Genomic DNA, 72,089 nt, shown 5'->3' with positions numbered 1-72,089 from the left:
AGGATCACGTGCGTGAGCTCCTGGTCCACCGGATCATGGAGGCAGGCTCCGGTGACGCCGGTAGGGGATCACGACGGCGCACGCGCCGGAGCTCGAAGAGGATGCGCGGGAGGACGAGGAGGATGTGCGCGGGCTTCAGGAGGATGCGGGGGAGCTCGAGGAGGGACGCGCACGGCCTCGAAGAAGACGTAGCGGGAGATTCCGGCAACGCACGCAGGTAATCGCAGCGGGAGGGGACCGTGGCGGCGCAGGTCTGGGCTGCGGCGGTGGAGGAGGTAACTGCCGATGGTGGCGAGAGCATGTACTTGGCGACGGCGAAGGAGCTCAGCTGGGCTCGCCGGCCCCTGGCGAATCACGCAGCTGGATGGCGCCGGCCCCTGGCGACGCGCAGGCGACGGACGGAGGAAGAAGACGGGGTGGAGGGACTTGTTTGAAACGCTTTTGAAACCACGAGGTTTTTTTTTGCAAAATTACCAGTGAACTACGCCCGCGACATGTTTTTTGGGACGGAGGGAGTAGAATAAATCATATCCATTGATAAAATAATAGCCATTGCGCTAAATCGACTTTGAATACCTCATCTGTTGATAACCATAATAAAAAATCCAGCCATGTTGGCTATTTAAAGATTTGAATAATATACTCAATGATTTATAAGCGCATAATTCCAATGGTGCAATCCAAATATATACTGGCGACTTATAGTCCAAAGCCAGGTCGGTTCAATAAACACCGGTGATTTGTAATTATGCTTTATTCAACCTGTTTCTGCATACAACAAGTTTAAAGTGTCCTGGCGGTTTACCGCCGGACGGGTCATAATGCCCAACATATAACCCGGTTTATAACCAAGGCTGCACTTAAGAATAATCAAATATGAAATATATCATACCTGTGACATTGAATCACATTGTTGGTTTTACCAACTTTTTGTAGTAAAGGTGATAACCCCAATCTCGAGTACTGATAACTCTTTCCTTATTGTGTCGGTTTATGATAAAACCGTACCGGGTTATGATAGACACCGGATTATCCATATATAATACTGGCGACTCGTAGTCAAACCAGACCGGGCTGATAGTCTCCAGATTATAACTTGATCGTGTACTGACAACTTGTAGTTGAAAGCTGAGCCGGGTTGATAAACACCGGTTTACTCCATAATAAGATGGTAACATAAAATAAAACTGGGCAGATAGTCTCCGGATTAAGATTTGACCGTGTCCCGTCCATTTGTAATTGACAGTCGAACCGGTTGAATAAATGTCGGTTTAAAAACGCAACAAAAAGAAAGAAATATCTATCAAAGAAAATTGTGAAGCAAAGGCAATGATAAAACCGTTGCAAAAAGAGGCTTATTTGAGCTGATCAGATGGCGTTACCATGGTCGGACACGACCAAGCTCCCGATAGGTGTAGCTATGGTTCAAGTCAGCCAGTTCCCCAAATGAAACCGTGGCATTTATGCCGATCAAGTGGCATGGCAATGGTTCGGGTTCGACCAAGCCCCCAAGTGATTCTGTGGCCTTAGGCCGATCAAGAGGCATGACTGGTTCAGACTTGACCAAGTCCCCAAGTGATCTGGTGGCTCTCGCCTATCAAGAGGCGTGACTATGGTTCAGACATGACCACAAGTCCCCAAATGATATTGTGGTTTTTCGCCTACCAAATGGTGTTGCTATGGTTCGGACGCAACCAAGCCCCCAAGTGATATAACATGATGCTTTTGAAAAGCTAACTCAAGGGGTAAACCGGAGGCCGCTTTAGAACAACTCCGTGTAACCACACATGATGTAAAAGAACAGAGACCCCGCTTTATGAAGCAGACGCCCCCATGTGATCAATAATATGTCAGGCCAGTAAGGCGGGATACCCATGTTTGAACCGCGCATCGTGGCAGCAGGTCCTCTTCGGAAATTTTTAACTTTTCGCAAGAGATAAATTCTTTTTGAACCGGGATCTTGAACCGGATATTGAGAGCTTCAAAGCTTTGTGGGAGACATCTTTCCCTTGAACCGGATTTTAAACCGGAATCTTCATTTTCAGCCGGAAAATTTTCTGACGACCTTTAAACTCGAACTTGCGAGAAGTTAATTCCTTTTTGAACTGGACATTGTTAAACCGGATTTGAGCGCTCCAGAGCTTTGTGGGAGAACAGATTTCCCTTGAACCGGACTGTAAACCGGATATTTGAGAGCTGCAGTCAGACTAACTTCCCTTCAGCCGGATTTTAAACCGGAATCCTTTCTGATGACCCGGATCTTCTTCATTGAGCCGGGATTTTGTAACTGTCATATACTTTCTAAACTGGAAATTTTCTGACGGCCTTTAAACTTTCATCAATATAACAGTAGCCTCCAGGACTGGGTTATCTTTCCCTCCATCATCCTGGGGTTCTTAAACCGGCTGAAACCGGCAACATTTGCTGAGTCATGTCATCGTAGCCCCCGAGTCTCAGAGGTGACTCAAGGAGTTGGCTTGAGACTCTCCATATTTGACCGTGATATAAACCAGCATAACTTGTATATTATTGATGTTGATAGCATGATGTGAATCCACAGAAGGTTGAGGTGACTGCGGCGGGTTATAAATGATCCCATATGAGCCGTGTCAGCAACTCGGCCAATGGTTCCTTCCAACTGGCGATTTGAAGTTAATTAAAACAGTAGTGGCGGCGACTTGTGCGCCTGCCCAATGAACCATCCAGTGCAAACGACGGTTGATGATATATGATAATTTGCCTCCAATTTGTTGGAAGAGAAAACCGGCTTCCCAAGCGGTGACTTGCTCATACTCAATAAACAGTTCATGCTGACAGGTGCGGCCCAGTGTGTTGATGTAGACCAGGCCGCAAGTGACGGACGGCAGAGACGATCGCAACATCAGTGGTTCGGACAAATGAGTCGGCCGCGGCATTGTAAACCGGTGCGGACGGGGAAAATCGGCACCGGTGTCGTAAACCGGCACAGTCGGGCGAGTTAATCGCGGGTGCGGTCCCGGCAAGCTGATGTAAACCGGGCCACAGGGACGGCGACCTTCTCACGTTCATTCACCGGGTGGTAGGACACGGACGAAACGCCAGTGCAGAACGTTGCTAGCGCGTGCTTCGTGCCCGTAACATAGCGCCTCATTTGTAATGAACAATTTTCCTGCATAAACAGTATTGCAGACCAAGGCAAAGATAAACTGCTCTTTGATAAAAATAATATGTGCTTAATAAAATATATTTCATATGGGTATCACCTGATGTGTTTAGGCCGGAAATAACCCGCCATGAAGTTGATGATAACTGTATGAAGCTGAAATTAATCACGGGTGAACCGGCCGCAGTGTGGTAAACCGGTGTGGACGGGTGAGTCGGCCGTGATGTTTGTAAACCGGCGCGGATAATGAGTCGGCCGCATGCGTGGACGGATGTAAACCGAACAGCGAGGGCGGCGATTTGCATGTGTATCCGTCGAGCAGCATGGCCCGGAAGAATGCCACTTCAAAACTATGCTGGCACGCGCTCCATGTCCGCGGTATAACAATACATTTGTCATAAATAACTATCCTGCATAAAAACATTGCAACAAAGATAAATTGTTTTTTGACAAAAAACAATATGTGTTAAAAGTAGACTTGGATAAATATCACCTGATTTATCCGGACGACAAATGATCCGTGTGCAAGGTAAAAATTTCCTCGTAAGATGCACCGATGCTGGCTTATCATTACTGCTTTAAGGACGGCTCGTCTTTATTGTTTTTGCTACACACTGCCCAGGTGGTGCAATCTGCTGCTATATGTTTTTGCTGTCAATTGTTCTTATCCTCAGAGACTCTGCCTCTTCAGTTCGCAACCTTGAAAAGATGTGACAGGCGTATACCCCTGCTCTGTAATAGTAGTAGCTTGTCCTACGAGCGCCCTCATAGCCCCCCCTCCTTTTTTTTCTCACGTGATGTACTCAAGTAGTACTCTCCAAAATCACGTATACTAGTAGCATTCCAACCTGGCAGACCGCATCTTTCCTTCTGATGATTTTTTTTCATCCTTTTTAATGCCCATGATACTAGTAGTACTTTGGAACGGTTAGCAGAGATCTGTTTTCTCAGCGGAGACTTGCCATTGGACCGATTCCACGGCGTACGGCATACCACTTAACCAAAGAAAAAAATCCTCTGAACCCCTGTCCATCTCGGGAATACGCTGTAGCAGTGGTGGAAGTTAACCCGTGTCCCTCTTTTTCTTTGATTTGACCCGGTCTGCACGTAGCAAACTATGGATGACTCCGTTTGGGAGAACCTTCTTGATCTGACATGTACCAGTACTAGCAATAATTCAGGTCTTGTGTACTTATCCGTAGATGGTAAGATGCGGCTATATTTTCTTGACTGTCCACGCACGGCTATCGCGAACTCTGCCTCCGACCCGGAAAACGAGTCTCCTTTGGTAGATTTCTGCAACGGTGTCAAGGGAATCTTCCTGTCGGTCTCGGCGATTTTTGTAGAACACCGTGAAGGAAATCGATCCAGGTGGATCCCCTCGTCCCGCGCGGTCACGCTCGCAACCTAAATTCTCTTATCGGCTCTGTCCGAGGCTGTCTGTCCAAGGTTGTCTACTGCCGGGTTACCCCGCGGGCTTTCTGTGTCGGCACTTTCTCATCCGATAATCACGAGCTTCTCGATCCCTGGGAAAGATCCCTCCAAGAACTCAACACCACTGTGCGCCTAGCCCCACGGTGGGCGCCAACTGTCGTGGAATTGTCACGGCAGATGTTCTTAGTATCAGGACTTAGTCGCGAGGCCAACGCATCTATGTGGTAGCTTGAGAGGGGTTGAGCGGGACGAGACACGCGATGTTTTTACCCAGGTTCGGCCCCTCACGGTGGAGGTAAAAGCCTACATCCTGCTTCATTGATATTGATGATCATGATCACGGTTACAAGAGTGCTCTATCTCGAGAGCTATTGTCTAAACCTAACTTGTCCAACTTGTGGAACCTGTCAGTCTTGTCCCCCTTTTGGGGAGCCCTGCCCCTCCTTATATATGTTGGAGGGGCGGGTTACATGTAGAGTCCTATTAGGATTATGACTAGTCTATCTCTAATACAAACCGGATATAAGTCCAGGTCTTAACTCCTTGTAAGACAAATATTCCTTATACCTTTCATATATTTTAGTATGAAATATTTTTGGAGAGAAAATAATTAAAACCAAAAATCCTCATTTCAAAATCTGATAAAATCAAATTTGAAAACCGGGTAATCCCCAACTCTCTCCGAGGGTCCTTGAGTTGCTTAGGATTTTGAGGATCGCGAGACGAATTGCGAATAAAATATGATATGCATGGATGACTATGTATAACATTCCAAATTTGAAAATTTGGGATGTTACAAACCTACCCCCCTTAAGATGAATCTCGCCCTCGAGATTCGGGTTGGCTAGAAATAGGTGTGGGTGGTCTTTGCGAATATCATCCTCTCGTTCCCACGTGGCTTCATCCTCGGTATGGTGGCTCCACTGAACTTTACAAAACTTGATAACCTTACTGCGGGTGACTCTGCTGGCAAACTCAAGAATCTTAACTGGTTTTTCCTCGTAAGTCAAATCATTGTCCAACTGAATCGCCTCCAGGGGTACTGTATCTCTTAGCGGTATATCTGCCATCTCAGCATGACACTTCTTCAGCTATGAAACGTGAAACACGTCATGAACTCCTGACAATCCCTCGGGTAACTCCAACTTATAGGCAACTTCTCCCATCCGTTCCAAAATACGATACGGTCCTACAAATCTCGGGGCTAACTTTCCCTTAACTCCAAAACGTTTCACTCCTCGCAAGGGTGATACTCGCAGATATGCTCGATCTCCAATTTCATAGGTTACCTCCTTGCATTTTGAGTCAGCATAACTCTTCTGCCTGGACTGAGCAATCTTCAGTCTGTCACGTATCAATTTAACTTTCTCCTCAGACTCCTTGATCAAGTCTGGTCCAAACAACTGTCGGTCTCCTACCTCGTCCCACATTAACGGTGTTCTGCACCTTCGTCCATACAGGGCTTCAAACGGTGCCATCTTCAAACTGGCTTGATAGCTATTGTTGTATGAAAACTCTGTATGGCAAATTGTCATCCCAACTAGATCCATAATCCAGCACACAGGCTCTCAACATGTCCTCCAACATTTGGTTGACTCTCTCTGTTTGTCCATCCGTCTGCGGGTGAAATGCTGCACTAAACTCCAATCTCGTTCCCAAAGTCTGGTGCAACTGGTGCCAAAACTTTGAGGTAAACTGTGTTCCTCGATCTGATACGATGGTCCTCGGAACTCCATGTAGACATACGATCCTGGACATATATATCTTGGCCAACTTTGCACTTGTATAGGTGGTTTTCACTGGGATGAAGTGAGCTACTTTGGTCAAGCGTTCAACTACTACCCATATGGAATCATATCCTGCTTTGGTCCTGGGCAATCCGGTGATAAAGTCCATGCCCAGTTTATCCCACTTCCATTCGGGTATCGGCATAGGCTGTAACAATCCTGCTGGCTTCTGATGCTCTGCCTTCACGCGCTGACATACATCACATACGGCGACATACTCGGCAATATCCTTCTTCATACCAGTCCACCAGAAACGTTCCTTCAAATCCAAATACATCTTGGTGTTTCCGGGGTGTATCGAGTATGGTGAGTCATGGGCCTCTTGAAGTATTAACTTCCTGATCTCCTGGTTATTGGGCACATAAACTCGGTCCTCAAACCATAGGGTATCGTGCTCATCTTCACGAAACCTTTGGCCTTTCCTTTGCTCATCTTCTCCTTTATCTCGACAATCTCCTTGTCCTCCTTCTGAGCTTCCCGAATCTTGTCCAGCAATGTGGACTAGACCTCCATTGTTGCAATAAATCCTCTAGGAACAATCTCCAATCGAAGTTCCATGGTGTCCTCTGCTAATTCCTTCGGCAGTCCCTTGCTTTCAAGGATATTAGCATAACTCTTCCGGCTCAAAGCGTCTGCTACGACATTGGCCTTTCCTGGATGATAGTGTAGCTTCATGTCATAATCCTTTATAAGCTCCAACCATCTCCTCTGTCGAAGGTTCAGCTCCTTCTGGGTGAAAATGTACTTCAAACTCTTATGGTCCATGTACACATCACAACGGTTTCCAATAAGGTTATGTCTCCAGGTCTTCAATGCATGTACAACTACTGCTAGCTCCAAATCATGCGTGGCATAGTTTAACTCATGAGGTTGCAGTTGTCGTGAGGCATACGAAACAACTCTCCCGTCCTGCATAAGCACACATCCAAGTCCTAAGCATGAGGCATCGCAGTACACTTGGAACTCCTTATGTATATCTGGCAGTGTTAGCACTGGCGCTGTAGTCAAGCGTTTCTTCAACTCCTGGAAACTTGCCTCGCAATCTTCTGTCCATTTAAACTTATTATCCTTCTTCAACAGTTCAGTCATTGGCTTTGCAATCTTGGAAAAGTTCTCAATGAATCTCCGGTAGTATCATGCGAGTCCAAGAAAACTGCGGATCTCGCTAACTGAAGTGGGTTCCAACCATTCAGTGACTGACTGAATTTTGCTGGGGTCTACTGCTATACCTTCTCCCGATATAACATGTCCAAGGAATCCGACTTCCTTCAACCAAAATTTGCATTTGCTAAACTTAGCATACAACTGGTGTTCCCTGAGTTTCTCGAGAACTAAGCGTAGATGCTCCTTGTGCTCCTCCTCGTTCTTCGAGTATACCATAATATCATTAATAAACACCACAACAAACTTGTCCAAATACTCCATGAACACCTTGTTCATCATGCTCATGAAATAGGCAGGGGCGTTAGTCAGTCCAAATGACATGACCGTCTACTCGTATAATACATATCGTGTTGTGAACGCTGTCTTCGGTATGTCCTTCTCTCGTATCTTTAACTGATGATACCCCGATCGCAAATCGATCTTCGAAAACACTTTAGCTCCTTGCAACTGATCAAACAGATCATTGATCATCGGCAGTGGGTACTTGTTCTTAATCGTCACTTCATTTAATGCTCGGTAATCAACAACCATCCTCAGGGATTTATCCTTCTTCTCAACCAAAAGTACTGGGGCTCCCCAAGGTGATGAACTTCTTCGGATGTATCCTTTCTCCAATAACTCCTTGATCTGTTTCTTAATTTCTTCCAGATCATTTGCAGGCACCCGATAGGGTCTCTTGGATATTGGTCCTGTACCTGGCAACAGCTCTATCAAAAACTCAATGTCTCTATCCGGTGGCATGCCTGGTAGCTCCTCTAGGAAAACATCCGGGTAATTCTTCACTACAGGCACTTCCTCCTGAACAACTCCCATAAGGGCATTCACTTGACTCCTCCTAGGCACATGCCTAGATACATACTTAATCCTTTTCCCTTCAGGGGTGGTGAGATAAATCGACTTACTAGCACAGTCAATGCTTCCTCCAAACTTTGACATCCAGTCCATACCCAATATCACATCCAATCCTTGTGACTCCAAGATAATTAGGTCAGACAGAAAAACATGTGTACCAATGGTTAAGGGTATCTGGTCACACCATCGGCTAGCCATATACTCTGCTCCGGGTGAACTCACTAAAAGAGGGGTCCCAAGGGTCTGGGTTGGTAGTTTAAACTTATCCACGAATCCTCTTGATATGTATGAATGCGATACACCAGTATCAAAAAGAACAAGAGCGGTAAATGACTTAACCAAAAACTTACCTATTACCACGTCCAGCTGCTCTTCAACCTCCTCCACGTTAACGTGGTTCACTTGTCCTTTGTTTAATGGATTTGGCTTCTTCCCAGCGCTCCCATTTCCATTTCCATTCTTTCCTTCAGGGCACTCCGTGGCGTAGTGTCCAGTCTTCCCGCACTTGAAACAAGTAACATGACTTAAGTCTCTTTTGGCGGGTGTGGCTGGGTTGGAGCGGTTATGATTATTGTTGGTTCCGTTCCCATTCCCATTCTTAGATCTGTTGTGGTTATGAGATCCTCCTCTAGTGTGGTTGTGACCTCCATGGTTATGAACAAGTCCTCCCGGGTTCGGGGTTAGGCGAGGTTTCTGCTGAGCTCCTGAGTTATACTTTCCTTGTCCATACTTCCTCTTGCGGCTCTCAATCTGCTGCTGCTTCCCTTCAATCATAAAAGCCTTATCTACCAACTCCTAGTAGTTGTTGAAGGTTGCTACCATCAACTTCATACTCATCTCATCATTCAGCCCTTCCATAAACTTCTCCTGCTTCGCGGCATCTGTGGCCACATCATCAGGGGCGTAGTGTGATAACTTGCTAAAATCATCCACGTACTGAGCCACAGTACGGTTCCCCTGACGTAAGTAGCGGAACTCCCGCTTCTTCATTTGCATAGCTCCAGTGGAGACATGGGCTATGCGGAAAGCTTGCTAAAACTGGTCCCAAGTGACATTGGCTATAGGGAAAGTGGCTGTGTAATTCTCCCACCATGAGGCTGCTGGTCCATCCAATTGATGTGCGGCAAAGCGCACTCTCTCAGCATCTGTGCAACCTGCGGTGGTCAACTCCCTTCCAATACGGCGTAGCCAATCGTCCGCAACTATGGGCTCGGTGCTACTGGAAAACACCGGCGGCTGTAACCTTAGAAAACGGGCTAGGTTGTCCACGGGCGGCGGGTTGTTGTTGTTGTTGTTGTTGTTGCCCTGATTCTGACTAGCAATTGCATCAAGGTATTCTGTTGTTGGATTAACTGGGTGAGCTCTGGTGGAAAGGCAAAACCGGTGTCACGTCTCGGAGGCATCTGAGGGGTTTAGATGGAAGAGATTTAGAATAGAGAAGGGGTCTAATGAGAAAACACTACCCATATGCACATGAGACAAACACAATCATTTCACTCAATCAATCAAGCAAGGGCATACAAACGATCTAGAACTATCGCACAAGTGCTCAACTACTACTAAATACATGGGGGAATACTAGTGATATATGGTAGTCATCTAGAAATTTTGATCGGTGGAAGACTCCATGATGTCTGCTCCAGCTTCGTCTTCAAAGTCATCATCACTAGGATCGGAATCGGTGTCGTCGATGATGATGTAGTCCTCGGGGCGTATCTCCTTGGGTTCTTCTTCTTCTATTGGTGCTGGTCCTCCCATGAATACTCCGATCTTCTTGACTAGGTCGTCATTCTTCTCCAGTAGTGTCTTGATTTCCTCCTCATACCCATTGCGTACAAACTTGAGTTCTTCCTCCAGCTCGATGATTCTAGTCTTCGCCTTCTTTAAGTCCATCATGTCCGCGCACATCTAGTTTTCCTGACGTCGGATGTGCTGGTTTAACTCCTAGATGAAAGCTGCAATGGATCTATCCTTCCTGGTGCTGATTACTTCCCATTGCTCGTCTCGGCGCCCACATATTTGGTAAATAGTGTCCTTAAGCTCCCTGTTGTAAACTTCTCCAATGCGTCCAATGGTAATGTGGGCTGCCATGCTCTTGCCTAAACTCCAGGTGGGTGCTTCGAAAGAAAACTCTATGGGTTTAGAAGTTGGCGAGAACGTCCTTCCTAGAACTTGTACTTGAATCCTCCAGCGCTCCTCTTTAGGTAAAGTGGCGTTGTACATCCCGGTGAAACTTGGTATTCCAATGTTCAAGTACCTAGTGACTTCCTTCAAGTGGCATCCAAAAGGTGTGTCTTCATCCGGTTGTGCAAACTTTTTCTTTATCTCCGTCATCCTAAAGAGTAGAAAATGGAGAGGAGTCAGAAATGAGAAGAGAAGTGTGACCTAGGGTTTATCTTAGTGGTCGTGTCCTACACTCAGCGTGTGCTCTGATACCATCTTGTAGCGACCCGACCTCAGATGGTCAAGTCTCTGTGCTTGAGTGTCATCCCTGGATCGGTAATGCTGACACACACAGTACTCGAAGGATTTATAACAGAGTAGCAATCACACACTTATTACATCGAATGTCTCAAGAGAGAGAACTTATTACAACAATATGGCTTAAGGCCATCTAATACGATAACAACGGAAGGCTTGGAAGATAAAGTGAGTCCATCAACTCCAACGGCATAGCTGAGCTCCACGGCAACGACCTAACAAACCTTACTCCTCCTCTGAAAAGTCTACAACATAATATGTTGCAGCCCGAAAACGGGTCAGCACATGGAATATGCTGGCAATGTAACACAGTAGAGCAAGAACAAAATAATGCTATCACTACATGCATATTTGGCTGGTGGAAAGCTCTATGGTTACAGTTTTGCGAAAAGCCAATTTTTCCCTACAACAAAGGAATAGATTTTTATTTAACTATCATGGTAGTTGAAACAACATTGAGAAGGTTCCTCCAACTCAATCCCAATTAAAGTGATTAACAACCCAACAATATTAGTTAAACATGATGAGATACTTTTGATAACCCAAGTACTAGATACTCAAGAATTGTCCAGAACCGGGGACACGGCTAACCATGATTAGATTGTACACTCTGCAGAGGTTTGCGCACTTTTCCCCACAAGACTCGATCACCTCCGTTGGATTTCTCGCACTACAGGGTGTTTGAGAAACGAATGACCGAGACACAGTCTTTCAGAAACATTAACTCTCTACTCCGGACAGACCATACCAAACCTACATCGCACTACCTGCTGATCTGCCTCTTCAAGAGCTTCACGTAACTTACTCAACTATGTTAGAGCCCATAATAGCTTGTGGCTGCACACGGAAGTTTCTAGCATGAATCATCTCAGTTCCCTTTGAACCTGGGTGGCGGTCCATAGGAAGATCACACGGGTACTCCGGGATTTCCAAAAATACAGGCAACACTGGGTACTCTAGGAGCCTCAATCCACCCAGATGTTAATTTAAGTTGCCACCTTAAGTTGAACCATCAATTAACAAGCTCACATCTGTCATGGATTTCACTCAAACCCAAACCACGTCTACGAGCATAGCATAGCATAGCATAGTAATATAAGCAACGCGTAGAAGTAACTCCCAAGGGTTTGAATATGGCAGGGTAATAGGTTCTACCTCATCAACTACTTCCCAACCCACAAGTTAATGACATCCTAATCATGCAATGTTTGAGGATTGGAACTAATGCATAAAAACTGGGTGATAAAAGGGCTATGATCAAAGTTTTACTTGACTTGCTGACGATCTACGAAACCTAGGGACTCGTAGTAGCACGCTTCGCACTCCGGGTGTTCTATCGCAAGCAAACAATAGCATACATAAGTAACAAGCAACGATGCACAAGCAAAACTCAAACAAAAGAGGTTGACCAAAAGTTTCAACTTAAGAACTCCGGTTCGCAAAAAGAGTTAAATCAAATGGAGCAACGAAACTCAAACGGTGAAAAAAAGAAGCTTCGTTTACTAATCTGAAACTAGGTCAAATTTTATAGTAGAGAAAACTTGTTTGAGTTGGTTAAACAGAAAGAGGGTTTCGGGACAAAACTCTAGGCGCTTGAATCGCCTGATTCCGATTAACGAGCAAAAAGAAAAACAAAACCTAAGATCGGATCAGAAATCGCGATCAGAGAAAAATCGCGGAATAAATCCGATAAAAGAAAACTCACGAGTAGACTAACGAACGAGCGTTCGTTAGCTGTAACTAATGGGCGAAGAACCGTTCGTTAAAACGAACATTCGGACGAACGTCCGCTAACTAGAAGAACCGAGAAAAACCGACGAATCCAAAAAAACGGATCTAGGTATTCTAAAAAAAATAGAACGGTCTTTATAAAAAAAACCGGTGGCGGGGCGCGGCGGCTACCTCCGGCGAGAGGTCCGGCGGGGCGGCGGCTTAGGGGCGGCGGCGCTCGGCGGCAGCGGCTGTGGCTAGGCGGCGCGGGCGGCGGTGGTGGTGGTGTGGTGTTTGGGCGGGGTGGCGGCGTATATAAAGGGGCAGGGCGGCGACTTGGAGGAGGGGGCAAGGCGCGGCGGAGGCGGAGTCCAACTCGGACTCCGGTCCGAGTGGCGGCGGCGGCGGCGCGCGTGCTCACAGGAGGCGTCGGCGGCCTGGCGCGGCTGGGCCTTAGGCCCAGTCGGCGCGGGAACCTTTTTTTTAAATAATTTCGCCGACCGTAATAAAATCCTAAAAAAAGAAAAAAAAATCTAAAAATGCCAAAATAAATTTCCCCCGTCTAAATAAAATATTTAGAACGAGATGAACATTTTCTTGGCCCTAAAATGCAATTTTGAAAAACGTGCAATTTTTCTAATGCAAACAAAATTGCAATAACATCCAAATAAACAAATATTTGATTTTAATATTTTTCCTCCAATATTTCAATTATCTTGGAGAAGTCATATTATCTCCTCTCATATATTTTAGTATGAAATATTTTTGGAGAGAAAATAATTAAAACCAAAAATCCTCGTTTCAAAATTTGATAAAATCAAATTTGAAAACCGGGTAATCTCCAACTCTCTCCGAGGGTCCTTGAGTTGCTTAGGATTTTGAGGATCGCGAGACGAATTGCGAATAAAATATGATATGCATGGATGACTATGTATAACATTCATATTTGAAATTTTGGGATGTTACAATAATCATCATCATCACTATAATCAATGACGGGCTCATAGATTTCAGTGGCATCAACATGTGGAAGGCCACCTTGACGTAATCGGTCAAGCATTGACAGGTCATCCGCAGCAGTAACCTCTTCTTGTTCCAGCTCTTCTTGTTCCTCCTCTGGGGTGATGTCGGATTCACTGTCGCTGTCTACTTCAATGTTTTGGGGTGAAGTATAGTGATTCTTGAAACGCTTTTTGGAAAGACATGTCTCTTGGAAGAATTCTCCTTCATATGTGTCTGGGTTAATGTGAGGTTCATAATCCTCTTCCTTTGGGGGAGATAGTCTAGCACGTGGTGGCACTTCATAAACGACATCCCAACCTTTCAGATTTGGATTAGTTTGGCGGGCCCACGGTAGATAGAATACTTGGGTCGCCTGTTGAGCCGTAATATAGACATCAGGAACATCTAAATGGATGCTTTGGTTGATTTCAACTAGCCCTATATGTTCATGAGTCCTTCTAGTCTCCTTCGGCTGAAACCAATAACATTTGAAGACTACGACATTCGGTGGGTTTTCACCATAGAATAGAAGTTCATAAATTGCTTCAACTCTCCCATAATACTTGGTACCTCCTTCGCCGATAGCAGATACACAAAAATTTGTAGACTTTCGGTCGGCCATAGATAGCTCTTTGTCATAGGTACGAAAGCGATACCCGTTGATGTCGTATTTGTCAAATGAACGGACCTTATAGTCAAAACCATTAGCGACTTGTCTCAATTCGGCGTCCATAGACTCTGAATTAGCCTACAAGTTTAATACGAAAGGATTGTTGCATTACGCACAAATTAGCGAATGAAATGAAATTGTCTAATAGAAATTACCGTTTGTTTGAACCAAGAGATGAAACCGGGATAGCCGCCTCCTTGCTTTGCGAGAAGCTCATACTCTTCGACGGAATCCTTTTGGATCACCGCTCCATATGAGAATATGGCGACATATCGACTGTATGAAATATCCAGGAATAAGATCAGTTCAAATGAAATAGAGGTTGCGAAACAATGTACCGAGAACTTACTCGATGTACAGCCGCACTTCTATCAGGTTGTTGAAGATATACAATGAAATGGTCCGCCATTCTTCTTATCCAAAGATACTGAATATGAAACACTGGCTGGTGCGAGATTCCCTTTGAATAGGCTGAGGTTGGATCCACCCTTTTTAGGGTCGTCGGCATTGTACCGAGGCTTCGGATTATGCAAATGACGATTTTTGGCTTCGTAGTGTGCTGTCACGAAGTTTGCCGCCTCCTCGGTGATGAATGACTCAGCCATCGATGCTTCAATTCTACGTTTATTTTTACATTTTTCTCAAAGCGTCTTCTGCATCCTCTCAGTTGGGTAGCACCAAAAATTTTGCACGCCCCCCCCCCAATCTTGCCTCGGTCGGGAGATGCAAAATCAAATGCTGCATTGGATTAAAGAAGCCCGGTATAAAGATCTTCTCTAACTTGCAGATCAACTCCGGCGCCAACTCTTCCATTTCTTCTAGCATGCCAGGCGATAGTTCTTTCGCACAAAGAACATAGAAGAAATAGCTGAGTTCTGCCAGTACTAGCCATTCATCCTCAGGGATGAAGCCACGCAACAGCACCGGCATTACCCGCTCAATCCATATGTGCCAATCATGACTCTTGAGACCAAATATCTTCAATTTTTCAAGACTCGCTCCCCTCTTTAGATTAGCTGCATACCCATCGGGGAACATCAACTGCATTTTCACCCACAAGATAATTTCCCTCATAGCTGGCCTTCCAAGATTGAACCATGCCTTTGGCTTCATCCAGTTCTGCTTTCCTTTCGGTTCTTTCATGTTTTGTAACGGCCTATCACATAGCGCCTCCAGATCGACTCTAGCCTTAGTATTATCCTTTGACTTCCCATCTATGCCGAACAATGTACCAAAAAGTGCCTCGGTGATATTCTTCTCAGTGTGCATCACGTCGATGTTGTGTGGGCAAAGGAGGTCTTTGAAGTAAGGCAGATCCCATAAGCATGTCTTGTGAGTCCAGGCGTGCTTAGAATTATACCCCTTGAAGTACCCTAGACGCTCTGGATCTGGCTTGAGAGCGTTTAACTGATCCAGGGTCTGTTGGCCTGTCAACGCAGGTGGTGCAGAGTTTTTGACAACTCAACCTCTGATGAAGTTCTTCTTGTCTTTCCTGAACTTATGGCGAGGATTCAGGAACTATCTATGCATGTCGCAGCAAGAAAACTTGCGACCGGCCTGAAGCCAACGAAACTCAAGAGCTCCCTTGCATGTGGGGCACGGGAACCTTCCATGCACACACCAGCCAACGAATAGCGCATACGCCGGCAAGTCATGCGCCGAGTACATGTACCAGACACGCATTATGAAGTTCCATTTGCTATAGGCGTCGTATGTCTTGAACCCATTATCCCAGGCTTCTTGCAATTTGTCCTTAAGCGGCTGCATGTACACATTCATATTTTCCCTGGATAGTTGGGCCCTGGAATTATCAACGTTAGGAAAATGTTCTTTCTTTGCATAATCTACCCCGGGGGGGGGGGAGATTGAGTGGAAAGACAAATACGGGCCAACAACTGTATTGGGCTGCCGTCATACCAAACACACTGAACCATCCGTGCTGATGCCGACTTGAGGATGCCTTGGATCTGCCGCTTTGTCAGCATGTAATTCATCAAACTTTTTCCATGCAACACCATCCGATGTGTGTAGCATCATCAGATTCCCATCTGCATCTAGTTCGGTTCTTTTGCCTGTTTTGTGCCCTGTCATCTGTCTGGCCGTCTCTTCGACCATGAAAAGACGTTGAGGTCTTGGTACGATTGGCATATACCGAAGAACACTAACGGGGATTTTGGTCTGTGTCTTCTCACCCATATCATTGTCTACCACAACATACCTGGAAGACTTGCAAATGGGACAATAGTTCAAGTCCGCATAGTCAAGCCTAAATAAGGCACATCCTTTCTCACATGCATGTATCTTCTCATAGGGCATCTTTAGTGCACGGAGGATTTTGTCCGACTGGTACATGTTTGCAGGCATTACATGGACTTTGGGTAGAAAGTGTCCAAATACTGTCATCATTGCGTCGTAGCATTCTCTGCCCAAGTTGAACTAAGCCTTCAGATCCATTCCTTGTGAGATGGCATCCAACTGACAAAGCTTAGTGTGCTCCTGGAGCGGACGTGTTGAAAACTCCAACATTTCATTGAAGGCCTTTGCAGATTCCTCCATCTCCTCGTCTGAATCCCGAGCATCATCATAGTCTTGCACCATGTTTTCCATCCCGGTACCATGCTCGTCGGTGCGACGACGATCCACCTCAGCTCGGTCACGTTGGGCAGACTCACCATGATATGTCCACACCGTATAATCGGGCGTAAAACCACTCTTCTGTAGGTGTTTGCCCATTTCAGCCTCTATCCTCTTTTCCCAATTGCCGCACCGGAAACAGGGGCACCAGGTTTTCCTCTGGCCATTTGCAAATGCGGCTTGCACAAACCCCTTGGTTTTTGTGAACCATTCAGCGCTCCGTTTGTTCTGACCAGTGTGAACGGTATACATCCACGCACGATCACTCATCTTGACTTTTAGAGCTACTGGACACACAACAAATATATATATATATATATATATATATAATTCACCATGTATATATATTCATCAGTTGATCTACTTTGTCAATTTTATTACGTCCATGCAACCTACACTCTAATAGGTAATGATAGGTCCTAATCCCACCCGAGTATGTGTAGATTGGGTTCATTTTCCCATGCTATGCTTCGGATCCAACGCAAAATTTCGGCAGCACCTCCCCGCTGTTCTCCAGATACACGTCTCTGCAATAAACAGAGAGGATGTGTACCCGGAGAACAACAGGGGAGGCACCGACGAAATTTATGCATCATTTCCGGAGCAAAGCATATGGGAAAACGAACCCAATCTACACATACTCGGGCTGTCCATGGATAGCATTGGACAATTCAAAAGAATCAAGGTTATAAATATGCAAATGCATGCATATTTATAACTATAACGCTTTCGAACGGGAGACACATATTGGTTATGCATACTGATGATTCAAGACACATATATAGCTAGCTATCAAGTTTCTTCGGCATGAACACCGGAACAGAGCAAATAATTAATGGGGGAGGAGGACATGTCATTTGTGCTCACCCACGAACGAAGAGGCAGAGCTCGTCAAACGCACGACGAGGTCGTCGAACACCAAACCTCGCAGTGATGAAACAACTGCACATTTAAATCTACCCGATCAACACAATTATATATGATGTTTTTCAAAACAAAATCAAAAAATATATGACCTAACTCATAATTCACAAATATATGACCCCGTCGGCCTCTGGAAGGCCAAAGAGCACCTTTTCGGGAGGTGTCAGGGGTCGGGGTGTCGTGTCGGTGTCGGGGTGCCGTGTCGGGGTTGGGGTGCTGTTTCGGTGTCGGGGTGTGGTGACGGGGTCAGGGGGTCAGGGTGTCGGGGTGTGGTGTCGGGTCGGGGTGTCAGGGTGTGGTGTCGGGGTCAGGGGGGTCAGGGGGTCAGGGTGTGGTCTCGGGGTGTTTCCTTCTATCCTTCTTCTTTCTTTCTCTTCTTCTTCTTCTTCTTCTTTCATCTTCTTTCTACTTCTTTTACTTCTTTTCGTTTCTTCTTTTCTTCTTCTTCTACTTCTTTTCTTCTTCTTCTTCTTCTTTTTTCATCTTTTTTCTACTTCTTTTCTTCTTCTTCTTTTTTCATCTTTTTTCTACTTCTTTTCTTTTCGTCCTTTCTTCTTCTTCTTCTTCTTTTTTCATCTTTTTTCTACTTTTTTTCTTCTTCTTCTACTTCTTCTACTTCTACTTCTTCTACTTCTTCTTTTCTTCTACTTCTACTTCTTGTACTTCTAAATCTAACACTAACAATTAAACAACAAAAAATATGAAAAAACAGAAAAAAAGAAAAAACTCACTGGAGCAATGGGACGGTCGGGGCAGTGGGGCGGGTGGGCCGGCTACATGGCGGCGCGCCGGGGCAAGTGGGGCGGGTGGGCCGGCGAGGCGGCAGGGGCGGCGCGGCGGCGGGATGGTGGGGCGACGCACCGGGCGGCAGGGGGGGGGGGCGGGGGCGGCGGGGCGGCGGGGGGCGCGGGGGCGGCGGGTGGGGTGGGGGCGGCGGGGTGGGGGGAACGGGGAGGCGGGGCGGGGGGGGCGAGCGCGGGGGCGGCGCGGGGCGGCGGGGGGCGTGGGTGGATCTGGTGGCGGCCGGGCGTTAGGGAGGAGAGAGGGAGAGAAGAGAGAGTAACGGGCGGGGGTGGGGCTCGATCGGCCGGGCGTTAGGTTAGTGGGGCCACCAAACCTTTGCCGTCCGCCGAACCTTTGTCGTCCGCTTGCTTTTTATCTTTGCCGTCTGCTAGCGGACGACAAAGAGGGGGGCCGTTAAGTATTTCTAATCGGCTCGTTAGTGGGGGCCACCTCCCTCTTTGCCGTCAGCCGGCTGACGGCAAAGAAGTAACAGATGGCAAAGACCTTCTTTGCCGTCTGCCAGTTGTTTGTCGTCTGCTTTTTGGTAGCTGATGGCAAAGACCTTCTTTGCCGCCAGCTAGCAGACGGCATAGAACTGGCAGACGGCAAAATCCCTGATTCCAGTAGTGCCTCCACCATATTCCACCTTGCTTATATTGTAGTTGTGCTTAGGCGAAGCCCTGCGTCGGTAGCAACATCATCACCGTCATCACGCCGTCGTGTTGACGGAACTCTCCCATGAAGCTTTGCTGGATCGAAGTTCGCAGGACATCATCGAGCTGAACGTGTGCTGAACTCGGAGGTGCCGTACGTTCGGTACTTGGATCGGTCAGATTGTGAAGACGTACGACTACATCAACCGCGTTGTGCTAACGCTTCCGCTTTCGGTCTACGAGGGTACGTGGACACACTCTCCCCTCTCGTTACTATGCATCACCATGATCCTAAGTGTGCGTATGCTTTTTTTTTTTGAAATTACTACGTTCCCCAACAGGTTCTGACCGAGAGAGAGGGGGGGAGGTGAGAGGAACTTGACAAGGGGGCCCCACCCAGGTCAAAACCGCCGTTGACTAGTTGCCACATTAGCATCGGGTGGAGAAAAACCAGCCTGGGGGTGTTTTGTCCGGTTTAGGTTTGTTTGAGGGGGGGGGGGGTAAAAGAAGTCAAAAAATAGATTAGGGGTAAAGGGAACCACCCATTTTATTCAAGATAGTAAAATGAACTTTTTCCTTTGCAATGTAACTGTATGGATTTTTGTTAAATTTATAGGTGGAAATTTGGAATTATATGAGCACATTTTTGTATAATTTTCTTAATTTATATGTACATTATTTATAATTAGGATTTGTATGTAGGGTGGCTAGCTGAACGTGCGAGACGACCCGTTAGGAGCTTTTCCCTGTGAAAAGGGTAATAATTGAGGGTGATTTAGCAAACAAAAAATGCCACAAGCTTGGTCTACACCATCCGGTCACTGACAATGGGCCCCACGCCATCCTGTCATATGTCTCGTCAGCATTTTATGCGTATTCAAACGAGTTTTGCACCGTATTTGCACGCTCAAGTCAAGTTGTAACATCAGTTCAATGTATGCCGCAAGTTTAGGCACTAAAGTGACCTATCTCGCCAAGTTCAGCATCGGTGGTGTAATTGACTCTTTATTTATGGCACAAAGTTGTTTTGTCCGTTGTAACCAGACCAAATCGAAAAAAGATATAGATCGCTATGGCAAGATTTATAAGCATAACTGAATTAGCTTTTGCAAAATGTACAATGCATTTCTGTCTAGCTTCGTTTTCTTCTTGGTGCTTGTGGAATTTAAGTCATGTGAATTAACTATAGAGTTTCTTCTCGGTTCACGACGGGTGCGCGTCCGCTGGGATGGTACTTAGGAGTGAGAGTGGTAAGTTGATCTTCGCTGCCTACAGATACATCTTCAACTGTAATGACGCCTTAGAAGCAGAGATTCATGCGTTGATGCAAGGTATGGCCTTGGCTATTCAGCACTCGGACAAGCCTATCATTGTCCAATCAGATTCTATAAATGCCCTGGCCACTTATGGAGGAAACACTTTGGTTAGATCGGCCTACGGTCACTTAGATGCTGAGATTAAAGCTCTTATGGTTAATCGAGAGTTTGTTCCACTTAAGATTACTAGAGATCAAAATAGGGTAGCACATCAACTCGCTTTTTATAGCCGTACCATGGCTTGTACTGCGGTATGGTTGAATTCGACTCCTCCGTGTTGTGAGGATTTGGTGGCTCGAGATTGTAACCCTATCATTATGGAATGAAACTCTTTTTTACCCCGCAAAAAAACTATAGAGTTTCTTCACATTAAAGACCAAATTCCACTGCTTATCCACAACGACCAGACGGGAGGTATTTACGCAAAACCACCACATTTGGGGATGGAGTAACAACTTCGAGCATTTACAATGGCATCTAACTAATTTGACCCCTCAAACATCCGCGGATACGCCCGAACGCATCCGTTTTGACCCCTTATTTTTCCTGCAAAATAACCACACCCCCTACTTTGAACCTCCACTTTTGTTTCTACATGCGAACATCGAATACTCTGTGTGCGACACTGTCGGGGCAAGTTGAGAGCACACACGGCCACGGTCACGTTCCTTGGTGGAGATATACGTGGGCTACATGCAATAAACAGGGCCACGGTCACGTTGCTACAAAAGAAAACCGGGGCGGTGGACATTCGCGATTTCAGACCGGTGAGCCTCAACCATGGTGCAATCAAGATCTTTGACAAGATACTTGCCACACGGCTTGCTGATGATCTCCCACATCTGGTTAGCAACCACCAAATTGCTTTTATCCGGGGCCGCACTCTACACAACAACTTCATGCTCGTTCAAGGCACGAGCAGACTACATGCACTAAAGGACCCAACGGTCCTCTTCAAATTGGACATCTCGAAGGCTTTCTATACTGTTCAATGGCTGTTTTTGGTGGAGGTACTTTTGACGCTGGGTTTTGGACCAAAATGGCTCTCCTGGATCTGTGGACTATTGGCAACCTCGACTACCAGAATCGTCGTCAACAGAATAGCAGGGGACACGATCTTCAATTGCCAGGGCCTGAGACAAGGCATCCCTCTCTCCCCATGCTATTCATTCTCTACATGGAACCACTGTATCACCTGTTCGAGTGTGCGGCCACGACCGGACTCATCACCCCACTGGCCAGGACAGGGCTGCAGCAGTGAGTATCCGTGTACGCCGACGACGTCAAGGTATTCTTAAAACTAACAGAGAGGGACTTGAGGGCCTGCGTCGCCGTGCTGGACCTGTTTGGTCACGCGTCAGGCCTACAGATAAACCTATAGATGAGCTCAGCCCTGCCAATTCGGTGCACGCAGGATCATATGCAGCTGGTGACTGGGCTGCTGGGCTATACATGTGGCGTTTTCCCTTCCCGGTACCTCAGACTCCCTCTTTCGTTAAGGAAGCAAACAACTGCGCAGTTTCAGGAGTTGGTCGACCAAATGGCGGCGCGCCTGCCTACCTGGAAGGCTACCTGTTTAACTGTGACATAAATAATTGTATAAATTCCATGGGTGATACATTTGAATTATTACATAATAAAAACATTTCAAATAGTCTTACTTGGGACACATTTTGTTTCTAATTCAAATCGGTGTTGGTACAATACGAAGAGGCGTGACCTTCGTAAGTGATAGGCCAAACTTTTCTTCCATATCAATCCCATCCCTTTCAAGCTCAATAGGGAGACTCCACTTAAATTGATTTAACAATGAAGCGAGGACCAAATGCACCATCCTAATAGCCAATGACATTCCAGGGTAGATCCGACATCCGGCACCAAATGGAAGGAGCTCAAAATCGGCACCCTTAAAATCAACTGCTGAACCCAAGAATCTCTCTGGCATAAACTTCTCAGGTTCAGTCCATACATCATTATCTCGACCTATCGCCCATATGTTTATGAGCACGCGTGAATCTTTAGGTATTGTGTAACCTGCTATTTGCAATGTTCTCTCGGGGTTGCGTGGCAAGAAGAGCGGGCCAGGAGGATGAATTCTAAAAGTCTATTTTATAACAGCTTGGAGATAGGGCAACCGAACAATATCATCTTCGGCAATGTTTATTTTGGATCCTATAACTTAGACATTGACGATGGGTTTTGGAGAAGCTCCATGATTGCCCATTCCACCGTGCTAGAGCTTGTGTCACTACTAGCAGAGAACAAATCCTAACATGCAAATATAATGTCACGTCAATTGTCTAGTCAATATAGCTATTTAGATACACTAAACAAACACAACATAGAGAGTACAAATGATTGTTTTCTATAGAAGAACTTAAATTCTCTTTGAACTACACATAGAGGTACTGTTTGGATGAACTATATAAGAAACAACTCATTGATTTGTGTTATAAGATTTTATACTCATTTCATTGCAGTATAGTAAAAAATACAAAAAACATGGTTTGAAACAAAGGAAAAACATAAGAATTCTTGTTTTAAATGATTCAGTTCTTATATAGAGGAAAATTCTAGTGTACTCTTTGTAACACATGAGTAGCCTACCATGCATGATTCTTGTAAAAATATTATGTGTGACTATTCTGTCTGAATTTTAGAGGCATAAACATGATTACATGAGTATCCAAATGGTACTTTCGATGTTATCACTGATAGTGTTCCTACAGCATCAATAGAGTGGATAGTAGTACTGCAAAATTTCACCAAAATGTTGTCCATACATAGGGAAATAACGAAAATTCTGATACTCCCTCTGATCCATATTACTTCACTAGTAGAAAAGGGGGCTTTCGTTCGGGCCTGGCCAGCCCATTAGTCCCGGTTCTGCCACGAACGAGGACCAATGGATGCATTCGTCCCGGTTCGTGAGCCCAGGGGCCGGCCGGGGCCTCATGGGCATTAGTCCCGGTTCGTCTTGGCCCATTTGTCCCGGTTCTTGGCACGAACTGGGACCAATGGGCCTCGCTCCTGGCCCACAAACATAGGTCCTGGTTCTTGGCTCGAACCAGGACAGAAGGCTGGGCTTTAGCCCTAGTTCCAGCCACGAACCAGGACCAATGAGTTTCCTATATATACCCTACCGCCGGCGAGCAGAGCACTCCAAAGTGCTCTGTTTTTTGCTAGCCGACGAGGAAGGGCATTTGGGTGCTCTAGCTCACCTCTTATGCATGTGAGGTGTTCGATGAAATGCTCGAGCCACATTAGTTAAGCTTTCTCCTCTCGAATCTCGACCTCGGAGCTCCATTTTTTCTGAGATTTGTCTAGGTTTAGCGGTCCATCACGCCCCATCTTCGTCTTCGCCGTCGATCGCCCGCGCCGATCTCATTGCCGGTACCACCGTGGTGAGCCTCTTGTTCTTATCTTCTTTCCGAAAGGAAAAATCTTACTTTAGATAGATACTTGTCTAATTTTCTTACTTTTGACACACATAATTATATATAATGCACGCAGATGAACCCGCAATGGATGTACGGTGACAGACATACTTCTGAGTACATTAAGGGCGTGCGTAAATTTCTTGAAGTGGCTGAGGCAAACAAGCAGAATGGTTTTATGTGTTGTTCATGCCCTGATTGTGGGAATACGAGGTCTTAATCTGACAAGAAAATTCTTCACACCCACCTGCTTTATAAGGGTTTCATGCCACACTATAATGTTTGGACGAAGCACGGAGAAATAGGGGTTATGATGGAAGACAACGAAGAAGAAGAGGACGATGACAACTATGTGCCCCCTGAATACAGTGATGCTGCAACGGGGGAAGCTGAAGATCAAGAGGAACCAGGCGATGTGCACGATGATGATCTCCGCCGGGTCATTGTTGATGCAAGGGAAAAGTGCGAAAGTGAAAAGGAGAAGCTGAAGTTCGATCGCATGTTAGAGGATCACAAAAAAGGGTTGTATCCCAATTGCGAAGATGACAACACAAAGCTCGGTACTGTACTGGAATTGCTGCAGTGGAAGGCAGAGAATGCTGTGCCTGACAAAGGATTTGAGAAGCTACTGAAAATATTGAAGAAGAAGCTTCCATAGGATAACGAATTGCCTGAAAGTACGTACGCAGCAAAGAAGGTCGTATGCCCTCTAGGATTGGAGGTGGAGAAGATACATGCATGCCCTAATGACTGCATCCTCTAGCGCGATGCGTACAAGGATTTGAACGCATGCCCGGTATGTGGTGCATTGCGGTATAAGATCATACGAGATGACCCTGGTGATGTTGAGGGTGAGCCCCGCAGGAAGAGGGTTCCTGCGAAGGTGATGTGGTCTGCTCCTATAATACCACGGTTGAAACGACTGTTCAGAAACGAAGAGCATGCCAAGTTGATGTGATGGCACAGTGAGGACCGTAAGAAAGACGGGAAGTTGAGAGCACCCGCTGACGGGTCGCAGTGGAGAAAAATCGAGAGAAAGTACTGGGCTCAGTTTGCAGGTGACCCAAGGAACATATGGTTTGGTTTAAGCGCGGATGGCATTAATCCTTTCGGGGAGCAGAGCAGCAATCACAGCAACTGGCCCGTGACTCTATGTATGTATAACCTTCCTCCTTGCATGTGCATGAAGCGGAAGTTCATTATGATGCCAATTCTCATCCAAGGCCCTAAGCAACCCGGCAACGACATTAATGTGTACCTAAGGCCATTAGTTGAAGAACTTTTACAGCTGTGGAATGGAAACGGTGTACGTGCGTGGGATCAGCACAAACAGGTGGAATTTAACCTGCATGCGTTGCTGTTTGTAACCATCAACGATTGGCCCGCTCTCAGTAACCTTTCAGGACAGACAAACAAGGGATACCACTCATGCATGCACTGTTTAGCTGACACCAAAAGTATATACCTGGATAGATGCAGGAAGAATGTGTATCTGGGCCATCGTCGATTTCTCCCGACCAACCATCAATGTCGAAAGAAAGGCAAGCATTTCAAAGGCGAGGCAGATCACCGGTAGAATCCCGCCATGCGTACCAGTGATCACGTACTTGATATGGTCTCTGATTTACATGTAATATTTGGAAAGGGTCCCGGCAGACTAGCTGTTCCAAATGACGCTGAGGGACGCGCACCCATGTGGAAGAAGAAATCTATATTTTGGGACCTACCCTACTGGAAAGAGCTAGAGGTACGCTCTTCAATCAACGTGATGCACGTGACGAAGAATCTTTGCGTGAACCTGTTAGGCTTCTTGGGCGTGTATGGGAAGACAAAAGATACAACTGAGGCACGGGAGGACCTGCAACGTTTGCACGAAAAAGACGGCATGCCTCCAAAGCAGTATGAAGGTCCTACCAGCTACGCTCTTACCAAAGAAGAGAAGGAAATCTTTTTTGAATGCCTGCTCAGTATGAAGGTCCCGATTGGCTTCTCGTCGAATATAAAGGGAATAATAAATATTCTAGAGAAAAAGTTCCAGAACCTAAAGTCTCATGACTGCCACGTCATTATGACACAACTACTTCTGGTTGCATTGAGGGGGCTTCTATCAGAAAACATCTGATTAGCCATTGTGAAGCTATGTGCATTCCTCAATGCAATCTCTCAGAAGGTGATCGATCCAGATAACATACCAAGGCTAAGGAGTGATGTGGCGCAATGTCTTGTCAGTTTCGAGCTGGTGTTCCCACTATCCTTCTTCAATATCATGACGCACGTCTGATACGTCTCCAACGTATCTATAATTTTTTATTGCCCCATGCTATATTATCTACTGTTTTGGACATTATTGGGCTTTATTATCCACTTTTATATTATTTTTGGGACTAACCTATTAGCCGGAGGCCCAGCCCAGAATTGTTGTTTTTTGCCTGTTTTAGGGTTTCGAAGAAAAGGAATATCAAACGGAGTCCAAACGGAATGAAACCTTCGGGAACGTGATTTTCTCAACGAACAAGACCAGGAAACTTGGACCCTACGTCAAGACACAAAAGAGGAGGCCACGAGGTAGGGGGCGCGCCTACCCCCCAGGCGCGCCCTCCACCCTCGTGGGCCCCCTGTTGCTCCACCGATGTACTCCTTTCTCCTATATATACCTACGTACCCCCAAACGATCAGATACGGAGCCAAAACCCTAATTCCACCGCCGCAACTTTCTGTATCCACGAGATCCCATCTTGGGGCCTGTTCCGGAGCTCCGCCGGAGGGGGCATCGATCACTGAGGGCTTCTACATCAACACCATAGCCCCTCTAATGAAGTGTGAGTAGTTCACCTCAGACCTACGGGTCCATAGTTAGTAGCTAGATGGCTTCTTCTCTCTTTTTGGATCTCAATACAATCTTCTCCCCTTCTCTTGTGGAGATCTATTCGATGTAATCTTGTTTTTGCGGTGTGTTTGTTGAGACCGATGATTTGTGGGTTTATGATCAAGTATATCTATGAACAATATTTGAATCTTCTCTGAATTCTTTTATGTATGTTTGGTTATCTTTGCAAGTCTCTTCGAATTATCAGTTTGGTTTGGCCTACTAGATTGAACTTTCTTGCAATGGGAGAAGTGCTTAGCTTTGGGTTCAATCTTGCGGTGTCCTTTCCCAGTGACAGTAGGGGCAGCAAGGCACGCATTGTATTTTTGCCATCGAGGATAACAAGATGGGGTTTTCATCATATTGCATGAGTTTATCCCTCTACATCATGTCATGTTGCTCAGGGTGTTACTCTGTTTTCATTAACTTAATACTCTAGATGCATGCTGGATAGCGGTCGATAAGTGGAGTAATAGTAGTAGATGCAGGCAGGAGTTGGTCTACTTGTCTCAGACATGATGCCTATATACATGATCATACCTAGATATTCTCATAACTATGCTCAATTCTGTCAATTGCTCAACAGTAATTTGTTCACCCACCTAGAATACTTATGCTCTCGAGAGAAGCCACTAGTGAAACCTATGGCCCCCGGGTCTATCTTTATCATATTAATCTCCTACTACTTAGTTATTTCCTTTGCTATTTACTTTGCTTTTATTTTACTTTGCATCTTTATCACAAAAATACCAAAAATATTATCTTATCATATCTATCAGATCTCACTCTCGTAAGTGGCCGTGTAGGGATTGACAACCCCTTATCGCGTTGGTTGCGAGGATTTATTTGTTTTGTGTAGGTGCGAGGGACTCGCGCGTAGCCTCCTACTGGATTGATACCTTGGTTCTCAGAAACTGAGGGAAATACTTACGCTACTTTGCTGCATCATCCCTTCCTCTTCGGGGAAAACCAACGCAGTGCTCAAGAGGTAGCAACATCCTAGTTCATCTTGTCGACGAGATTGTCATTCTGGGCCCCGTATTTCTACACAATATGTTCCCCTTTGAGAGGTTCATGGGAGTCCTAAAGAAATATGTTCGTAACCGTGCTAGGCCAGAAGGAAGCATCTCCATGGCCCATCAAACAGAGGATGTCATTGGGTTTTGTGTTGACTTCATTCCTGGGCTTAAGAAGATAGGTCTCCCTAAATCGCGGTATGATGGGAGACTGACTGGAAAAGGCATGCCAGGAGCGGACTCAATAATATGCAAGGACGGGCATTCTTGGTCTCAAGCACACTACACAGTTCTACAAAACTCTACCTTGGTGACCCCGTATATCGATGAACACAAGAACAGTCTGCGCTCCAAACACCCGGAGCAGTGTGACGACTGGATTACATGTAAACACATCATGACTTTCAGCAGTTGGTTGGAAATACATCTCAGAGGTGACAACACTGTTTGTGATGAGCTGTACTCGTTATCCAGGGACCATCTTCGACTGTATTGACTTACAAAGGATAGGAGATAAATGAGAATACATTTTACACAATCGCCCAAGATCAAAAGAGCACAAACCAAAACAGCGGTGTCTGCTTTGATGCAGCAACTGAGAGGGGAAAGGACACATATTATGGTTACATAGTGGACATATGGGAACTGGACTACAGGCATAATTTTAAGGTCCCTTTGTTTAAGTGCAAATGGGTCAATCTGTCAGGAGGCGGGGTACAGGTAGACCCACAATACAGAATGTCAACAGTGGATCTGAACAATCTTGGGTACACTAACGAACCGTTCGTCCTAGCCAATGATGTGGCACAGGTTATCTATGTGAAGGACATGTCTACCAAACCAAGAAAAAGAAAACATAAGGAAGCGAATACATCATACGATGAGCCAAAGCGCCACATTGTTCTTTCAGGAAAAAGGGACATCGTGGGAGTGGAGGGCAAGACAGACATGTCCGAAGATTATGAAAAGTTTCATGAAATTCCTCCCTTCAAAGTCGAGGCTGACACAAGCATCCTGATAAACGATGAAGATTATCCATGGTTACGGCGCAATAAGCAAAGCACACAAGCGAAGAAAAAGTGAAGACTTTCTGTCCACAACTGTTATGATGATACCATGCCAACTTTCAACCTTTTCCTAGTTCATTTGAAATGCATGTTGTAACAGACGAGTTTCTGTATGAAACCCTGATATCTCGAAACAGATTGTCCGTTTTGTTGAAATGCTTTGAATGTTTTGTTGAAATGCTTTGAATGTTGCATTTTATAAACCTCTAGTATTATTGAAACTAAAATTATATAGAATTTATGCAACTAAAATTATATAGAATTTTCATAAAGAACTTTTTTGTTACAAACTTTAATAGCAAAAAGAATTATCATAAAATAAATTAAATAAGTAATTAGAAACAAAATAATATAAACATTAATAAAATATATAAGTAGAAACAAAAAAAAATAAAATAAAATAAACTTTAATAACATAAATAAAATTTATGAAACTAAAATTATCAAAGTATTTTTTGTTCAAAACATTATAAGCAACCTCTAGTATTATTGAAACTAAAATTATCAAAGTATTTTCTGTTCAAAATCATTAAAAGCAAAAAGAATTTTCATAAAGAACTTTTTTTGTTAGAAACTTTAATAGAAAAATAAAATAAGTTTTTTGTTGTAAGTAGAAACAAAACAAAATAAATAAAGCAAAAAAGAAAACAAAAAAAAGGGAAAAAATAAAAAAAATATGCCACCTACTGGGCCTCCACGGCCTGAATACGACTAGAAACCCATCCATGGGCCAGGATTCGGGCCCGCAGAAGGCCCAGTAGGCCCATCGGGCATACCAGTGACAATTAGGCCCGAAATCCTGCAATGGAGAGGAGCTCGAGAGGGGTGCGGCAGTGGGGCTTATAAGCCACTGCGCGCCCCTCTCAGCTAGCGAGGTGGGACTAAACATTTGGGCACGGGCAGAACGAGGCCTTTGGTCCCGGTTGGTGCCACCAACCGGGACTAAAGGGGGGCATTGGAACCGGTTCGTGACACCAACCGGTACAAATGCCCCCGTTTGGTACCGGTTGGTGCCACGAACCGGGACCAAAGGCAGCCTCTTCCCGCCTTTTGGGCTGCCGAAAACTGACCTTTGGTCCCGGCTTGTGGCACCAACCGTGACTAAAGGGGGCATTGGTCCCAGTTTGTGCCACGAACCGGGACCAATGCCTCGTCTATATAAGCAGGACTTGTAAATTTTTCGTTCAGTTCCTCATTCCCCCGCCGTGACGCCGCCAGGCTGCCCCCCTGTCTCGCCGTCGCCGTCGTCGCCCCTGCCTGCGACGCGCCGCCCTAATGCCGTCCCGCCCTGGACCGACGTCGTCGCCGCCCAGCGCCACCCCTGCCCCGACGCCGCCGGCCCTGCCTCCTCGTCGCCGTCGCCGCGCACCCTGTGAGCACTGCCCGTCGATCCCCTCCTCCTCCCTGTAATGGCCACCGCCGCCACCGCCGCTGCCGTTGCGCCGCCGTGCCCCCTATATATAGATGTTGTAATTTAGTTGTATTAATTTGGATGTGTTGTTTAGATGTGTAGTTAATTTAGTTGTTGTAATTTAGTTGTATTAATTTAGATGTGTACTTTAGATTTTTTTGGTGATATTATTGTTGAATATGCAAATGTTTGTATGTTCATATGCAAAGAATATGTCAATTTTTTCATAGAATTTTTCTGATTTTTTCTGTTGTAATTTTGTTTTTTATGATTCTTTTTCTGTTGTATTTTTGTTCATAGAATTTTTATGATTTCTTTTGTTCATAGAATTTTCTTTGTCAATTTATGTAAATGTTCATATTGTGTATGTATAGGAAAATTGTGTATGAACAAAGTTATTTATGTATATGTTCATATTTAGAAGAAAAAGGAGAGAAAAAAGGAAAATAAGAAGAGGAAGAAGGAAAAGAAGAAGAAGAATAAGAAGAAGGGGAGAGGAAGAAGAGGAGAAATAAATAAGAAGATGAAAAAGAAGAAAAAAAGAGGAGAAGAAGAAGGAATATAGGAGAAGAAGAAGGAATAGAGGATCTTCTTCTTCTTCTCCTCTATTCCTTCTTCTTCTCCTCTTTTTTTTCTTTTTTTTCTTCGATCTCCTCCTCTATTCCTTTCTTCTTCTCCTCTTTTTTTCTTCTTCTTCCTCTTCTTATTTTTTATCGGGTATGTCGTTGTCGATATACCCCCCCCCTCCCCGATATCTTTTAGTAAGTACTACTTAGAAAGTGCTTAACTAATTAGTAGTTGAACTAGTTGATTTAATAAAACTACTTTATTTTACTATATATAGAAGTAGTTTATTTTTAGTAAGTACTACTTTATTCTATTTATAGTAAGTGCTTAGTAGTTGAACTACTTGATTTAATAAAACTAGTTTATTTTACTATAGAAGTAGTTTATTTTTAGCAAGAAAATTAATAGAACTAGTTTATTTTTTTAGTTAAAGCAATTATTCCCGCATCGACGTCGACGATGCCTATCTCGCATCCTCGTCGTCGACTTGGCGGAGGAGGCCGGCTTGATCAGAGGGGCCATGTCCGGGACTGGGCTCCGCCGGGATGGTTTTGGGATGTGCTACCTTCGGGGGGCGTAGGTTGGTGAGGAGCCAGCCCGTCGTTGACCCGATCCTTGTTTGTTGGTAGTCGCTTGGGCCAGTGATGGTGCTGAGGCTTCCGGACACTGCGGAGGTGGTACGTCACCGTGTCAGTGAGGAGGACGAGCACGTCCGTCGCTACATGGTTGCGTTGGAGGGCAGGTACGACAATACCTGGCAGGTTCTTCAGGGATCTCACTGGAGCGATCCTGTGATGGTTCCTTCTCTTTGGGTGTTCACCGCCCGTGCCGATACCCGTCGGGCGCTACGGTTCTAGCTGTACTAGCGATGTTATATGTATGATAGTATTCGAGGTGTATTAGTGATAATATTCGACGATGTACGGACACAATAGATGATGTAGTTTTGCTTATAATTGAATGCATCCTAATTTTAATACTACTTTATTTTGCGATTTGATTTTTCTTATTAAATGCTCAAATTGGAAAACTACTCCTACTTTGAATGCTAAAATTGGACAGCACTGTGCAAGGCGTATGCGTATGATTAGTTGATAGCTTATAGGGTTTTTGTTTTTGCAAAAATCTAGGAGCCCCCCTCCATCATCCCCGCCATCATCCCCGTCACCGACCCCCTCCGACCTCGAGGTGAGACCAGCCAAATCCTTTTTTAGAAAGATAATTAAACGATATTTTAGGTTGACTTTAAGTCTGTTGAGTCTCCACCATATATGAGAGGACGAAGAAGCCCGACTGTTGTGGTGGGGGTCGTTTCTCCTTCTTCTCCGGGTGCTAGACCTTTGTTATGCACTAGGGGAAGGAGTAACGACCATCACCGACGGTCGCAAATGTCAGAGAGGAATCAGTGAGGGAGAGTTCCACCATATAAATGAGAGGACGAAGAATCCCGACTTTTGTCATGGGGGTCGCTTCTCCTTCATTCCCGCGTGCTAGACATTTTGGTGTAATGCACTCGGGGACAAAGTGAGGAGCGACCATCACCGAGAGTCGAATATATACACCACGTGAGCTGAGAGTTTTCAAGAAAAGACTCGACAAACCGATAGTCAACCCATGATGAATAATAATGATCTAATTTAGTTTTTGCAGTACGTATATTTAATTGTACAAGTTTAATCTTTGAATTATGAACGTAGAAATGTCGTCATCAGACGACGAAAGTCTCCCAGGGGAGTGCAGCTGGTGCCACGACGATCGAGGTCTGTGCGACATGCCTCACCTGGACGATGATCGGTGCTTCAGCATTAAGCTCGAGGAGACCTTCGATGTTGAAACAATACGCAACGACGACAAGTGTTTTTTCGTAATTAAGCATGACTACAACTATTTCAACATGTAATTTTCATCTTTTACAATTCGAGTAGCTTATCCCATGCCATGCAAGGCTCTATGTCTTCGAGAGGATGGGTTTTGAAGACCATGAAAGTTTTGAAACAAAGAAAATTCACCTAAGGACTCATCATGATGTGGATTTTGAGGTAAAGCTGTACAATTCTGAGAGCGTAACCCATTTTGGTTGCAAAAAATGGGAAGCACTTTGCAAGATGTATGGTTTTGATGAGGGTATTGATGTCTACTACACAACCTTATTCTTGTAGACGTTATTGGGCCTCCAAGTGCAGAGGTTTGTAGGACAGTAGCAAATTTCCCTCAAGTGGATGACCTAAGGTTTATCAATCCGTAGGAGGCGTAGGATGAAGATGGTCTCTCTCAAGCAACCCTGCAACCAAATAACAAAGAGTCTCTTGTGTCCCCAACACACCCAATACAATGGTAAATTGTATAGGTGCACTAGTTCGGCGAAGAGATGGTGATACAAGTGGTATATGGATAGTAGATAATAGTTTTTGTAATCTGAAAATATAAAAACAGCAAGGTAACTAATGATAAAAGTGAGCGTAAATGGTATTGCAATGCATTGAAACAAGGCCTAGGGTTCATACTTTCGCTAGTGCAAGTTCCCTCAACAATAATAACATAATTGGATCACATAACTATCCCTCAACATGCAACAAAGAGTCACTCCAAAGTCACCAATGGTGGAGAACAAACGAAGAAATTATGGTAGGGTACGAAACCACCTCAAAGTTATTCTTTCCAATCAATCCGTTGGGCTATTCCTATAAGTGTCACAAACAGCCCTAGAGTTCGTACTAGAATAACACCTTAAGACACAAATCAACCAAAACCCTAATGTCACCTAGATACTCCAATGTCACCTCAAGTATCTGTGGGTATGATTATACGATATGCATCACACAATCTCATATTCATCTATTCAACCAACGCATAGAACCTCAAAGACTGCCCCAAAGTTTCTACCGGAGAATCACGACGAAAACGTGTGCCAACCCCTATGCATAGGTTCATGGGCGGAACCCGCAAGTTGATCACCAAAACATACATCAAGTGAATCACGTGATATCCCATTGTCACCACAGATACGCACAGCAAGACATACATCAAGTGTTCTCAAATCTTTAAAGACTCAATCCGGTAAGATAACTTCAAAGGGGAAACTCAATCCATTACAAGAGAGTAGAGGGGGGAGAAAACATCATAAGATCCAACTATAATAGTAAAGCTCGCGATACATCAAGATCGTACCACCTCAAGAATAGGGATGGCAATGGGTAGGGTATGGGCGGGTACAACCTCCTTCTACCCAAACCCATACCCATAGAAACTTTTTATACCCACCCACTTCAATACCCATGGGTATAAACTGACACCCATGCCCATACCCATCGGGTATCCTATACCCAATGGGTATCCATTGTGTACAATATATAGCATTCAAATTCTTAAGAGGTAGAGAAATGAGTTCAAAATTCAAGTGATCATTGTAGAGTAGTATAGCACGTATGTGGCCTCCTCCAGTGGGTGGCCTCTTGGAGGCATCAGGGGAGTATGAGCAGCGGTTGGTGGAAGGCCGATGTAGTGGAAGGCGGTGGTGGGAATTTGGGATCACTGGATCGAGTGTTCGACAAGAGTCTGGTAGCTAAGAGTCGATATTTCATCTTTTGAGGAGTCACATAGGACGTATGAGGAGTGGCAAGCAGGTGATTATGAGCCTATGAGCTATACTTGTTTAAGGAATACGAGATTTAGGGTTGGACCATATGAGTTGGATGTTAATCCCACATGTTATAGGAGTTATTTTCATTTATTAATTTTCTAGGTATCCATTGGGTTACCCATGGGCACAATTTCTTACCCATGCCCTACCCATATATTTTGCGGGTATGGGTACCCATTACCCATGGGTAGAAAATCTCTTCAAGTCTTGCCCATACCCATTGTTTTCGGGTAGGGTACCCGCGGGTACCCATACCCGTGGGCAAAACTGTCATCCCTACTCAAGAACACGAGAGAGAGATCAAACACATAGCTACTGGTAGATACCTTCAGCCCCGAGGGAGAACTACTCCCTCCTCGTCATGGAGAGCACCGGGATGATGAAGATGGCCACCGAAGAGGGATTCCCCCTCCAGCAGGGTGCCAGAACGGGTCTAGATTGGTGTTCGGTGGCTACGGAGGCTTCTGGCAGCGGAACTCCCAATCTATTGTGCTCTCCGATAGTTTTAGGGTATATGGTATATATATATAGGCGGAAGAAATACATCAGGGGATCCACGAGGGGCCCACGAGGGTGGAGGGCGCGCCCAGGGGGGTGGGCACGCCCCCCTGCCTCGTGGCTTCCTCGTTGATCCCCTGACGTGCACTCCAAGTCTCCTGTATTGCTTTCTTTCCAAAAATAACTTTTCCGAAGGTTTCATTCCATTTGGACTCCGTTTGATATTCCTTTTCTGCGAAACACTGAAACAAGGGAAAAAGAGAAACTGGCACTGGGCTCTGGGTTAATAGGTTAGTCCCAAAAACCATATAAAATAGCATATAAATGCATATAAAACATCCAAGGTTGATAATATAATAGCATGGAACAATCAAAAATTATAGATACGTTGGAGACGTATCAGCATCCCCAAGCTTAATTCCTGCTCGTCCTCGAGTAGGTAAATGATAAAAACAGGATTTTTGATGTGGAATGCTACCTAACATATTTATCCAATTCTCTTCATTTTGGCATGAATGTCCAGATCCATAAGATTCAAGACAAAAGTTTAATATTGACATAAAAATAATAATACTTCAAGCATACTAGCTAAGCAATCATGTCTTCTCAAAATAACATGGCCAAAGAAAGTTCATCCCTACAAAATCATATAGTTTGGTCATGCTCCATTTTCGTCACACAAGAATGCTCTCATCATGCACAACCCCGATGACAAGCCAAGCAATTGTTTCACACTTTAGTAATCTCAAACTTTTTAAACCTTCACGCAATACATGAGCGCGAGCCATGGATATAGCACTATGGGTGGAATAGAATATGATGATGGGGGTTATGTGGAGAAGACAAAAAGGAGAAAGTCTCACATCAACGAGGCTAGTCAATGAGCTATGGAAATGCCCATCGATTTATGTTAATGCAAGGAGTAGGGATTGCCATGCAACGGATGCACTAGAGCTATAAATGTATGAAAGCTCAACAAAAGAAACTAAGTGGGTGTGCATCCAACTTGCTTGCTCACGAAGACCTAGGGCACTTGAGGAGGCCCATTGTTGGAATATACAAGCCAAGTTCTATAATGAAAAATTCCACTAGTATATGAAAGTGACAAAACAAGAGACTCTCTATCATGAGGATTATGGTGCTACTTTGAAGCACAAGTGTGGCAAAGGATAGTAGCATTGTCCCTTCTCTCTTTTTTCTCTCATTTTTTTGGGCCTTCTCTTCCTTTTTTATGGCCTTTCTCTCCCCCTTTTTTTAATTCCTCACTTGGGACAATGCTCTAGAAAATGATGATCATCACACTTCTATTTATTTACAACTCAATGATTACAACTCGATGCTAGAACAAAAGATGACTCTATATGAATGCCTCCGGCGGTTGCTACCTCTTGAGCACTGCGTTGGTTTTCCCCGAAGAGGAAGGGATGATGCAGCAAAGTAGCGTAAGTATTTCCCTCAGTTTTTGAGAACCAAGGTATCAATCCAGTAGGAGGCTACGCGCGAGTCCCTCGTACCTACACAAAACAAATAAATCATCGCAACCAACGCGAATAGGGGTTGTCAATCCCTACACAACCACTTACGAGAGTGAGATCTGATAGATATGATAAGATAATATTTTTGGTATTTTTGTGATAAAGATGCAAAGTAAAGTAAAGTTAAAGTAAAAAGCAAGGAAATAACTAAGTATTAGGAGATCAATATGATAAAGATAGACCCGGGGGCCATAGGTTTCACTAGTGGCTTCTCTCGAGAGCATAAGTATTCTATGGTGGGTGAACAAATTACTGTTGAGCAATTGACAGAATTGAGCATAGTTATGAGAATATCTAGGTATGATCATGTATATAGGCAACACATCCGAGACAAGTAGACCGACTCCTGCCTGCATCTACTACTATTACTCCACTCATCGACCGCTATCCAGCATGCATCTAGAGTATTAAGTTAAAAACAGAGTAACACCTTAAGCAAGATGACATGATGTAGAGGGATAGACTCATGCAATATGAAGAAAACCCTATCTTGTTATCCTCGATGGCGACAATACAATACGTGCCTTGATGCCCCTACTGTCACTGGGAAAGGACACCGCAAGATTGAACCCAAAGCTAAGCACTTCTCCCATTGCAAGAAAGATCAATCTAGTAGGCCAAACCAAACTGATAATTCGAAGAGACTTGCAAAGCTAACCAATCATACATAAAAGAATTCAGAGAATATTCAAATATTATTCATAGATAGACTTGATCATAAACCCACAATTCATTGGTCTCAAAAAACACACCGCAAAAAGAAGATTACATCGAATAGATCTCCAGGAGAGAGGGGGAGAACATTGTATCGAGATCCAAAAAGAGAGTATGGACCCGTAGGTCTGAGGTAAACTACTCACACTTCATCGAAAGGGCTATGGTGTTGATGTAGAAGCCCTCCGTGATTGATGCCCCCTCCGGCGAAGCTCCGGAACAGGCCCAAGATGGGATCTCGTGGATACAGAAAGTTGCGGCGGTGGAATTAGGTTTTGGCTCCCTATCTGATCGTTTGGGGGTACGTAGGTATATATAGGAGGAAGGAGTATGTCGGTGGAGCAACAGGGGACCCACGAGGGTGGAGGGCGCGCCTGGTGGGGGTGGGCGCGCGCCCCTACCTCGTGGCCTCCTCTTCTGTGTCTTGACGTAGGGTCCAAGTCTCCCGGGTCTTGTTTGTTGAGAAAATCACGTTCCCGTAGGTTTCATTCCGTTTGGACTCCGTTTGATATTCCTTTTCTTCAAAACCCTAAAACAGGCAAAAAACAACAATTCTGGGTTGGGCCTCCGGTTAATAGGTTAGTCCCAAAAATAATATAGAAGTGGATAATAAAGCCCAATAATGTCCAAAACAGTAGATAATATAGCATGGAGCAATCAAAAATTATAGATACGTTGGAGACGTATCAAGCATCCCCAAGCTTAATTCCTGCTCGTCCTCGAGTAGGTAAATGATAAAAACAGAATTTTTGATGCGGAGTGCTACTTGGCATAATTTTAATGTAATTCTTCTTAATTGTGGTATGAATATTCATATCCGAAAGATTCAAGACAAAAGTTTAATATTGACATAAAAATAATAATACTTCAAGCATACTAATTTAGAAATTATGTCTTCTCAAAATAACATGGCCAAAGAAAGTTATCCCTACAAAATCATATAGTCTGGCTATGCTCCATCTTCACCACACAAAATATTTAAATCATGCACAACCCCGATGACAAGCCAAGCAATTGTTTCATACTTTTGACATTCTCTAACTTTTTCAATCTTCACGCAATACATGAATGTGAGACATGGATATAGCACTATAGGTGGAATAGAATGGTGGTTGTGGAGAAGACAAAAAGGGAGAAGATAGTCTCACATCAACTAGGCGTATCAACGGGCTATGGAGATGCCCATCAATAGATATCAATGTGAGTGAGTAGGGATTGCCATGCAACGGATGCACTAGAGCTATAAGTATATTAAAGCTCAGAAAGAAACTAAGTGGGTGTGCATGCAACTTGCTTGCTCATGAAGACCTAGGGCATTTTGAGGAAGCCCATCATTGGAATATACAAGCCAAGTTCTATAATGAAAAATTCCCACTAGTGTATGAAAGTGATAACATGAGAGACTCTCTACTATGAATATCTTGGTGCTACTTTGAAGCACAAGTGTGGTAAAAGGATAGTAACATTGTCCCTTCTCTCTTTTTCTCTCTTTTTTTGGGCCTTTTCTCTCTCTTTTTTACGGCCTCTTTTCTTTCTTTTTTTTATTTTTTCGTCCGGAGTCTCTTCCCGACTTGTGGGGGAATCATAGTCTCCATCATCCTTTCCTCACTGGGAAAATGCTCTAATAATGATGATCATCACACTTTTATTTTTCTTACAACTCAACAATTACAACTCGATACTTAGAACAAGATATGACTCTATATGAATGCCTCCGGCGGTGTATGAGGATATGCAATGATGCATGAGTGACACGTATGAAATAATTATGAATGGTGGCTTTGCCACAAATACGATGTCAACTACATGGTCATGCTAAGCAATATGGCAATGATGGGGTGTGTCATAATAAACGAAACGGTGGAAAGTTGCATGGCAATATATCTCGGAATGGCTATGGAAATGCCATAATAGGTAGCTATGGTGGCTGTTTTGAGGAAGGTATATGGTGGGTGTATGATACCGGCGAAAGGTGCGCGATATTAGAGAGGCTAGCAAAGGTGGAAGGGTGAGAGTGCGTATAATCCATGGACTCAACATTAGTCATAAAGAACTCATATACTTATTGCAAAAATCTACAAGTTATCAAAGCAAAGTATTACGCGCATGCTCCTAGGGGATAGATTGGTAGGAAAAGACCATTGCTCGTCCCTGACCGCCACTCATAAGGAAGACAATCAATAAATAAATCATGCTCCGACTTCGTCACATAACGGTTCACCATACGTGCATGCTACGAGAATCACAAACCTTAACACAAGTATTTCTCAAATTCACAACTACTCAATTAGCACAACTTTAATATCACCATCTTTATATCTCAAAACAATTATCAAGTAGCAAACTTCTCATAGTATTCAACACACTCATAAGAAAGTTCTATTATTAATCTTGTATACCAAACATATTAGGATTTTAAGCAAATTACCATGCTATTTAAGACTCTCAAAATAATCTAAGTGAATCATGAGAGATCAATAGTTTCTATAAAACAAATCCACCACCGTGCTCTAAAAGATATAACTGAAGTAGTAGAGCAAAACTACATAGCTCAAAAGATATAAGCGAAGCACATAGAGTATTCTAACAAATTCCAAATCATGTATGGCTCTATCAAAAGGTGTGTACAGAAAGGATGATTTTGGTAAACTAAAAAATAAAGACTCAAATAATACAAGACGCTCCAAGCAAAACACATATCATGTGGTGAATAAAAATATAGCTCCAAGTAAAGTTACCGATAGAAGTAGACGAAAGAGGGGATGCCTTCCGGGGCATCCCCAAGCTTTGGCTTTTAGGTGTCCTTAGATTATCTTGGGGGTGACATGGGCATCCCCAAGCTTAGGCTCTTGCCACTCCTTGTTCCATAACCCATCAAATCTTTACCCAAAACTTGAAAACTTCACAACACAAAACTCAAAGTAGAAAATCTCGTGAGCTCCATTAGCGAAAGAAAACAAAAGACCACTTCAAGGTACTGTAATGAACTCATTATTTATTTATATTGGTGTTATAACTACTGTATTAAAATTTATCTATGGTTTATAAACTATTTTACTAGCCATAGATTCATCAAAATAAGCAAACAACACACGAAAAAAAGAATCTGTCAAAAACAGAACAGTTTGTAGTAATCTGTAGCTAGAGCAAGCTCTGCAACCCCAAAAATTCTAAAATAAATTTCTGTACGTGAGTAATTTATCTATTAATCATCTGGAAAAAGAATAAACTAAATATCACTTTCCAAATAAAAATGGCAGCAGTTCTCGTGAGCGCTAAAGTTTCTGTTTTTTACAGCAAGTGTAACAAGACTTTCCCCAAGTCTTCCCAACGGTTCTACTTGGCACAAACACTAATTAAACACAAAAACACAACCAAAACAGAGGCTAGATAAATTATTTATTACTAAACAGGAACAAAAAGCAAGGAATAAAAATAAAATTGGGTTGTCTCCCAACAAGCGCTATCGTTTAACGCCCCTAGCTAGGCATAACAAGCAAGGATAGATCTAGGTATTGCCATATTTGGTAGGCAATCCATAAGTGGCTCTCATAATAGATTCATAAGGTAATTTATTTTCTTTCTAGGAAAGTGTTCCATGCCTTTCCTTAACGAAAATTGGAATCTAATATTTCCTTCCTTCATATCAATAATTGCACCAATCGTTCTAAGGAAAGGTCTACCAAGAATAATAGGACATGAAGGATTGCAATCTATGTCAAGAACAATAAAATCTATGGGTGCATAATTCCTATTTGCAACAATAAGAACATCATTAATTATTCCCATATGTTTCTTAGTAGTGGAATCCGCAAGGTGCAAGTTTAGAGAGCAATATCAAAATCACGGAAACCTAACAAATCACACAAAGTCTTTGGAATCGTGGAAACACTAGCACCCAAATCACATAAAGCATAGCATTCATGATCTTTAATTCTAATTTTAATAGTTGTTTCCCACTCATCATAAAGTTTTCTAGGGATAGAAACCTCCAATTCAAGTTTTTCTTCATAAGATTGCATCAAGGCATCAACGATATGTTTAGTAAACGCTTTATTTTGACTATAAGCATGAGGAGAATTTAGCACGGATTGCAACAAGGAAATACAATCAATCAAAGAGCAATTTTCATAGTTAAATTCCTTGAAATCCATAATAGTGGGTTTAGCAACATCTAGGGTTTAAATTTCTTCAATCCCACTTTTATCAATTTTAGCATCAAGATCAACAAATTCTGAATTCTTGGAACGCCTGCTAGGTAAAGGTGGATCATATTCAGTCCCATCATTATCAAGATTCATATTGCAAAACAAAGATGTAATAGGGGAGACAATAACTTTTAGGTCTTCATCTTTATTTTCGTAAGAACTAGAAGAGCACGCTCTTATAAAGGCATCTTTCTTAGCACGCATCCTAGCGGTTCTTTCTTTGCACTCATCAATGGAAATTCTCATGGATTTGAGAGACTCATTGATATCATGCTTAGGTGGAATAGATCTAAGTTTCAAAGAATCAACATCAAGAGAAATTCTATCAACGTTCCTAGCCAACTCATCAATCTTAAGCAATTTTTCTTCAATCAAAGCATTAAAATTCTTTTGCGAAGTAATAAATTCTTTAATATTAGATACAAAATCAGAGGGCATCTTATTATAATTTCCATAAGAATTGTTGTAGGAATTACCATAATTATTAGAGGGATTACTAGGATAAGGCCTAGGATTAAAATTTCCTCTATATGCGTTGTTACCAAAATTGTTCCTACCAACAAAATTCACATCCACATATTCATTATTATTCTCAATCAAAGTAGACAAGGGCATATCATTAGGATCATAAGAAACACTCTTATTAGCAAATAATTTCATAAGTTCATCCATCTTTCCACTCAAAACATTAATTTCTTCTATCGCATGCACCTTTTTATTAGTAGATCTTTCAGTATGCCATTGAGAATAATTAACCATAATATTATCTAGAAGTTTAGTAGCTTCTCCTAAAGTGATTTCCATAAAAGTGCCTCCCGCGGCCGAATCTAAAAGATTTCTAGAAGCAAAATTCAAGCCGGCATAAAAAATTTGTATAATCATCCACAAATTTAAAACCATGAGTAGGGCAATTACGTATCATTAGTTTCATCCTCTCCCAAGCTTGTGCAACATGCTCATGATCAAGTTGCTTAAAATTCATAATATCATTTCTAAGATAGATGATCTTAGTGGGAGGAAAATACTTAGAGATAAAAGCATCTTTGCACTTATTCCATGAATCAAGTACTATTTTTAGGAAAAGACGAAAACCAAGCTTTAGCACGATCTCTAAGCGAAAAAGGAAATAGCTTCAATTTAACAATATCATTATACACATATTTCTTCTATTGCATGTCACACAAATCAATGAAGCTATTTAGATGGGTAGCGGCATCTTCACTAGGAAGGCTGGAAAATGGATCTTTCATGACAAGATTCAGCAAAGCAGTATTAATTTCACAAGATTTAGCATCGGTAAGAGGAGCAATCGGAGTGCTAATAAAATCATTGTTGTTGGTATTGGTGAGGTCACACAATACAGTATTATCTTGAGCCATCGCGACAAGCAAGCAAACTAACACACAAGCAAACAAAAAACAAGCGGGCAAAAAGAGGCAAATAGAGAAAGAGAGGGAGGATAGAGAGAGAGAGGGCGAATAAAACGGAAAGGGTGAAGTGGGGGAGAGGAAAACGAGAGGCAAATGGCAAATAATGTAATGCGAGAGATAAGGGTATGTGATGGGTACTTGGTATGTTGACTTTTGCATAGACCTCCCCGGCAACGGCGCCAGAAATCCTTCTTACTACCTCTTGAGCATTGTGTTGGTTTTCCCTGAAGAGGAAGGGATGATGCAGCAAAGTAGCGTAAGTATTTCCCTCAGTTTTTGAGAACCAAGGTAACAATCCAGTAGGAGGCTACGCGCGAGTCCCTCGTACCTACACAAAACAAATAAATCCTCGCAACCAACGCGAATAGGGGTTGTCAATCCCTACATGGCCACTTACGAGAGTGAGATCTGATAGATATGATAAGATAAGATTTTTGGTATTTTTGTGATAAAGATGCAAAGTAAAATAAAGGTAAAGTAAGAAAGCAAGGAAATAACTAAGTAGTAGGAGATCAATATGATAAAGATAGACCCAGGGGCCATAGTTTTCACTAGTGGCTTCTCTCGAGAGCATAAGTATTCTGCGGTGGGTGAACAAATTACTGTTGAGCAATTGACGGAATTGAGCATAGTTATGAGAATATCTAGGTATGATCATGTATATAGGCATCACGTCCGAGACAAGTAGACCGACTCCTGCGTGCATCTACTACTATTACTCCACTCATCGACCGCTATCCAGCATGCATCTAGAGTATTAAGTTAAAAACAGAGTAACGCCTTAAGCAAGATGACATGATGTAGAGGGATAGACTCATGCAATATGAAGAAAACCCCATCTTGTTATCCTCGATGGCAACAATACAATACGTGCCTTGCTGCCCCTACTGTCACTGGGAAAGGACACCGCAAGATTGAACCCAAAGCTAAGCACTTCTCCCATTGCAAGAAAGATCAATCTAGTAGGACAAACCAAACTGATAATTCGAAGAGACTTGCAAAGATAACCAATCATACATAAAATAATTCAGAGAAGATTCAAATATTATTCTTAGATAGACTTGATCATAAGCCCACAATTCATCGGTCTCAACAAACACACCGCAAAAAGAAGATTACATCGAATAGATCTCCACAAGAGAGGGGGAGAACATTATATTGAGATCAAAAAAGAAAGAAGAAGCCATCTAGCTACTAACTATGGACTCGTACGTCTGAGGTAAACTACTCACACTTCATCGGAAGGGCTATGGTGTTGATGTAGAAGCCCTCCGTGATCGATGCCCCCTCCGGCGGAGCTCCGGAACAGGCCCCAAGATGGATCTCGTGGATACAGAAAGTTGCGGCGGCGGAATTAGGTTTTTGGCTCCATATCTGATCGTTTGGGGGTACATAGGTATATATAGGAGGAAGGAGTACGTCGATGGAGCAACAGGGGGCCCACGAGGGTGGAGGGCGCGCCCCCCTACCTCGTGGCCTCCTCTTTCGTGTCTTGACATAGGGTCCAAGTCTCCCGGGTCTTGTTTGTTGAGAAAATCACGTTCCCGAAGGTTTCATTCCGTTTGGACTCCGTTTGATATTCCTTTTCTTCGAAACCCTAAAACAGGCAAAAACATCAATTCTGGGCTAGGCTTCCGGTTAATAGGTTAGTCCCAAAAATAGTATAAAAGTGGATAATAAAGCCCAATAATGTGATAATATAGCATGGAGCAATAAAAAAATATAGATACGTTGGAGACGTATCAGCGGTGTACAGGGATATGCAATGAACCAAGAGTGACATGTATGAAAGAATTATGAACGGTGGCTTTGCCACAAATACTATGTCAACTACATGATCATGTTAAGCAATATGACAATGATGAATTTGTCATGATAAACGGAATGGTGGAAAGTTGCATGGCAATATATCTCGGAATGGCTATGGAAATGCCATAATAGGTAGGTATGGTGGCTGTTTTGAGGAAGATATAAGGAGGTTTATGTGTGATAGAGCGTATCATATCACGAGGTTTGGATGCACTGGCGAAGTTTGCACCAACTCTCAATGTGAGAAAGGGCAATGGACGGTACCGAAGAGGCTAGCAATGATGGAAGGTTAAGAGTGTGTATAATCCATGGACTCAACATTAGTCATAAAGAACTCACATACTTATTGCAAAAATCTACAAGTCATCAAAAACCAAGTACTACGCGCATGCTCCTAGGGGGATAGATTGGTATGAAAAGACCATCGCTCGTCCCCGACCGCCACTCATAAGGAAGACAATCAAATAACACCTCATGTTTCAAAGTTGTTACACAACGTTTACCATACGTGCATGCTATGGGACTTGCAAACTTCAACACAAGTATTCCTCAAATTCACAACTACTCAACTAGCACAACTTTGATATCACTATATCCATATCTCAAAACAATCATCAAGTATCAAACTTCTCTTAGTATTCAATGCACTCTATATGAAAGTTTTTATTATATCCCTCTTGGATGCCCATCATATTAGGACTAGTTTCATAACCAAAGCAAACTACCATGCTATTATAAAGGACTCTCAAAATAATATAAGTGAAGCATGAGAGATCAATTATTTCTTCAAAATAAAACCACCACCGTGCTCTAAAAAGATATAAGTGAAGCACTAGAGCAAATGACAAACTATTCCGAAAGATATAAGTGAAGATCAATGAGTAGTCGAATAATTATGCAACTATATGAAGACTCTCTAACATTTAATAATTTCAGATCTTGATATTTTATTCAAACAGCAAGCGAATCAAAAGAAAATAAAATGACTCTCCAAGCAAAACACATATCATGTGGTGAATAAAAATATAGCTCCAAGTAAAGTTACCGATGAACGAAGACGAAAGAGGGGATGCCTTCTGGGGCATCCCCAAGCTTAGGATTTTGGTTGTCCTCGAATATTACCTTGGGGTGCCTTGGGAATCCCCAAGCTTAGAATCTTGCCACTCCTTATTCCATAGTCCATCGAATCTTTACCCAAAACTTGAAAACTTCACAACACAAAACTTAACAGAAAACTCGTAAGCTCCGTTAGTATAAGAAAGCAAATCACCATCATAAGGTACTGTAATGAACTCATTCTAAATTCATATTTGTGTAATATCTACTTTATTCCAACTTCTCTATGGTTCATACCCTCCGTACTACTCATAGGTTCATCAAAATAAGCAAACAACACATAGAAAACAGAATCTGTCAAAAACAGAACAGTCTGTAGTAATCTGAATCAAACGTATACTTATGGAACTCATAAAATTCTCAAATGAATTGCTGGACGTGAGGAATTTATATATTAATAATCTGTAAAATAATTAATTAAATAGCACTCTCCAATAAAAAATGGAAGCAATTCTCGTGAGCGCTAAAGTTTCTGTTTTTTACAGCATGATCGCAAAGACTTTCCCCAAGTCTTCCCAAAGGTTCTACTTGGCACAAACACTAATTAAAACATAAAACTACATATAAACATAGGCTAGATGAATTATTTGTTACTAAACAGGAGCAAAAAGTAAAGAACAAGAATAGGATTGTGTTGCCTCCCAACAAGCGCTATCGTTTAATGCCCCTAGCTAGGCATGATGATTACAATGATGCTCACATAAAGGATAAGAATTGAAACATAAAGAGAGCATCATGAAGAATATGACTAGCACATTTTAGTCTAACCCACTTCCTATGAATAGGGATTTTGTGAGCAAACAACTTGTGGGAACAATAATCAACTAGCATAGGAAGGCAAAACAAGCATAACTTTAAAACTTTAAGCACATAGGGAGGGATCTTGATATTATTGCAATTCCTACAAGCATATATTCCTCCCTCATAATAATTTTCAATAGCATCATGAATGAATTCAACAATATAACCAGCACCTAAAGCATTATTTTCGTGATGCATAACCATAGAATTTTTATTACTCTCCTCATAAGCAAAATTCTTCTCATTCGGAATAGTGGGAGTATCATAAGAGACTCGAATACTATAAATTGTTTCCACATTAAAAGAGTAATGTTCAGAAAAGGGGTAATCATAATCATGGCAAGTTTTATAAATATAATCACTACTTTTTATAGCATAAGTATCATCACAATAATCATCATAAGTAGGAGGGATGCTATCATCACTATAAATTTGCATATCAAAACTTGGGAGACTAAAAATATCATCTTAATTAAATGTAGCATCCCCAAGCTTGGGACAAACATTAATTGCAGCAAATATATTCTCAAAAACATCATCTTCATCAAACATAGCATCCCCAAGCTTGGGCCTTTTCATATCATAAGCATAATCACTCTCATCATTAATAGTATGGATAGCACCAATAGTATAGCAATTATCATATTCTTCCAAGAAAGTGCCAAAAAGATTTTCACGATCATAAGAAGTATCATTATCTTCCACAATTATATTTTCATGAGGCACGATAGTAATAGGAGCAGCATTATTTGGGAGAGATATCTTTTTACCTCTCTTTTTCTTTTCTTCTTCTTCACCACATCATGTGTGGGTTCAATCCTCTTTTTGGAGCTCCTTATTAATGAGATTGGTTGAATAGGAGGCTCCTCCTCGTTACCTGATTCATCATAAGAAATAATAGGAGGATATTGGGAAGTCTCTTCCCTTTCATTAGTATTGTCTTCATCCTCTATTTGTTTTCTTTTCTTTATGTAATTAGCAATATAAGAATTTTCAATGCAATTCACCGCACAATACATATAAAGTTCCTCTAGATCAAAACCAAGAAGTTTATAACAGGCAAATTCTGGAAGATGCTTAGTTATACGTTTCATTTATTCGTAACCCATAAGAAAACTGAGTTCATTATAATGTGCAAGGCAAATCAAGTCATCACAATTTTTGGACACGATTAGATCATGAAACAATTTGCATCGGATAGCTAAATGACCCTGTTCATTGCAAAGTCCACAAGTACGGCCAAGAAAATTTAAATTTTCAGCACAATCATCTAGCCTTTCTTGCAACAACTTAGTTTCTAAGTACTTATGCCTCTTGCAATATCTATCTTCCGTATTTGGTGTGTACTTACAAACCCAATGCACTCCACAAAAATTGACATGTTTATAGGAGACATTTTCATCATAACTAGTGCAATCATCATTAGTACCATGGATATTTAAACAGTTCATACTAACAACATTGCAATCATGCTCATCATTCAAAGATTTAGTGCCAAACATTTTAATGCATTCTTCTTCTAATACTTTGGCACAATTTTCCTTTCCATCATACTCACGAAAGATATTAAAAAGATGAAGCGTATGAGGCAAACTCAATTCCATATTTTTTTGTAGTTTTCTTTTTTTAACTAAACTAGTGATAAAACAAGAAACTAAAAGACTCGATTGCAAGATCTAAAGATATACCTTCAAGCGCTAACCTCCCCGGAAACGGCGCCAGAAAAGAGCTTGATGTCTACTACACAATCTTCTTCTTGTAGACGTTGTTGGGCCTCCAAGTGCAGAGGTTTGTAGGACAATAGCAAATTTCCCTCAAGTGGATGACCTAAGGTTTATCAATCCGTAGGAGGCGTAGGATGAAGATGGTCTCTCTCAAGCAACGCTGCAACCAAATAACAAAGAGTCTCTTGTGTCCCCAACACACCCAATACAATGGTAAATTGTATAGGTGCACTAGTTCGGCGAAGAGATGGTGATACAAGTGGTATATGGATAGTAGATAATAGTTTTTGTAATCTGAAAATATAAAAACAGCAAGGTAACTAATGATAAAAGTGAGCGTAAATGGTATTGCAATGCATTGAAACAAGGCCTAGGGTTCATACTTTCGCTAGTGCAAGTTCCCTCAACAATAATAGCATAATTGGATCACATAACTATCCCTCAACATGCAACAAAGAGTCACTCAAAAGTCACCAATGGTGGAGAACAAACGAAGAAATCATGGTAGGGTACGAAACCACCTCAAAGTTATTCTTTCCAATCAATCCGTTGGGCTATTCCTATAAGTGTCACAAACAGCCCTAGAGTTCGTACTAGAATAACACCTTAAGACACAAATCAACCAAAACCCTAATGTTACCTAGATACTCCAATGTCACCTCAAGTATCCGTGGGTATGATTATACGATATGCATCACACAATCTCATATTCATCTATTCAACCAACACATAGAACCTCAAAGACTTCCCCAAAGTTTCTACCGGAGAATCACGACGAAAACGTGTGCCAACCCCTATGCATAGGTTCATGGGCAGAACCCGCAAGTTGATCACCAAAACATACATCAAGTGAATCACGTGATATCACATTGTCAACACAGATACGCACGGCAAGACATACATCAAGTGTTCTCAAATCTTTAAAGACTCAATTCGATAAGATAACTTCAAAGGGGAAACTCAATCCATTACAAGAGAGTAGAGGGGGGAGAAAACATCATAAGATCCAACTATAATAGCAAAGCTCGCGATACATCAAGATCGTACCACCTCAAGAACACGAGAGAGAGAGAGAGATCAAACACATAGCTACTGGTACATACCCTCAGCCCCGAGGGAGAACTACTCCCTCCTCATCATGGAGAGCACCGGGATGATGAAGATGGCCACCGGAGAGGGATTCCCCCTCTGGCAGGGTGCCGGAACGGGTCTAGATTGGTTTTCGGATGCTACGGAGGCTTCTGGCGGCGGAACTCTCGATCTATTGTGCTCTCCGATAGTTTTAGGGTATTTGGATATATATATAGGCGGAAGAAATACATCAGGGGAGCCACGAGGGGCCCACGAGGGTTGAGGGCGCGCCCCCTGCCTCGTGGCTTCCTCGTTGATCGCCTGACGTGCACTCCAAGTCTCCTGTATTACTTTCTTTCCAAAAATAGCTTTTCCGAAGGTTTCATTCTGTTTGGACTCCGTTTGATATTTCTTTTCTGCGAAACACTGAAACAAGGGAAAACAGAAACTGGCACTGGGCTCTGGGTTAATAGGTTAGTCCCAAAAATCATATAAAATAGCATATAAATGCATATAAAACATCCAAGGTTGATAATATAATAGCGTGGAACAATCAAAAATTATAGATACGTTGGAGACGTATCAGGTATGCTTGTCACCACAGATCTTGGTGATCCTACAATCGAGCAAGACAATATGGACATTTGGGTCCTTATTGATACGCCTCCAATTCTACCTCTGTGTGAGTTTAGTTTCTCAAGCATAGTTATTAGCTAATTTATATTGTTTATTTCAAAATAGTTGACATCTTATTTCCATTGACAGCTTATTTTCATTCTTCAAAGAATGTGCGGGAGATGGTAGATAAAACCCACTACACTGATGGCTCCGAATTAACTTACAAGTAGAAAAATCATCTGGTCGGATTTTGTACTAACATTAAGAATTACAATATCTACAATCAAACTCCTCAACATTATGATCAATACGCGCCACTAGTGCATGTGTTGAACTACGGTAACTACCATGAAGATACCCTGGTAAGATTTTTTACTATTATGACATCCGTGCATCTTTTGCATACTTCTAAAACTAGTACATCATTGCTAACTATAAAGTTATTAATATGTTTTTCAACAGATAATCCCAGAGAGTTGTGTGCCTCATTTGATGTATCAGAAAGGTAGCCTTAATGTTTTGAACATACAGCCAGGTCATCCTACGAATCTCAACTGTCCATACCAGATTTCTAAAAGGAATGGAGACATGCAAATCAAAGGATGGAAAAAATGTATGGACAGTCGTAAGGAGGTTCTTGGAAGCAAAAGGAAGCGAAGCGCAAGAATTGGAGACATGATGATCTCCATTCTCCATAATGGAGAGTCAGGGTCTATATTGTTTTATGCTATTTTACCTTAAAGAGGGTATTTAGGTCCTACCTAATACTGATGATCATGTGCTAAGAACAATTAAGTAGGGTTGGTTCGATGACTATGAGGATGATGATCGTATGACTTGTTATTAATAACGAGTAAAAGTTGTATGATGATGATTAGTAGACTTGTTATTATATATAATGATGCATGATGCGAGTATGAAGAGTTATTATATATCAGCGGGTGAAATGAACATGGATTGGATTGAAGTGAAGGCAACATGCATGTGGTGCATGTCGAAAGTAGTACAATCCAAACTTGATCAAGTTAGGATTAGTATTACTTTCAACATGCGCCACATGTTGCCTCACTTCAATCTAAGTCATGTTTAGACATAGCAGTAGCAGTAGCACGGAGATAAGAAAGGACACATCTGTCTATTAGCTACCTATACCAACCTAAATTAACCCCCAAAACCCCTAAACCACCTCCTTTAAAAAAACAGACTCTGAAATGCTGACGCGTGGAAGCTTGTTGGTCTCGGTTGGTGCTACCAACCGGGACCAAAGGCCCTCGTGCCTGGGCTCGCCGGAGCGGCCACGTGGAGGCCCATCTGTCCCGGTTAGTATAAGAACCGGGACTAAAGATCTAGGGCATTAGTAACGACCCTTTAGTCCCGGTTCCCAACCGGGACAGATGGGCCTTATGAACCGGGACAAATGACCCTTTTTCTACTAGTGTTTGTCGTCCAACAGATGTATATAGCACTGAAATACATCTAAATTCATCCATTTAAGCGACAAGTAATATGGTAGTATATACTATCAAACTCTTATGTTTATTTCTTGATAAAAAAATGAATGTGAAATTTGTGGATATTAGATATCTCGATGCCAACATTTTAAAATATAAATCTCAATCTCCAAGGCTGGCCATGTGCTTTGATCCCGGCAGACTCAGTCGGCAACGCTGACCATTCATGTGCGTGCGGAATTTTGAAGTATATCTTGTGTGTCCTCTCAGACAGAAATTGTGGTTACCGTGAAAAGTGATCGTAGCGTCTGGCGATCCAGCAGGTCCTTGCCGTCCTCACGCGCCGCCACGTCGAGCAGCGCGTCGAGGAAGTCGTTCTTCCTCGGCTGGCCGGCGTCGCGGCAGCGCAGCCTCCCGTCCACCTCGGCGTCGAACACCGCGTGCAGCCGCGCGAGCAGCCGCGCCAGCCGCCGGCGCGTGCCCTGCAGGTCGACCGGCGCGAGCAGCGGGAAGAAGTCCGACACGTTGGGGCTCCCCACGGCCTGCATGATGGCCGTCACCACCTGCTGGAACCCCTCCGAGCGGCCGCGGTCGTCGAGGCTCGTCAGGTCGGCGGAGAAGATGGTGCAGGAGAGGAGGTTCAGGCTCGTCGTGAAGGCCACGCGGCCGACGTTCACCGGGGCGCCCTCGCGCGCCAGCCGCGCGACGTGGTCGACGAGATCCCGTACCTTTTCGCTCCGCAGGTGGCGCAGCGCGTCGAGCCGGTGCGGGGCGAACAGCTCCGTGGCCATCATCTTGCGCAGCGCGCGCCACCGCGGCGCAGGGGGCAGCCAAGCCACGGAGCCCGCCGGTGGCGTCGGGCACGGACCTGGCGGCGAACGCGGAGTCGTGCCGCTGCAGGAACTCCCGCGCCATGGCGGGGCAGGAGACGACCACCGTGGTGACCGCGCCGAGGCGCAGGGACATGAGCGGGCCGTGGGCCTTGGCCAGGCGGGCAAGGGAGCGGTGCGGCTTATCGCCGAGGAGGTGGAGGCTGCCGATGAGCGGCAGCGGGCGGGGGCCCGGCGGGAGACCGGAGCGCGCCCGTGCGAGGAGGTTGAGGAGATAGACGGAGAGGAAAGAGGCGACGAGCCATGCTAGCCACGGCACAAGCACAGCCACCGGCGCCATTGCTAAGATGCTTCATCTCTTTTAAATCGGCGCACGGAGCAGGTGTCTCTAGTGAAACTGCTAGTCACTCGCACAACGCTATTTATATAGTGCATATAGAGAACTGTTTGGGGAACCGGGAATAAAGACCAAATCTAAAGTTGTGTGACCAAATCCATATCCGTCGTGTCACCAACATCACGCGTGACATATTGACATGCATGGCACATGGCACGATTGCCTTGTGCAAAGGTACGTAGGCTCCTTTTTCATGACAGCGAACCCGGCTTGCTCTGCTCTGTTCCGTCGGTGTGGTCAAAGGCCACCTTACTGGGTGGTAGTATTTGTTTGGTCTTGTGAACTCGATCAATCTTTTTTTTGAAGGACTGTCTATATAGCATCCGTCTGAAATTTAATTAAGCTTCAGTCGAATTTTTGTATGTCCATGTACCTGCCGCGTTGTGTGTCTTTTCTTCATGATCCATTGTCACGCTGCGGGGGTACTGATCGACGGGCATCTATGGGACCGGCGGACCGGGTCCCTTTCGGTTCGGCGGGGGCGGAGGTCGTGCAAAGAGCAAATCGAGGCGATGCACGCGAGCGATTTACCCAGGTTCGGGCCGCACGGATACGTAAAACCCTACTCCTGCTTTGTGGCTTGTATTGATTTCTTGCTCGGGAGCGTGGAGTGCTACAGTACACACCAGCAGCTAGCGAGACCGAGCGTGAGTGTTCGAACCCCCCTCTACGTTGCACACGGGCCTCCTTTTATATGCGCAAGGGGTCACCGACAGGTGGCAACGGAGGTAAAGGGCAAAAATGGAAAGGTGCTGTGGTAGGCACAGCTACCTGCTACAGTGTATCATACCTAACCCTGACGGGAGGGGACAAGGGCCTTAAATGCCCGTCTGTGTCGCCCAAACAGTGCGGAAAGGGACCGCCAGGGACGGCACCGTTCGCCACGATGGCGATCTTGTCAGCGCCGTTTGCCATCGCACGCCGCTGGCTGCACAGTCTCCCGCCACGTGCGCCTGGAAGGGCCCCAGAGCGACACGTTGGTGAATGTGCTGGAGCGCGGGCCCAGAGAGGTGGCTTGCCGCGGCAAGCGCCTTGCCGCTGTCGTTATCTTGTCGCGTCCGGGAGCTTGTCGCTCACCGGGCCTTGTCGGGGCGCATGGTGCGCCGCGGCAAGTTTCTTGAAATGCCTTGGGTGGCCTTCCCGGCAAGCTCCTCTTGCCGGGGTCTTGGGATGCTTTTGTCAGCCTTCCCGGCAAGCTCCTCTTGCCGGGGTCTTGTCTTCTTGGCTTGAACACTTTGTTCTTGAAAGGCTCCAAAGGAACCACGGAGGACCTTGGCGGTCACCCGGCAAGCCTTGCCGCGGGATGCTGCGACTGCCCGTGCACAAGTTCGGGATACTAGGGTACCCTTACTCTAGTACACCGACAGGCTTAGGCCTTATCCGTACGGACGTTCACCGGGTGGCCAAACAAATTCGACCGGCCAGACTAGACCAGCTATAAAATCAAAAAAAAAACATAAACAAGGGGCAGGGGAAAGCCTACATGCTCAACATCTGAGAAACACTTGAACCAATGGGGCCAAAAAAAAGCCTGCAAGCCTGTTCATAATTTCCAGAGTCAAAGGGGCAAAAAGACCAAAAAGGACATCTACATTTACGTACTTCTCACAAAAGCACAAGGTAAAAACAGCTCTAAAAAACACAAGGTCAAAAGAGATCTCACTGCAAGAACAGCAGAATAGAAATCACACTATAACCAAAAAAATAGAAATTACACTGCAAGTTAATATAAATTACAGTGAACAGGAATAGAAATTACACTGTAAGTTCAGTGTGTTAAAACTGAAACTACTGTATATACAGAATTACATTGAACCAGAATAGAAATTACAGTGAAGGAGAATAGAAATTACACTGTAAGTTGTATGAGCTAACACTGACACTACTGTATATATATAACTACAGTAAACAAGAATAGAAATTACAGTGAACGAGAATAGAAATTACACTGTAAGTTCAACGAGTTAACACTGAAACTATTGTATACATGTAATTACATTAAACCACAATCGAAATTACAGTGAACCAGGAATGGAAATTACAGTTAACACTGGAACACATACCGAAAAATGCATCATGGTTATTTTGAAAAAAGTGCATCTGCTAACACATACTAAAACACAAATTCAAAGCTTGATTTGAAATGACTAAGCAAAAGAATCAGGAAATTCTGCACACAGGAAGACATGCTATGCTACAGATCAGTAGCATCCTACCGAAACCAGTTGATCGAAACCCACTAAGCATCAGTAGCATCCTACCCAAACAAGCAGATCCAAGCAAAAACAGAAATCAACTGATGGGCAGGGAACAAACCAGCCACAGCAATCCACAGAGGAGAAATTCATCGACACATAGATAAATTAGGACAGAAATCAAACTCAAAAACCAGATACATGGCAAGTGGGACGGCACAAAAAGTGAAGCAATTGACACTGAGCCAAAAGCAGAAAATACACAGTACAATAGACAATGAATGATGTAGATGAGTACAGTAAATTGGGCAACCTTCAGCCAAAAGTACAACTAAAAAATGACTGGAAATCATGAATCTCTATCCTGTAAATTTGAAGTAATAAAAACAGAAGTGCTTACATCTGCAAAGAAATCAGTAACTAGAACTTATCCACGCTGTTGAACTCCCTGAAAAACATATCATTAGCATACTTTATCCTTAAGTTGGGTATGTCAGGGCTTGAAAAGTGGTTAGTAACTTGAGTCCTTGTGGTCCACACTTCCATAAACTTGAATGTAAAGACGCCATAATCGTGCCTGATTTCACATGAATAAAGGTAGAAAAACAGAAAAAAAAGGTACCAACAATGTAAATTGAGAACAGTATTTAAAAGGAAATCAGGTCAGCCATACTAAAAACCAAATTACATATTGGTCTTGTTGGGAACAGCTAGGTAGACTACGTCAAATTTTTCGAAATCGATTTGTTTCCTTGTCATGGGAGTAACAAAAGCATCCCAACATCCTATGAAGTTTATAACTCTTTGAATAAAATAAAAAAAATACGAGAGCAAATCTTAAAAGATAACATAGTGCCTTCAAAAAGGAGACTAATGTAGAAACAAATTGATTAGCAATGTACTCCCTCCGGAAAGAAATATAACAGCGTTTAGGTCACTACTTTTAGTGATCTAAACGCTAGTGATCTAAACGCTCTTATATTTCTTTACGGAGGAAGTACTTGCGGATCATGAATCTGCAAGTGAAATTAAGAATGCTCATCAAAAGCTGAATCAATGAACGAAGGGTCTTTCCTTCAAAGAAGCGATGAAAGAAAACCCATTCTTTCAAATGGTTAAAGGAAAGTCTAGCTACAAAAAGGAAGAATAATAAAAGAATAATATGAAGAAAAATGTATATAGAGGAAATAAGAAATAAAAAGAAAGGGCAACGACAAACACCAAAAAAGAAGGCAGAAATTAAAGTACTTATAGTTGGTCCTCCACATTGGAAATGCACCGTTGGCACCTTCAAAAGCATTTCAGATGAGTTCAGGACTGGAATTATTCAAGACGATCTCCTTTAAAAGAGCAAAGAAAAACCACAGTAAGAAACGACCAGGAAGTTGCCTAGATGTCCATTAGGGCACAAAGTACCAAGTGACCGATATGAACAATAGGCCGTATCACATCTCACTGCTTCAAAGCTAAGAAAAAAGACAAGAGAGTATGAGTACAAATGATAAAAAATTACACTGTATATTAGATAGGAAGTTGGCAAAGTTTCAGACACAAAGATAGATTCAGTATATATTGACAGTGTGACTAGATGCAACACAACCCAACAAAGACACTGTGATTGACAGTCTAATTACACTGTAATTTTTACTGAAATTACACTGTAATTGCACTAACGGTAAATACAGTAAATATCCTAGTATCTAAATAACAGTAAAAATATCACTGTAATTACCACTGAAAATTACATTGTAACAACACTGTAAATTATAGTGAAATTGCAGTAATTACAACAAAATAGCACAGTGATTTTCAGTGTAATTACCCTAAAAATTACACTGTGATTACTCTAAAATTACATTGTAACAATATAACTAAATTGTGATTACTCTATAATTTTAGAGGAAATTATACTGTAAATAAAATAAAATTACAGTTATGAAGTGCTGTAACTTAGATGCAATACCACCCAAACAGAAAGATAAATAAATAAATGGTTATAAATGAATGCAAATACCAGCCAACAAAGACAAACCGCAAAGAAAAAGATTCTAAAATGCTTGTAGACCAAAAAAAATACTTTAATTGCAATGAAAATTTCATTCTGATCTAGTGTACTTACACTAAACATACAGTAACAATAGCACTGTAATTAACCTGAAATTACAGTGTAATTTGTAATTGCAGTGATTGTAAACTAACAATCCCAGAAGTTACAGTCACTCTGATTACCCCTGGAAATTACACTGTAACAACACTGTAATCACAGTGTCACTACACTACAATTTCAGAGGAAACTATATTGTAATTAAATGAAATTATAGTTATGAAGTTGTTGTAAACTACCGAAAACCACATGCCAAATAGAGAAAAAACAGCAGAATTAGACGCTCAGGCCAGTGATAGAAAATCAACAGGGGAATCAAATCCACAACTACATCCATGCACCTATCGCTACAACTGCAACGAAATCGCCAGGAATCCTCCGCTACGAGGACACATACACCTATGTACATCAAACACCAGGGGAATCGAAACAAGCTACTAGACCTAGAAGAAATCCAATGGGGAAAAGAAGAAGACAAGGACAAACAACCGAAACCACAAGGTACTGGAGCAGAAATCTAGCTGAAGAAGATGAGGAGGAGATCAGAATCGCCGTACACAACGAAGAAATCGCAGGAATCGCCACACACACACACCGACATGAGGAAGGGGGACAAAGAGAGAGCCAGGGAATGCGGACATGCGGTAACGGGCTGGCCCGGAAACAAAGTGTGCCCGATAACGCACAGAAAAGAAAATCTCCACGAAAAGGATAGCTCCAGTGCGGATCTCGGCATGAGATCCAACGGCCAAAATATGAATGAAGACTAACTGTAAATCATTCGACTGAAAATTAACAAAACCGGTAAAATGGCCTAAAATTACACTAAGAATTGCACTGTAATTTCACTTGTAACATAAAGTAAAAACTCTAAAATTCACTGTGATCACACTTGTAAGAAAATAGTAAAAACTAAGATTTACAGAGTAAATTCAGTGATACGAAAGGACACTCTGGAGCAAACACACATTTACACAAAGTTCACTACAAACAACCAACTCATACGCCCTGGATCAATAGAGAAAATTCCACTACTAGCACCACTAAAATATACAAAAAGAATCATGAGTACTGCATGGAATTAGAACTAAAACGCCAAACTAAGGTTATATCTTACTACACTATATATTCACTCGATTACATTAAAAAATTGTAGAGAGATTACTTTGAAATTACAACAAAATATTACAGCTAAAGAAGTAATTACAGCAAGAATACTCTGTAATTACATCAAAGATTACACTAGCAATGAAATCCCCTATAGCAGATGAATCCCCTAATATTTTTGCCCTAATACTAACGGCCATATATAGTAGATGAATCCCCTATAGCACATTACTCACTCCTGAAGCCTAATACAAGCGCACGAACAGGACATATCACATACAACTAAAGGCCGCAGGAGCTATCACATTCAACTACCTAAAACAACAGATTGGAGCGCCCTAACGATACACACATCAACAACAACAACCTAAACAAAAATCGATCTGAACTCAAACGATCTGAGGAGCAAGCCAACACATCGAAAATCCAGAAAGGAAAGAAGGGGAGGGGGAGATTGGGAGGGGCTGAGCGCGAGGGGAGCGGCTAGAAAAACGAATGAAGCTGAATTGTTTTCATCCAGCTGAAAAATAGCAATTCCGCTTTTTTAACATCAGTATAGACACAAGCGTTTATATACACACGTATACACTCATCCCTATGAACGCACACACGCACACCTTATCCAATGAGCACCTCCGAAAGACTAAACTGGCATATCATCTTGAGATTTACGAAGTCATCGTAGGCGCCTTGTCGTCGACGGGAACGTCTCCTCCCACTGAATGTGCATCGCCAGAAATCCTGAAATAAATGCGAGCACTAGGATTTGAACCCTTGTGGGCTGGGGATACCACTGTCTCTTTAACCATCCAACCATAGATTGGTTCGCGTGAACTCGATCAATCCGTAGGTGTGCGACTGCGGTAGTGCCGTGCATGGCCAAATCATAATTTGCGTTATCGTCGGCCGGTTCGACCACTCGGTGCGGTGCAGTACTACGTTAGGGCACCTGCAAAACATCGGTATATGTCCAACCGAGCACATTTGTTCATTTTTACAATTCAGTGGGACCTGTATCGGTTTGCAATACTATCCGGAGTCAAATTCTCGTATTTTGGAGAAAAGCATAAGAGTTTTGTCGGAGTGCGGACATGCACTTGACCAATCACATGCATGTCCCTCTCTTCTCTCTCCTCCCAACTGCACATGCGTGATCCCCCTCTTCTTTCTCCTTCCAACCGGACACTAAACCACAAATATCCTACCACATGCATGGTCACCACCGTGAGGGTTGCCGCCGCCTCCCATGGCGGGCACATCGCGCCATGTTTGCATTGCCCGACGTCCATGCCGTGTTCACCTTCGGTTCGGTGCACCAACGGAGGGGTTGCACGTCCACCACTGTGTTTGGACACCAGACGGACTGCACCGCCTCTGGTGAAGCAGCGCTACCACACCTCGCGGCAGATCCATGCGCCATTTGGATAGACGCAATGAATTCCCGACGAAAGGAGTATGTGCACTGTAGTCGGGTGGCCTCCTCCCGGGAGTGGCGGAGCGCAAACCAGACGGTCATCTCCTCCTCAGGGCCGCGTGGGATGAGCTCGCAGTTGACGGATTTGGAGGTGTAGGACTCGGATCTGCTGTCCGTCATGCCGGAGATCGCCAGACGGGAGCTTGGGCATGAAGTGGAGTAGAGTGGAGGGGTAGGGAGTGGAGTCGCTAGGGTTTGGTCCAGGGAGCAGATGTGGACGATTATATATGGGGTCGGGTGGGCCAGCGTGGACCGGTTCAGACGTGGCGGACGCGCCTGGTCACGCCCGGGCCTCCCCATTTTTATCTCATATTTGGGCTGGATAAGAGGGGTACCGGTCATCCCAGGTGTTTGAAGCCGGTTTGAGCTGCCGTCTGGATCGGAGTTTTATGCCGGTCACTGACTGGGTCATCCGCCCGGGCGTATGATGGGGGGTTTGGGGCGCCCAGCTGTAGATGCTCTAACACACCTGACTCGGTGGTTCTCAGAGCAGAATTTTCCTTTAGAATTTTAGCCGGTTCAATTGCAGAACCACCTGTGCCGTTATTTGCATGGCTAGGCATTCATTTATGTTTTAGCAATCACTTGGACTAGTGTGGTTCTCCCTCGTTACCCTAAGTGACTGCCATGAGGAGTGAAAGGGGCTGGACAATCAACCGTATAATTCGAATTCACAGCAAATGATCCTAGGTAGACACCATTCTCATCCCGGCATACAGCTGCAATCACACCCCTATTACCGTTCCTGGCAACTGCCCATCCACATTAAGTTTATGAACTTTGGAATGTGTAGAAGATTTCAATGTGAAATATTTTGGCTGTAAATATTTCCGAACGTTGGAGAGGATACTTCTCATGGTGTCGAATTATGAACAATGAAATTTTAGAATCTTTGAATGGTGTAGATATTCCTATATGAAAATATACATAGCTTATTTCCTTTTTCTGAGAACAATCACTATTGTTCCAACACAATACTTAAGGTGTAAAGGTGACATTGCCAAATTAATCTAATCAATTTTCTTCTCTTTAAGGCTCTCAATACCATATCATCGAATGACCATCCATCACCATTTCCATCGCACGTGAATGAAGTGTTGTATTTTTTTCATTGACACATTGAATTTTTTGCAACATGGTGTTACACAAACCTCAAAAGTTAATTTGGATGTCTAGGATGGCATGTATGAATATCTTTGTATGATCAACATCTTAGTAACACAACATATGTCCCCACAAAAAGAAAACAACATATCATTCATCTTATGCAGTGCGAGAAAGTCAAGTTTTCTAGAATACTTATTTAATTATCACATAAATAATGACATAAATTCCATGGTTGATACATTTGAATTACTACATATTGAAAACATCTAAGGCAATCTTACTAGGATACATTTTTATGAATTCAAACCGGTGTTGGTACAATACAAAGAGGCACAACCTTCGTTAGTGATAGGCCAAACTTTTCTTCCATATCAATTCCATCCCTTTCAAGCTCAACAGGGAGACTCCATTTAAACTGGTTTAACAACGAAGCGAGGATCAAATGCACCGTTCTAATAGCCAATGGCATTCCAGGGCAGATCCGACGTCCAGCACCAAATGGAAGGAGCTCAAAATCAGCACCCCTAAAGTCAATTCTTGAACCCAAGAACCTCTCTGGCATAAACTTCTCAGGCTCAGACCATACATCTTTGTCTCGACCTATCGCCCATACGTTTATGAACACACGTGAATCTTTAGGTATTGTGTAACCTGCTATTTCCACTGTCCTCTCAGGTTTCCGTGGCAACAAGAGTGGACCGGGAGGATGAAGTCGAAAAGTCTCTTTTATGACAGCTTGGAGATAGGGCAACCGAACAATATCATCTTCTTCAATGTTTCTTTTGAAGCCAATAACTTCTGCAAGCTCGTTGCAAGCGCTGGACATTGATGATGGGTTTTGGAGCAGCTCTGTCATTGCCCATTCCACTGTGCTAGAGCTTGTGTCACTACCAGCAGAGAACAAATCCTATAACATGAAAATATAATGTCACGTTTATAGTCTCGTAAATATAGCTATTTATATACACTAAACAATCACCACATAGAGTATAATTGATTATTTGCTATAGAAGAACTTAAATTTTCTTTGAACTACACACAGCGGTACTGTTTGGATGAACTATATACGAACAACTCGTTGATTTGCGACATAAGATTTGATAATCATTTCATTGCAGTATAGTAGAAGCCGCTGTTCCTGACCCAATTTCCCATTTTTTCACACGTTGGATGAAGTGCAGTGATACAGAGGGTTATGGTGGAATTGTTGGAAATGCGATAAAATATAACAAGGCTGGTTTTAAACAAAGGAAGAACATTGGAATTTAAGTTTTAGATGATTCAATTCTTGTAGAGGAAAATCCCACTGGTGCTCTTTGTAACACATGAGTAACCTGCCACGATTCCTGTAAAATTTTATGTTTGACTATTCTATTCGAATTTTAGCACATAAACACGAGTATCCAAATGTTACTTTTGATGTATCGTTGTTAATGGTTACTGTAGCATCACTAGAGTGGATATTAGTACATAACTAAGTGTGCCACAAAAATCCACATCAATATTTGATTAAGTGCGCAGGTGCATGGGTGTGAACAGTAAAATCATCTAAATTTTTTTGTCATTGAAGATATTCGAATGTGTGATGTGCGTGCAAAAAATCATGATGTCCGGACATTCGAGGAGGCTGTGGCAAAAAAAATCAATGTCAAAGAAAGTTTGGAAAAGTCCACTATTTGGGCCTAATTTTGTCTTTTTTTCCTAAGAGCTCCCCGAATATCTAAACACCACGAAAGTTAGCATGCTCCTTGCGCACTCGAGCATCTTTGATGCCAAAAAATATTCTAAACTTTTTCTAATTTTTCAATTTACTATTCATTGGATGTAAATGAGCCTGGGCTTTGACGTGAATTACCGAAACTTTTATATTTATTTCTTGATAAAAACCAAATTTGAATATGAATTTTGTGGGATTGTAAACATCTCGATGCCACCCGCAAAATAGAAACATATCTCGATGCCAGCATTTTAAAATATAAATCTAAATCGCCAAGGCTGGCCATGTGCATTGATCTCGGCTGGTTTGGCAAGGCTATGTCGTGGAATTTTGAAGTGCAGTATTATCTTTTGTCCTTGCAAACAGAAATTGTGGTTACCGTGAAAAGTGATCGTAGCGTCTGGCGGTCCAGCAGGTCCTTCCCATCCTCACGCGCCGCCACATCGAGCAGCACGTCGAGGAAGTCGTTCTTCCTGGGCTGGCCGGCGTCGCGGCCGCGCAGCCTCTGGTCCACCTCGGCGTCGAACACCACATGCAGCCGCGCGAGCAGCCGCGCCAGCCGCCGGTGCGTGCCCTGCAGGTCGGCCGGCGCGAGCAGCGGGAAGAAGTCCGATACGTTGGGGCTCCCCACGGCCTGCATGGTGGCCGTCACCACCTGCTGGAACTCCTCGGACCGGCTGCCGTCGTCGAGGCTCGTCAGGTCGGCGGAGAAGATGGTGCGGGAGAGGAGGTTCAGGCTCGTCGTGAAGGCCACGCGGCCGACGTTCACCGGCGCGCCCTCGCGTGCCAGCCGCGCGACATGGTCCACGAGTTCCCGCACCTTCTCGCTCCGGAGGTGGCGCAGCGCGTCGAGCCGGTGCGGGGCGAACAGCTCCGTGGCCATCATCTTGCGCAGCGCGCGCCACCGCGGCGCGGGGGGTAGCCAGGCCACGGAGCCCGCCGCGTGCTCGCCGGTGGCGTCGGGCACGGACCGGGCGGCGAACGCGGAGTCGTGCCGCTGCAGGAACTCCCGGGCCATGGCGGGGGAGGAGACGACCACCGTGGTGACCGCGCCGAGGCGCAGGGACATGAGCGGGCCGTGGGTCTTGGCCAGGCCGGCAAGGGAGCGGTGCGGCTTGTCACCGAGAAGGTGGAGGCTGCCGATGAGCGGCAGCGGGCGGGGGCCCGGCGGGAGGCCGGAACGCGCGCGAGAGAGGAGGTTGAGGAGGTAGACGGAGAGGAAAGAGACGACGAGCCATGCTAGCCACGGCACAAGCACTGCCACGGGCGCCATTGCTTTGCTTCCTTCAATTTGTGCAGTTCAGCGCACGACAGGAGTCTGGAATGAAACAGCTGATCACTCACACAACGCTATTTATAATACAGTAGAGATCTTTGGACATCACGCATGATGAAATATTGCACCTGCACATGATATGATATTACGGAGGGTTCGTGGAATTGTGCTGAAATTCGCCGCCAGCATAAAGTTGGCAGTTGGTGCATTCGACGCCGTCCGTGCCGAGTACAAGTGCAACTGCATGCATGCATGCCGCCGCTTAATTAGTTTGACTATTCGGGCGTCCACACGTACTACGTACCTAACGCCTGCTCAGGTGCAGGTGCAAGCCGCCGCTCCTGGGCTTGAATATGTGAGACGCTAGTCACGCAAAGTCTTTTCAGCCTTTTTCCTCGTTCTCTTTTCTGTTGGTATAATACACGTGAAAATTACACCCGCCTCTTTGAGGTTCCTGGACTAGAGCCGATTGGAATGCTTCAGAATTTCAGCCGGATTCTGCTTTTTTTTGAAGGAAAACATCATTGTTGTATTACCCAACGATATCCAAAGGAAAAAAGCTTGCCTTCAGCTGATGGATCGCACGTAGGCGTCCGCCGCCTTGTCCATGTGACACGTGTCCTGTAGGGCTCAGCTAGCATGATTTATTATGCTTTTGCTATCGAGCCCTTGTTGCAGTTTTTCCACCGCAACAACTTGTATGTTGTAGGATCTAGATCTAGATCCTCGAGCGCAGTTGCCTTCCGCGTTCCTTTCAAGCTCCCGTTCTTCTTCTAATTTGTGCAACACCATTTATGTTGCAAAAGTCTTTCCGCAACATCATCCATGTTGCAAAAAAGTAAAGACATAAAAAAACTGTAACACTTGAATGTTTCTGCAACATGAACTCTGTTGCAAAGAGGGTTCTGCAACGCTGACTTTGTTGCAATAATGACGGCGGGGTTAACCGTTGGTTTGGACCAGATCTAACGGCTGCTGAGTGGGCGGATCTTTTCAGATTATTCGTCGATGGACGCGTAGCACTGTTCAAAGGGATTTTTTTGCGGGTTATTCAAAGCGGTCGTTCCATCATCATGAGGCTCCACGAGCCAAACATGCCTACCTAATAAGTCTAAAGACAGAAAATCACAACCTTCAAAATCTATAGCTTGAGCATTCCTTTAGAGCATCCACAAATGCACTTAAATGTCCGCGGACGGGTCCGGACGGCCCTTCATATTTGCCACCGGGCAGCCACATTAATCAGACGCAAACCCTCAAATCCATGCATGTGGATCATATAGCACAAAATTTATCATGATTCTACAGTTCAACAAAGCAACAAAAAAAATCATAGTTCAACAATCCGGACATGGCAAATGAAATTGAAGCTTGTGGATTACACCCCAGAAGTTGTTGGAGATCTCAATTAATAATCTCCATAAGAAGTTGTCATGGTGAAATCACGGCAGATGCCATGGGATGACTAAAAGTGGAGGGCTGCATGTGGACGTCGGAGGCGAGGTCAGCGTGCGCAAGTGTGAGACACAATATGTACCCAAGTTCAAGGCCCTCTGCCGAAATTAGATGATATGCACAAGGGCTACAATGGTGCTCCTAGAGCTGTTTGGCGGAGGAGGAAGAAGGAGCTAGATCTCCATTCTTGCCTCTCATGTGTGTGTGTGTGTGTGTGTGTGTCTTGAACTAAGAGTCAACGCCCTGCATGAAGGGCACCTGGGGGATCTTATAGGCCGGGCTCCTAGGGTTACAAAAGCTAAAGTTACATGGGCGCGGGCCCTGGTGTCATCGTCTAAAGCCGACAGTGGGGCCCGCTGGGTGCCCGGGTCTTGCCTGCTGTGTGTTACTGTTGCACGTCTCGCCCTGTGTCATGGAGTGGTTTGATGTCTTAGGGCTACAGTGGTGAGCCGTGCTGATGTTGGTTGCCCCGGCCGCACCTGTAGCCACGCTCTCCCGTCATGGGAGAGGGGCGAGGGGGGGTGGGGGGGTGGGGGGTTGTCTTGTCGTACGGGTGGATGGGACGGCCGCTGACCCGCTGCCTACCGGCAGGCCGGGTTGCCGCGTCCAGCCGGCACGCGTCCGGTAGTCAGATGGAGAGCCAGCCGGACTGAGGGGCGCCAGCCGGGCCGATGTTTTGAAAAAGGCACTTTGGCCTGATCTGGATTCCGGTCCCCCCCACCCCACCCAGAAGTTGTTGTCTTAGCTATCTAAATACTACGAGATGTAATATATATATATATATATATATATATATATATATATATTATGTAACAATAAGTAGAATAAAGTCTTCGGACCACGTATATTATATTGTGTGAATCAGACATAATATTGTAATGTATTTATATTTGAGATTTGTAATATTTGGTGAATATATGAATACAAATAATTTATTCTAAAATATTCTCTCTCTATTTGTAGAAAATTTACGGGAAAACAATCCGATGGAGGAAGAATTATGTTTACTGGATAGTGCTACCACTAATACAATTTTAAGGGAAACAAAAAAATCACTCTTGCTAAGAGAAAGAAATATGTTATGACCATAACTAGAAGTAGCAAAGCAATTATTGCCTCGGGAAGAGCCACATTCACAGTCTCACTATGAGTAATTCAGAATGCACTTTTGTATTTCTTTTTGCGGGGAAAATGCACTCTTGTATCGTGAATCTACACGTGCCCTTATAAGTTCCAAAGATGTCTGATCTAATGATTTCCATCTAAAAACAATAGAGGTAGACAAGAAATAATATTTTCTTTTAACAAAAAGCAACAGATACGAGGAACAAACTCTTCAAAAATTATCCGCATTTTCATCTTGATTATACTTTACATACATCAAACCCGTACCTTGTGTCCCTTCTTTCGTCTCCTTCCTTCGTCCAAACGCAAAAGAAGCGCGCGAGGATGACCTTGAGCCACCAACTACTGTCCCCGTTCGGTTGTGCATGTTAGTGGCTCGCACGTGCGTATCCCCGCGCGCACAACTCGGTGTTGCGCCCCCACCATTCCAATACCACGACATGGCTGCGCCTCGCCGTGAAAATCCTGCCCCCTCCCCGAGGTTGTAGCTCGCCACGGCCGCCATTGTAGCCCTGACCTAGGTGGCCACAACTCTTCCCCTGTCCCGATTACAACATGCCACTTGTCGCCTGCAAACAAAACTTGCCGACCGTGATTCACAACATGCCACCCCCATCAACCTCGCTGGGCTCGTCGGCGCACTTGTAGCACCAAGGCAGCCATGAAAATGGTTCGTAGCAAATTCCATCGCCTATTGTAACAAAAATCAACTATGGTTGCAGCAAAACATTACCATCGTCGTCATAGGTCGCAGCTAAGACATGGAGTTTGAAGCTTTTTGCAATGCTGGTTGTAGATTTTGTAACCGTCCGTTGCAACTTTTCATTCTATGGTTGAAATGTTGAAACCTTTTTCATCTACGTATGAAGCTTTTCTCGTCACCAGATGAACCTTTTTTATCACCGGTTGCAACTTTTGGTGCTCGTCCATAGCTTTCGTCGTATACGGGTTGAAACCTTTTTCATCGCCAGTTGAAGCATTTTGCGTTACTGGTTGTAGATTTTTTGGTTGTCGGTTGCAGCACTGGGCATCTCTCCGAGGCAAGCGAGATGTTGCAAGTGTCAGGGATGATGGCGGCGAGCACGCCGGCAAGCTGCAGTTGTCGCCACCGAAGCTACAACGGCCACCACAGGAGCTGCAACCGCATGATGCGGCTGTTGCATGGGCGATCAAAGGGATTTTTTTGCGGGTTATTCAAAGCGGTCGTTCCATCATCATGAGGCTCCACGAGCCAAACATGCCTACCTAATAAGTCTAAAGACAGAAAATCACAACCTTCAAAATCTATAGCTTGAGCATTCCTTTAGAGCATCCACAAATGCACTTAAAATGTCCGCGGACGGGTCCGGACGGCCCTTCATATTTGCCACCGGGCAGCCACACTAATCAGACGCAAACCCTCAAATCCATGCATGTGGATCATATAGCACAAAATTTATCATGATTCTACAGTTCAACAAAGCAAAAAAAAAATCATAGTTCAACAATCCGGACATGGCAAGTGAAATTGAAGCTTGTGGATTACACCCAAGAAGTTGTTGGAGACCTCAATTAATCTCCATAAGAAGTTGTCATGGTGAAATCACGGCAGATGCCATGAGATGGCTAAAAGTGGAGGGCTGCATGTGGACGTCGGAGGCGAGGTAGGTGTGCGCAAGTGTGAGACACAATACGCACCCAAGTTCGAGGCCCACTGCCGAAATGGGATGATATGTACAAGGACTACAATGGTGCTCCTGGAGCTGTTTGGCGGAGGAGGAAGAAGGAGCTAGCTCTCCATTCTTGCCTCTCATGTGTGTGTGTGTGTGTGTGTGTGTAGAACTAAGAGTCAACGCCCTGCATGAAGGGCACCTTGGGGATCTTATAGGCCGGGCCCCCAGGGTTACAAAAGCTAAAGTTACATGGGCGCGGGCCCTGGTGTCATCGTCTAAAGCCGACAGTGGGGCCTGCTGGGTGCCTGGGTCCTGCCTGCTGCGTGTTACTGTTGCACGTCTCGCCCTGTGTCATGGAGTGGTTTGATGTCTTAGGGCTACAGTGGTGAGCCGTGCTGATGTTGGTTGCCCCGGCCGCACCTGTAGCCACGCTCTCCCGTCATGGGAGAGGGGCGAGGGGGGGTGGGGGGGTGGGGGGTTGTCTTGTCGTACGGGTGGATGGGACGGCCGCTGACCCGCTGCCTGCCGGTAGGCCGGGTTGCCGCGTCCAGCCGGCACGCGTCCGGTATCCAGATGGAGAGCCAGCCGGACTGAGGGGCGCCAGCTGGGCCGATGTTTTGAAAAAGGTGCTTTGGCCTGATCTGGATTCCGGTCCCCCCCCCCACCCCACCCAGAAGTTGTTGTCATTTAGCTATCTAAATACTACGAGATGTAATATATATATATATATATATATATATATTATGTAACAATAAGTAGAATAAAGTCTTCGGACCACGTATATTATATTGTGTGAATCAGACATAATATTGTAATGTATTTATATTTGAGATTTGTAATATTTGGTGAATATATGAATACAAATAATTTATTCTAAAATATCCTCTCTCTATTTGTAGAAAATTTACGGGAAACAATCCGATGGAGGAAGAATTATGTTTACTGGATAGTGCTACCACTAATACAATTTTAAGGGAAACAAAAAAAAATCACTCTTGCTAAGAGTAAGAAATATGTTATGAACATAACTAGAAGTAGCAAAGCAATTATTGCCTCGGGAAGAGCCACATTCACACTCTCACTATGAGTAATTCAGAATGCACTTTTGTATTTTTTTTGCGGGGAAAATGCACTCTTGTATCGTGAATCTACACGTGCCCTTATAAGTTTCAAAGATGTCTGGTCTAATGATTTCCATCTAAAAACAATAGAGTTGGATAAGAAATAATATTTTCTTTTAACAAAAAGCAACAGATACGAGGAACAAACTCTTCAAAAATTATCCGCATTTTCATCTTGATTATACTTTACATACATCAAACCCGTACCTTGTGTCCCTTGTTTCATCTCCTTCCTTCGTCCAAACGCAGAAGAAGCACACGAGGATGACCTTGAGCCACCAACTACTGTCCCCGTTCGGTTGTGCATGTTAGTGGCTCACGCGTGCGTATCCCCGCGCGCACAACTCGGCGTCGCGCCCCCACCATTCCAATACCACGACATGGCTGCGCCTCGCCATGAAAATCCTGCCTCCTCCCCGAGGTTGTAGCTCGCCACGGCCGCCATTGTAGCCCTGACCTAGGTGGCCACAACTCTTCCCCTGTCTCGATTACAACACGGTGCCACTTGTCGCCTGCAAACAAAACTTGCCGACCGTGATTCACAACATGCCACCCCCATCAACCTCGCCAGGCTCGTCGGCGCACTTGTAGCACCAAGGCAGCCATGAAAATGGTTCGTAGCAAATTCCATCGCCTATTGTAACAAAAATCGACTATGGTTGCAGCAAAACATCACCATCGTCGTCATAGGTCGCAGCTAAGACACGGAGTTTGAAGCTTTTTGCAATGCTGGTTGTAGCTTTTGTAACCTCCGTTGCAACTTTTCATTCTATGGTTGAAATGTTGAAACCTTTTTCATCTACGTATGAAGCTTTTCTCGTCACCAGATGAACCTTTTTTTATCACCGGTTGCAACTTTTGGTGCTCGTCCATAGCTTTCGTTGTATACGGGTTGAAACTTTTTTCATCGCCAGTTGAAGCATTTTGCGTTACTGGTTGTAGATTTTTTGGTTGTCGGTTGCAGCACTGGGCATCTCTTCGAGGCAAGCGAGATGTTGCAAGTGTCAGGGATGATGGCGGCGAGCACGCCGGCAAGCTGTGGTCGTCGCCACCAAAGCTACAACGGTCACCACAGGAGCTGCAACCGCATGATGCGGCTGTTGCATGGGCGAAGCCGGTGATGAGGACGGTCGGCGAGGGGCTAGGACCAGCGACTAGGATGGCCTGCGAGGACGTCCGGCGAGGGCAGTGACCAGAAATGAGGACGGCAGACAAAGGACGGCGGCGGGAGAATGCGTGCGGCCGGCGAGAACGAAAAGGACGATGAGATCGATGCAGATGAATTTCCTCGCACGGGTGCTGCGTTGACAAAGACAAGGGGCATCAGACGATTCGCAGGAACCAAATTATACGGCTGTGGACTAACCGGCCCAAATTCGAGTCGGCGCACCGGCGCCTAGCACCCGCCTTTGACCTATGGGAAAAGAGACAAACATTTGACATTAGTATGATTTCAGCTGATTAACAAAGAAGCACCAGATGCATGGTACGAGACTGACAAATAAGAAAATGGTAAGTTAGAAAATTTATATGGACGAGACTAGATGGCGTGTGTGCGCTATCAATTTCCAGGCGCACACGTTATTTATGGAATGTTTAACCTTTGTATCACATGACATGTCAAAAAGTCCCCAGAGCATTTGCTCCCGCATGAACAGTAACTCAAACAAATAGTAAAATGTTTTAAAAAAAATCTGAATTTCTTTTGGATGTTCGTGTTAGTGTCACTAGCATGTTGGCAGTTTTCATGCAAAACAGAGCAATAGTGTTTCGTCAGTGAAAAAAGACAAATTTGGGGTGACATTTTGGGGTAACATTTAGTGTTCCTTTTTTTCCACAGTCCAAATGTTTAACTTTTTGCCTAAAAATTTGTAGGTAGCATTTGAATGTGACCATGAATACATAAAAAAAATGTTGAGATTTTTTTGACATTTTGAAAATCATTTTCACGCGCAAGAGCACGTGCTCCCGGGAGCCAAATTGGATTTCCGTCTATCTGGTCCCTTCTCACATGTAAAGACTCTTCAAACAGTCGACACAACCACCCGTGAGCAATACATGTGTACCACCAAAAAAATGATGATGTGAGCACCATGCAAAAGTTATCATGAAAATTAAAAATCACATTAGTTATAAACAGTACATTTGAATTATAATCTGGTTTCACCATTGTGTGTCTCGTCACGAGTCCTTCAAAATTAGACCCCACATGGTCATTGTTTCGAAGAACAATTTTGAAAACAACTTACTATGACAAAAGGCCAGTTCATAGTATAGGCATGCTTTTCTATCGCAAGTAAATATCTTGACCACCCTTTTATATGAAAGTAATGCGCAAAGCAAGCTTTTTTCATGTATATAATCCCTTACCTGTTGTTAAAGGAAGTTTTGGACAAAAAAATTAGCTTGTATTGATAATATTAAAAAGAATATTAGCGTGATAAAAAAAACAAAGTTTGTAACACAAACTTCCATTTTGTCGTACTAATTGCTTTTCAGAAACTAGAATGGGTAAAAACTGTATGGAGGCGATTTAATGGTATAAAAACATCTACATACTACAAGAAACATGCTTTTCTGAGACAAAAATCTTTTTCAAAAAAAATGTGTCAGAATATGTCCATGTGGGATTTAGTTTCAAAGACCTAGTCGCAAGGAACGATACGGTGGAAGCGGAATTTTTGTAATGGACGGTCCTTTTGAAAGTAGTGTATTTTTGAAGTTCCACAATACATATGCATTTCGCTCGCATCATCTATCTTATCTATACTTGTTGATTTTGCTGCTGTCCATGTGTCGTTATGCACCTCGGAAAGTGAAAATGCATGCATGCTCTATAGCATTCGGGTTCATCGTAACCATGCTTAAATGCTAATTCCATCCAAAAAGTATATGTATTTCACAACTTCTAAAGCGAGATGTTTTATTGGATGTGTTTTATGGGAGCAGCTACTAGTAGCTAACAAAACTTTCCTCATCCAACGGCAAAGGGAGGGTC

General features: G+C 43.8%; 1 protein-coding gene and 1 pseudogene across 1 annotated transcript; both read right to left on the bottom strand.

The window, feature by feature from the left end:
* Positions 1-22,236: 22,236 nt before the first annotated feature.
* Positions 22,237-52,737, bottom strand: LOC125534389 (annotated as a pseudogene).
* Positions 52,738-60,981: 8,244 nt separating this feature from the next.
* LOC125534388 (geraniol 8-hydroxylase-like) lies at positions 60,982-63,761 on the bottom strand. Its single transcript, XM_048697638.1, has 2 exons — positions 62,842-63,761; positions 60,982-61,652 (listed from the first exon to the last, which is right to left on the bottom strand). The coding sequence occupies exons 1-2, from the start codon at positions 63,733-63,735 to the stop codon at positions 61,047-61,049; spliced, it is 1,500 nt and encodes a 499-aa protein (XP_048553595.1). The 5' UTR covers positions 63,736-63,761; the 3' UTR covers positions 60,982-61,046.
* Between the last annotated feature and the right edge of the window lie 8,328 nt (positions 63,762-72,089).

The sequence above is a fragment of the Triticum urartu genome, chromosome 2, assembly GCF_003073215.2.
Source record: "Triticum urartu cultivar G1812 chromosome 2, Tu2.1, whole genome shotgun sequence".
NCBI classification, from domain to species: Eukaryota; Viridiplantae; Streptophyta; class Magnoliopsida; order Poales; family Poaceae; genus Triticum; species Triticum urartu.
The sequence above is the reverse complement of the archived record's forward strand: the minus strand, read 5'-3'. Positions and strand labels throughout refer to the sequence as shown.

Excerpts from the sequence above, each read along its gene's own strand:
- LOC125534388 (XM_048697638.1), bottom strand. The coding sequence starts at position 63,735 with ATGGCGCCCGTGGCAGTGCTTGTGCCGTGGCTAGCATGGCTCGTCGTC. Across the intron at positions 61,653-62,841 it reads CGCTACGATCACTTTTCACG|GATTTGTTCTCTGCTGGTAG; the intron begins GTAACCACAATT and ends TTCATGTTATAG.